General features: G+C 39.9%; 3 protein-coding genes across 3 annotated transcripts; 1 reads left to right on the forward strand and 2 right to left on the reverse strand.

Moving 5' to 3' along the window:
* Positions 1-26496: 26496 nt before the first annotated feature.
* On the forward strand, positions 26497-27525 carry LOC149210805 (F-box protein At5g49610-like). Its single transcript, XM_089399103.1, has one exon. It carries the CDS (start codon positions 26497-26499, stop codon positions 27523-27525), a length of 1029 nt encoding a protein of 342 aa, XP_089255229.1.
* A 15991-nt stretch (positions 27526-43516) lies between these two features.
* Positions 43517-44606, reverse strand: LOC149210806 (protein kinase STUNTED-like). The gene is made up of 4 exons (XM_089399104.1): positions 44581-44606; positions 44248-44395; positions 43996-44145; positions 43517-43789 (listed from the first exon to the last, which is right to left on the reverse strand). Exons 1-4 carry the CDS (start codon positions 44604-44606, stop codon positions 43517-43519), a joined length of 597 nt encoding a protein of 198 aa, XP_089255230.1.
* A 17-nt stretch (positions 44607-44623) lies between these two features.
* Positions 44624-45866, reverse strand: LOC149210807 (protein kinase STUNTED-like). The gene is made up of 3 exons (XM_089394488.1): positions 45424-45866; positions 45047-45295; positions 44624-44876 (listed from the first exon to the last, which is right to left on the reverse strand). Exons 1-3 carry the CDS (start codon positions 45644-45646, stop codon positions 44710-44712), a joined length of 639 nt encoding a protein of 212 aa, XP_089250614.1. The 5' UTR covers positions 45647-45866; the 3' UTR covers positions 44624-44709.
* Between the last annotated feature and the right edge of the window lie 26223 nt (positions 45867-72089).

Raw genomic sequence — 72089 nt, forward strand, 5'->3', positions numbered from 1 at the left:
TAAGGGATGCTCAGTTTATTTTCTACAGGAAGATCAATCTGGTGCCTCAATTCAGTGAGCAACCTAAAGTGATACCCGTACACAATGCTAAAACGACCTTCACAGGTTATATACTTCATGATCTGCAGGCTAACTTCATTCCATGGTGGCAGCAAACTGGTTCTACGCACCCCATTTTTGTCCCCCGAGAATTCCTCCTCAGGTGGAAAGAATTATTTCTTGGCCTGCTGGCTCAACTTCCTTTCTTCCTTATCCCATGGCAAACCCATTGGAAGTTCAGTAATTCGACTGATATATTGTGGGGTGAGCTTGAGGCTTAGGCCCTTGAAATTCACAGTCGCCAATGTTTTGGATTTCGGCCTCAAAGCTTGTAAAAATTCTTCTGCCACTTCGTCATCATAACCCTGCAACTTGTCACAAAAGGATATCCACTGTGCTCGTGTGAAGAGCTCCACCACTTCCTGGTTTTCCCTTAACTTTGATGAATCAGTGGGTTCCCGTCTAATAAACCCACCCGGCATGATAAAAACTGTGGTTTTAACTAGAGGTGGTGAATGCGAAGGAAATTTAGCTTACTGAGACAGAGCGTAGAATTACGCTTCTGTCATCCACATAATCCACGAAATTTATCCCTGAGTACCTTAACACATTTTAATTATACTGACATCCTGTAGAACAACAATCTATCCACAGCAGACAATATTTGCAACCACTTCCTATGACCAGACTGTAGACGACGATTCTTCCACCTTGAAAACCAATTGCATGGAGAGTTCAGGGTTACCTTTTTAATCTGCCACCTTTTTACGTGAGGAACCCGCCTTCCTGTAGAAACAGTGTTCCTATAGGAGCAGCTTTCCTGTAGGAGCAGCGCGTGATTTCTGGGAAAGACTGCAGTTGGTCTGCGCTCTCGGTGATGCTTCACAGGCGTTCTGATAGCCAAAGGCTCAGAGTTCCGAACTGCAGAGGGATCCGAATGTTCACTTGAGGTTCAAACGGTGGATGATAAGTGCATGCAGGCAATCTAGCCGATTAGATTTGAATCGGCGGAATCCGTGGCGCAGGGGTGAACTGTCCCCGCTAGACCGTTGGATGACATCATTCCATCATTTGTCTACAAGTTCACTTACTGTCGATCATCCCCCAGCAGATCCGCCGCCGCCATTCTCGTTAGACTCGTTTTTCCCGACGAGATTTTTCTCACGTGCGTGCTGCCCATTCCTTTTGTCACGGCCGCCACCCAAACATCCGACTGGACCATTAACCGGTCGACGTGGCCATTCAAATGACCATACCACCGTTCAACCCATTCACCTCACACTTTGCAAACAATTCAAAGTAAAATTCATGCAATCTGATGGAAGGAAGGGTCGAGACACTTACCTGCGCGGCTGCAACACGATTTTTCGGCTTTTGGACGATGATGAGTGGATATACCTGCCGTTGATGAATTTGCACAGGCCCGGAGGTTCATGTTTACAGGATGCCAACGATGGATTGGATGCTTTGGCTGCATGCGCCCGCGTTTCATTGCATATGGCCAGCGCTGTGAATGGTATCCACTCTAGCGGGCTTAACTGTTACAGGACTCCCGCGAGATGTCTTGTAACAGTTCTTCCTCCTTGGGTGCATGCTGCACGACGAAGGATCTGGCCTTACGATCATGCTCCCGGAGCTTCTGGATGACTGAGATGGATATGGTATGAGATATCAGCCTTTTTTTATCTTAAACATTGCTTTCTCCTTGAAAACTAATCAATCTGCTTTGCTGGTGCAGGTAACTTTGTTGCATGTCGACAAGGATGGTGGAACAAGGTGACAACAGTAGCTTGCATGCGTCCAAACCAATCCTTAGCCGTTAGATCTCCTCATAACATGAATTCTGGCCCGTCCTGAACTTCTACAGGAAGTTTCCTATAGAAATACAGAGCTTCCTGTAGAAAGTTTGTGTTTCCTGTAGAAAGTCTGCACCTTCCTGTAGAAAGTCTGCATCTTCCTGTAGAAGGTCTGCATCTTCCTGTAGAAGACTCAAGCCATGATGAAATTGTGCACATACCTTGGAGGAACTGAATATTCTTGGAGGAGGTGCTGGTGAGGTCTCCTGGCAGTATGATAAGGATCCTTGGCTCTGAGTTGAGAGGCTTCCTCTCCTCCATAGAACACCTGCAATCTGCATGCAATTTCACATTATAAACTTGTTGTTTTTGTCTTTCTTGCTTATTGTTTTTTTTTTCTCTTTTTTTCTTTTTTTTTCCTTTTTTTTTTTGAAAGACAACAGGGGCGCCTCAATGAGGTTTTCACCCTTGCCATCTGCCCTGAGCGCCTTAGAGAGGTTTTCACTCAAGGATCTTTTCCAAGTTTTTCTCTTTTTTTTTTTTTGAAAGACAATAGGGGCGCCTCAATGAGGTTTTCACCCCTACCACCTGCCTTGGGTGCCTCAGAAAGGTTTTCACCCAAGGATCTTTATTACTTATTATTATTATTATTATTATTATTATTATTATTATTTTTTAGATTTTTCAGGGTATGCCCAAAGTAGAGGTAGAACCCTTCTCTATGACCAACACTGACTTCTCCATAGTTTTGATGAACTCTTGTCTTGAGAGAGGCTTCCTGTAGATCTTCAATCGATGCCCATTGAAAAGCATGGGGATGGCTTCCTCATTAATGGTCCGAATAAGAACAGATCCATTGTCATGACATTTTTCCACTGCATATGGCCCTAGCCATCTGGTTCTCATCTTCCCTTTGAAATCTTTGTATCTGGAGTCATACAACAAGGCCCAATCTCCTGGCTGGAATTGCTTGTCATGGAGGTGTTGGTCATGCCACACCTTTCTCTGAAGCTGAACCACTTCCGAGTGAAGGAGGGCCTGCATTCGGTGCTCATCCAGTCCATTCAGCTGCAATAACCTTTCTTGTTGTGCATGGCTGAGATCTAGGTCCAGCTAAGCTGCCATCCTCAAAGTGTTGTATTCAAATTCAATGGACAGCAAAGCTTTCTTCCCATAGACCAGCTCAAAAGGTGTGAAGCCGGTGGTGGTCTTCCAAGTGGTGTTGTAAGCCCATGTGGCCTCAACCAGGCGATTTGCCCAGTCCTTTCTGCTGCTGCTCACCACCTTAGTCAAGATCCCTTCTAATGCTCTATTGGTGACTTCCACCTGCCCATTTGCCTGAGGGTGATAGGGGGTGGAAGTCCTATGCTTGATCTTGTGATGAGCTAGTAGGTCTTCAACCAGGTTGGATGTGAACTGGCTCCCTTGATCGGTGACCAGCTCTCTTGGATAGCCAAACTTGTAGAAGATGTTTTCTCTTAAGAACTCGGCCACCTTTTCTTCTGTTGCTGCTTTGATTGCTTTGGTCTCTGCCCACTTTGTCAGGTAGTCATTGCACACAATGATGTAAGACCTTTGCCTTGAAGGAGGGTTGATTGGGCCCACAAAGTCCATACCCCACTTCTCAAATGGCTCAAGAGTCACCTGAGGTTGGAGAGGCATCTCATCCCTTTGGGTCGGTTTCCCCATTCTTTGGCATTGGTCACACTGGCTGATATATCTTCTGACATCTTGATGAAGTGTGGGCCAATAGTAGCCCACCTGCAGGATTTTGAAGGCAGTTCTCTTTGATGCAAAATGTCCTCCACAAGGCCCATCATGACAGGTGAGGAGGATATCAAAGACTTCCTCCTCCCTTACACAACGCCTTAATATCTGATCGGGGCCAAGCTTGAACAGATTGCCCCCGATCCAAGTAAATGAGGCACTTTTTCTGATGATTCTGCTCTTCTCTCTTGAAGATAGGTGCGGAGGGAACTGTGTTGAAACAAGGTAGTTTGCTATATCAGCAAACCATGGAGAGAGTACTAAAATAGCAAACAGGTGTTCATCGGGCATCTGGTCATCCACTGTTCCATCCTCATCTGCAGACAAATCCAATCTAGATAAAAAGTCAGCAACAACATTTTCTCTACCTGGTTTGTCAACAATGGTCAAATCAAACTGCTGCAATAAAAGTAACCATCTAATAATACGAGCATTCACATCTGGTTTATTCATTAAATATCTAATTACAGCATGGTCTGTATGTACAAATGTTTGATAGCCAGTGATATAATGTCGGAACTTGTTCAGTGCATGGACCACAGCCAAGAATTCTTTCTCGGTTACAGTGTAATTCAGCTCAGCTTTGGACAAGTTTTTGCTAACAAAGTAAATGGCATATGGAAGTTTTTGCTCAACTTTTCCTAAAGCTGCACCTATGGCTTTGTTCGAGGCATCAGTGTGGATGTGGAAAGGTAGGGCCCAGTTTGGACCTCTCAGGATTGGGGCTGACACCAACTTGTCCTTCAATTCATTCAAAGCCCTCTGACAATCGTTAGTCCATTTAAACTCCACATCTTTTGCCAACAAGCCAAACAATGGCGAGGCTAGCTTGCTGAAGTCTTTAATGAATCTCCAGTAATATCCTGCTAATCCCAAGAAACTCCGAACATCCCTTACCTTTTGAGGAGGTGGAACCTTCTTGATGAGAGCAATTTTGTTAGGATCCACTTGTAACCCTTGGCAAGAAATGGTATGGCATAGCACGGTCCCTTCAGTCATTAGGAATTCACATTTTTCAGGACTAAGGGACAAGTTCATCTCAATGCATTTGGTTAGGACTTTTCCAAGATTGTACAATGCTTCCTGGAAGTTGGCCCCATAAGGCGTGAAGTCATCCATATAGATTTCCACTGCATCATGGACCAGCTCCGAGAAGATGCTCAAAACAGCTCTCTGGAAGGTAGCAGGAGCATTGCATAGCCCAAAGGGAAGGACACGGTAGGCAAAGGTACCCCAAGGACAAGTGAAGGTGGTCTTATCTTAGTCTTCTGGGCTGATTTGGATCTGGTTGTACCCGCTAAACCCATCCAGGAAAGAGAAGAACTTCTTTCCTACCAGTCCATCCAACACTTGATCTATGAAAGGTAGAGGGAAATGGTCTTTCTTGGTAGCTTTGTTCAGTTCTCAGTAGTCCACACAGATTCTCCACTTCCCATTTTTCTTGGGAACCAAGACCAGAGGGGACACCCATTCACTATCTGAGATGGGGTAAATGAATCCGGCATCCAACAATTTTTGCAATTCTTCCTTGACAATGTCCTTAAGGGCTGGATTCATTCTCCTCTGAGGTTGCCTAACCGGCTTACAATCCTCTTTGATGTATATGTGATAGGTACAGACCGAATGATGGACTCCTTTCATCTCCTTATAGCTCCAAGCAAAAGCATCTAGGTGACTGGCCAACAGGCTACACAGCTCCTTTTCCTGGGAAGGAGATAGGGAGGAGCTGATCTTTAACGTTCTCTCAGGGCCGAACCCCACATTTTTTACTCTGGGAGTGACAGGGTTGGTTGTACAAAGATCCACTAAGGTGCTGGCTTGGGCATCCTCCACCAATTTTTCTAAGGATAGTGCACTGGAAGGTGGATTCTGGATCAAGGCCTCAATCAAGTCATCCTCGGTTGGGGGGTCTCTTCTAGTGGTATCTAGGGTGCACAAAGGTGCTGAGTACACCTCATCCTCTTCTCCTTCCTCCAACCACAATGGTAAGTCATGCTCTAAGGAGGGTTGGGCAGGAGGGTAGAGGACTAGCTGCTTGGACATAGGACCATTTTTGACGGTCATGTTTCCTGCACGACAACTTATGTAAGCATCTGTAGTGGCTAACCAAGGCCTTCCCAAAATGAGAGGATATCCAGTCAGCTTTGCCTTGGGTTGCAGAACCAAGAAATCTGCAGGGTATTCCCAAGAGTCAATAGAGACCAAGACATCCTCCACAATCCCTTCGGGAGTCACAGTGGAGCGATCTGCTAGTTGCAGTATTGTCGAGGTCTTCCTCAAGGAACCCTGAAGATTGAGTTTGAGCATGGTATCCCTAGTCATCACATTAATGGCAGCCCCAGATCAATCAAGGTGTGTGGTATGATGGTGCCATTGATGTGGACATCTACTACAGGACTCCCAGGATCTAGATACTTTGAGCAGATGACTTGTCCTAACATAAGGTCAGACAGTTGTCCCAAAACATTGATGGTTGAAGCATCTTTCTTTCACCTGCCTGGGTGTTTGAAACACTTTTCCTTAACCAGTTTGTTGTATATTGGCACATCCTTGATGGCTTGGAGAAGTGGTATTTTCACACACAACTGCTTGAGCTCACCCAGAAGCTCATCCTCCTCTAGGTTGGGTTGTGTGGTGGTTGTTAGTCTCTCAGGAAAGGGTGGAATAGCCTTTGGTTCACTTTCATGTTTATCTTCCTCATCCTCTGGGGGAGGAGGTTGGTGATCTGGAAGAGTCTTTCCAGATCGAAGATTGATCTCCTGGATCTCCACCGCATAGGTAGGGCATGAGGTTTCCCCAGTGTATACCTGCTGGGCATGTCTATTGTTGGGGTTCGGGTTCGGTTGAGCAGGCATTTGAGGTTGCCTTGGAGGAGCAGGAGGTAATGGCTGAGGTTGAACTGGTCGTGGAGGCAAAATGGCAGAAGGAGTGTTGTACTGGGGCCTCCACCCCGACTGAGGTACATTCCACTGAGGCTGTGGTTGGGCATGTGAATGATATGAATGAGAAGCAGGTTGAGTAGGGTACTGAGGTGGATAAGACCATGGAGGAGGCATGGACTAGGAAGGATGAGCAGGGGGACCCCAGGAAGGCATAGGAGTCGATTGGTTGGGGCTGTAATAAGCTTGAGGTGCCCCTTGCATCCCCTACTGGTAAGGTCTAGGTCCTTGTGGCCTCCTTTGGTTGAGGTAGTAGAGAGGTTCAGTGGAAGCTTATGTCCCTTGGTACATGGCTTTGAATCCAGGTAAGGTTGGACATTGGTTTGTGGGATGGTCCTCCTCACAAACGAAACACAATTCAACCGAATGCAATGGACATTCGTTCTTAGGGTGTCTCCTTTTACATCTAGGGCAGAAGATAGCCAAGGCTCTCTCAGCTTCTTCCTTCTTTTGCTGGATCCTGAATGTGTCCAATTGCATGGCGATGGTCTGTCTCACCTCACTCTTAAGATCTTCTAATTGATTTTCAAACTCATGCTTGGAGAAAGGAACACCAGCTTAGAGGAGGTTTCCTCTACCACGTTTCCGAGCTGCCCTGGAGTGGTTTCTAAACACAGTCTTGATGTCCTCATAAGGCAGTTGGTAAATGTCCCCCCCAGCTAACAAGTGAAGGGTATCTAAGAGGTCTTCAGGGACTCCTCGGAGCAGGACCAACTTGAGGGATTCAGGGTCAAGTGTGCACCTAGCCCGCTTATAGCTAAGTTGGAACCTCTCCTCATAATCCTCTAAGGACTCATCATTTCCCATGGTCATCCGAAAGATTTCTCCCTTGGTTTCCTTGGACCTACAGTAATCCCGATACTTGGTATTGAAAGCTTGCTGCATCTGAGCCCAACTAGTGATACTATTTCCAGGTAAGCCCATGAACCAGCGTAATGCTGCATCCTTAAGAGTTGAAGGGAAGAGTTTCAGCTTCTGCTCATCTTCAGTATAGTCATAGGTTCTACAAAGGATAGAAAACTCAAACAGGAAGGTATCAGGATCTTCAGTGGTCAGTCCATGGAAGTGAGGTAAAGTGGAGGGGCTAATGTTCTTCATTTTCATCTCTCCATTGGTCTCTCGGATGGGGAAGGCACCTTCTATTCTCTCATCTTCTCTTCCATTCTCAGCCATAGCTTCAGATGGGATGGTCTCTAATTCTTCTTCTGCTATAGGATCTTTGTATATCTCAGGAGGTTCACCTATAGGTTCTTCTGGATCACTGCCACTTAAGAAGAGAGAAGGGTGACTCAGTGATGTGGTGGGGGTATTGGGTAGGAATTTGCCTGTTTTATCTCGGTTCCTACGAGGCATGAAATGGAAAAGACTTTTTTTTTTTATTGCTTTTGCTTTTTTCTTTGGTACTTGCAAAACTGAAACAGATTGATCTACAACTAACTATCTTACTGAAATAAAGATGCAAAATTGAATTGAAAGCAGGAAAGAACTAGTCTACTTTGCTCAAATGAAATTGCAGGAATTGAAATGCTAATCTACGCTTGCAGAATTGAAATGCTAATCTACGCTTGCAGAATTGAAATTGCAGATTTGAAAGGCTAATCTAGGAAAGCAGGAAATGTCTATGCTACTTTTGCAGAATGGAAATGAAATAAACTAATTGGCAAAAGGCAAGAGTAAGAAAATAGAAGAAAAGCAACAATTACTAATACTCTGACGCTTCCCCGGCAACGGCGCCAAAAATATGGTGGGCTCCAGTATTGTAGCAATAATGCTACAACTCCTGGAGCTTCCTATCTCTAATTTTATCAACCTGGTAATTCGTAACAAACTTGGAAGCGACGGTGCTGTATGCACAAGTACTAGCTCTTGACGCAGCTGCCACTTGGTCAGCTGGCACAAGTCCGCTAGGGCTCAAGCCAACTTCTATATATTCTCAGAAGAAGCTTTCTAAATGATGGACGAAGGCTATCTCAAAGGAAATTAATCTACTTTGCAAGAATGAACTAAAAGCCAACCAAAACATGGAAACCCTAGTAAACCCTAATCTGACTAGCTTAATCTCTATGATGCAATGGTGGGAGTGAAAATCTCTAAAAATGATGCCATTACCTCTAGTGAGATGAGATGCATGAATTTAAACTACTTTCATTGAAAAGAACTCATTTTTGTATTTTTGCTCAAGTGGGTGGAGTTATTGTGATTATGCTTCTTACTAGGTCTTGACTGTGCAGGGGTAGTTCAAAGGGAGGAAGGCTTGGAAAAGGTCAGGAGGGCTGAGAGAGGTCCCAGGGGATCCCTAACATCATTCCACAGAAGTCCACAACGTTCAGGTGCTTGGCAACCGAGCTTGCAGGCTTCTACAGGATGTCTGCAGGGGATCCTACAGGAAACTCGGGATTTCTACAGGAAGTCTGCTAACTTCTACAGGATGTCCTACAGTTGGAGTTTTAGGTAATGGAGGAGTGAAGGAACTGTATGGATGGATGGGTAAGGTGAAGGAGGAGTTTGAGATGGCTCAGGGACAAAGAGATAAGATGGGGAAAGAGTGGGTACAGTTGGTTGGTGGATAGAAGGGTGGAAGCAATGGAAAGTTGAAAAGGTGGAGCTACGAGAGAAGTAGAAGGGTTGGAAGGCTAACGAGCTGGACAGAGGATGAGTAGGTGGCTTTAGGCACGGTTGAGAAGAAGAAGAACACAATCAAGTGATGCTTTGCAGTGTAAAAGAAACAAATCCTCTATGTCTTGCACAAAACCAAGAATTCCATCAACCTATTCTAACTGTGTTATTAAACCAACGAACAACAATGTAAATTGTGGAGAGAAATCGTGCATGGTGTTGGAACGAAGAAGTATTTCTCAAGATCAGAATGCATGGATGGTTTTATAACTGAAATGATTGTGTTGCAGCTTGCATGAACGTATAAGACTGCGTTTTTTGGTGGTTGGTACAGCCCACATCCCCAATCTCCAAAAAGAGATGGCAGCGAGTGCACTATCAACCTTTTTTGGAGCTCTGATGAATTACAATCCTCCTACTCTAATCCAAGCAACTAAAAGCACTTTAACCATAAACTAATCCTATCAATCACATTAAATAAATTAAATCAGCAGACTGTGTTTTTTTTTCAAATGCATGTCAAACAAGGAAATAAAGTGCTGAAAGGAAGCAAGTAACAATACAAGGAAAAGGAGGATTATTGCTCTCAGGTTGGGCCCTAACCTGAGAGCTATAGCGCCCTTAAAAACTCAGAATTGAATCCAAAGCTGCCTGCCTTTATTAAATAATCATGAGTCTAACATCATGCCAAAACTGGCTTACAAAGAGCAAAAACCGAGCTGTAGCTCGTGCTTAGAAAGTGCAACAGTAGTTCAAAAGTTAAAAAAGCTCCTATCAAAGGCTACGGCCTTCATATTTATACATAATGAAGATCAAGCTGGCTTCCTCAATTCGTGGAGCTTGGCTATCCAGCTGAAAGTTAAACTGTTGTTCCTGTAGAATCCGTTGGCTGCCTTTAAGCTCGGTGGGGAGAGCTGTTGGAGCTCGGAGTTAAGGTGGAAATCACGAGGAAGGTCATCAAGACTATGGACACCGAGAGACCCGGGTTCAAGTCCCGGCAATGGAACCAAAAAAGATGGTGGGCTCCAGTATTGTAGCAATAATGCTACAACTCCTGGAGCTTCCTATCTCTAATTTTATCAACCCGGTAGTTCGTAACAAACTTGGAAGCGATGGTGCTGTATGCACAAGTACTAGCTCTTGTCACAGTTGTCACTTGGTCAGCTGGCACAAGTCCGCTAGGGCTCAAGCCAAATTCTATATATTCTCAGAAGAAGCTTTCTAAATTATGGACGAAGGCTATCTCAAAGGAAATTAATCTACTTGGTAAGAATGAACTGAAAGCCAACCAAAACATGGAAACCCTAGTAAACCCTAATCTGACTAGCTTAATCTCTATGATGCAATGGTGGGAGTGCAAATGTCTAAAAATGATGCCATTACTTCTAGTGAGATGAGATGCATGAATTTAAACTACTTTCATTGAAAAGAACTCATTTTTGTATTTTTGCTCAAGTGGGTGGAGTTATTGTGATTGTGCTTCTTACTAGGTCTTGACTGTGCAGGGGTAGTTCAAAGGGAGGAAGGCTTGGAAAAGGTCAGGAGGGCTGAGAGAGGTCCCAGGGGATCCCTAACATCATTCCACAGAAGTCCACAACGTTCAGGTGCTTGGCAACCGAGCTTGCAGGCTTCTACAGGATGTCTGCAGGGGATCCTACAGGAAACTCGGGATTTCTACAGGAAGTCTGCTAACTTCTACAGGATGTCCTACAGTCGGAGTTTTAGGTAATGGAGGAGTGAAGGAACTGTATGGATGGATGGGTAAGGTGAAGGAGGAGTTTGAGATGGCTCAGGGATAGAGAGATAAGATGGGGAAAGAGTGGGTACAGTTGGTTGGTGGATAGAAGGGTGGAAGCAATGGAAAGTTGAAAAGGTGGAGCTACGAGAGAAGTAGAAGGGTTGGAAGGCTAACGAGCTGGACAGAGGATGAGTAGGTGGCTTTAGGCGCGGTTGAGAAGAAGAATAACACAATCAAGTGATGCTTTGCAGTGTAAAAGAAACAAATCCTCTATGTCTTGCACAAAACCAAGAATTCCATCAACCTATTCTAACTGTGTTATTAAACCAACGAACAGCACTGTAAATTGTGGAGAGAAATCGTGCATGGTGTTGGAACGAAGAAGTATTGCTCAAGATTAGAATGCATGGACGGTTTTATAACTGAAATGATTGTGTTGCAGCTTGCATGAACGTATAAGACTGCGTTTTTTGGTGGTTGGTACAGCCCACACCCCCAATCTCTAAACAGAGATGGCAGTGAGTGCACTATCAACCTTTTTTGGAGCTCTGATGAATTACAATCCTCCTACTCTAATCCAAGCAACTAAAAGCACTTTAACCATAAACTAATCCTATCAATCACATTAAAGAAATTAAATCAGCAGACTGTGTTTCTTTTTCAAATGCATGTCAAACAAGGAAATAAAGTGCTGAAAGGAAACAAGTAACAATACAAGGAAAAGGAGGTCTATTGCTCTCAGGTTGGGCCCTAACCTGAGATCTATAGCTCCCTTAAAAACTCAGAATTGAATCCAAAGCTACCTGCCTTTATTAAATAATCATGAGTCTAACATCATGCCAAAACTGGCTTACAAAGAGCAAAAACCGAGCTGTAGCTCGTGCTTAGAAAGTGCAACAGTAGTTCAAAAGTTCAAAAAGCTCCTATCAAAGGCTACGGCCTTCATATTTATACATAATGAAGATCAAGCTGGCTTCCTCAATTCGTGGAGCTTGGCTGTCCAACTGAAAGTTAAACTGTTGTTCCTGTAGAATCCGTTGGCTGCCTTTAAGCTCGGTGGGGAGAGTTGTTGGAGCTCGGAGTTAAGGTGGAAATCACGAGGAAGGTCATCAAGACTGTGGACAACCTCCCTATGAACCCGCAATGCCACCTTTGTTGTCTCCTTGTCTCCATTTGCGTGGTCTTTGCTCTCTTTAATGCCAAAAAACCTGAAATCATCATGTATTAGCCACATAGATATAATGCTTGCCCTTCTTCCTACAAATAACATGAATATACTAAGAAATGAATGCATAAGTGTTAAAAGATGAATGGTGGAGCAAGGTAAGTAGGCCAAATGAGCCCAAATTGTTACCAAAAATTGGGGCTCATCATTCGCTAGGGCTAGTGCAAACTTGACCATCTTCGCGGGTGGAACAACTACTAACCCGCGATGACCCAGAAACTTAGGTAAAAAGAGTCTGCTTTAGGGATAATGAATTGAGACATTCTTCCTGAGATTAGAAGGAAGGTATTGACACATAATTGGCAACATGACATAGAACAGATGTTAGTAATATGGACCGGCAGTGTCTGGGATCAGGGAATATGGGGTCGGTGATAAATTATTGTGCAACAGTAGCCTTATCTATTCCATTCTTACTAAGTTAGGACTAGCCTACTGTGTGTTTGTTTCCAACTTCCATTCTACTAGAGAAGCCTTCATTTCTCAAGGGCAAGACTACAAGTCCCCCTCTTTTGATGCCTCTTGTGATTCTTTAATAAGAGAACAAGAAAAACTATTACATCTTGGTCTTCTTAATCTTGGAAAATCTTCTAAGAAAGCCTTAACTTTTCAAAAAAACAACCAAATTTAAAGAATCCTAAAAAGAATGGTCCTAAACCAAACAAGGGTCCTAAGCAATTTCAGTCTCAAAATGAAAAATCATTTCAACAAAATGATAAGGCAAATAAAAACAAAGGGAAGAAGACTAATAGACATTGCCACTTTTGTAATCAAGATGACCACTTAGAATCCAAATGATTTAAGAAGATGGAAGCCTTGGAAGTAGCAATGAAGAAGCATAACATCCATTTGGAGCGCTCTTCAACTTCAACTTCATCTTCAGGAATAACACTTTCTGCATGTGGTTGTCAAGCATCTCGGTCTGGTTATGCACTAATTGTATCTTCTTCTTATTCTCATGAGTGGTTCATTGATTCTAGAGCTTCTTACAACATGGCAAAAAACAAAGCCATGTTTTCTTCTTTAAATGATTGTAACACCAAAAATATATATGCTAGTGATGATAGATATCTTAGTGTTGTAGGGACTGGAACTGTTCACCTAGACAATGGTAAATTTAATGATGTATTATGCGTTCCAACCTTATACTGCAACCTTCTATCTATATATCAGATAACTCATTCAGGTGAAGGTAAAATCGTTGAATTTTCACCTCACGATGTTGTAATTAAAGACCTAAGAGATCTTAGACAGATTTTAGTTAATGGCATTGCTGATGATTCTACAAGGTTGTATAAGTTTAACAACTTTGGGTCATCAAATCTTCCCTCGTTATTTATTGTTCATAATGATAAAGTGAGCAAACTTTGGCATGAGCGATTTGGTCACTTAAACTATCGCTACCTTCAGAATCTATGTAAAGAAAATATGTTGATAGGTCTTCCTATGGTATCTTGCAGAGATGATGTTTGTTCCGGATGTGTACTTGAAAAACATCATCATGATAGTTTTGAAAAACGTGCCTCTTAGCATGCCTCAGCCCCTTTACAACTTGTGCATAGTGATTTATGTGGTCCACTTCCAGTTGTTTCATTCTCTGGCTACAAGTATTTCTTAACTTTCATTGATGATTTCTCCAGACGCACTTGGTATACTTCTTAAAACTCAAGAGTGAAGTATTTAACATGTTCTTGGCCTTTAAGGCCTTTGTTGAGAAACAATATCGACATCAAATTCTTAAGTTAAGATCTAATAATAGCGGTGAATATGTTAACAACAAATTCGTCAACTTTTGCACTGAGCATGGAATTCAAATGCAACATATTGTTCCATATATTCCACAACAAAATGGTGTACCTAAAAGGAAGAATCGCACCTTAAAGGAAATGGCTAATTGTATGCTTCAATATAAAGCAATTAACTGTGCAAATTACATAGTAAATTGCACTCCTACTAAGGTTTAAAGAATATCACTCCAAAAGAAGCATGAAGCTCAATTAAACCATATGTAAGTCACTTTCATGTTTTTGGAAGTGAAGCATGGGCCCATATTCAAGATGAGAAACATAAAGCTTTAGAACCTAAGAGTGAAAAATGTATTTTTGTTGGATATTCTCAAGATGTCAAAGGATATAGAATTATTCCACTTAAGTCTAAAAATGTTATCATTAGAATAGATGTAAAGTTTGCTGAAAATATATCGGCCTATGAGCCTAGTTCAACGGGTGTGCCACCTCTATCTATCCCTTCTACTTCTAAAAATATTTCTTCTTCAGATGATGACAGTGAGGATGACAATCCTCCCCCACCTTCTCAGGATCCTCCTTCAGCTCCTCAGCTTCCAAAATGGGTCCATGCTACTCGGGATGCAACAGGTGCTCTTGAAGGTGATCCTATAGATCAACGACGTACACATTCTCAGTTTGATAGAGCCTCTTCTTTACTGGCTCAAGCTTCAATGAATTATGATCTTGACACCTTTGCAGAAGCTTCAGGCCATCCAGATTGGGACGCAGCTACGAATGAAGAATAGCATTCATTATTGGCAAATGATACATGTGTTGGGGGGAAAAGTATCTAATGCAGAATGCCTCTATCCCTACTCTGAAGGTGATAGTACTCCAGCAACAACTGAATGCAAAGCTATTCAAAGTTTCTTCTTTATGAGATGAGGGAGGGAAGAAAAGGATGATCTACTAACCGTTATCTTGCGCTTATAGTCGATCCAGTCTTCACTCCTTGCTGCTCGCTCCTAGCTTCTTGCCCTTTCACCGGCCCAGCTACACACAGATCCTGTAAAAGCACAAGAAAAGGAAACTACAAGAAGCATACATCCATAATCGATTATAGGATTAGCATAAATCAAATGTACAAACATCTATTCATCATAAAGATACATGCACATAGAAGAATCTTGAATACTTTATTGATAATAGAAGTAAAGTTCTGAGAGAGTTACAACCACAATGGGCCCAATCCAGCAACACCTCCCAGATGAATGAAATCTCCTCTTCACCTCCTTCAAGCAAACACCCAATAGCTCTAATCACAAACCAACAGCACTTCCTTACTTGCACAAAATTCCAGCCTCCCTAGACCTCATGAGAGAGCTCTATATATAGGAGATTTGGAGAAAGGATGAGTCAGCTTGAGGCTGGCATAAAGCTGACTAGTGTCCTCTCCCACTTTAGTTAATCTTCAGTTCTTGAGTCCACTTGGAGAATCTTGCTTCCACTTGGAGATCAAGACCCTCTTACTCATCATAGGGCGAATTCCTTGAACCAAGTGTCAGTTTGGAAGCTTCCTGGGCAGTTGACACCTTGCAGAATGACTGTGCCACTTGGCCAATCTCGCCCAGCGCAGGTAGCCTTCATTGATTTTGACCTTCAGCGCAGGTACAAGGAGGAGCAGTTGACATTCAGCGCAGATGCTCAGTGGAGCAACTGACATGATCCAGAAATAGCCTGTTTTTGAGTGTTTTTTAGTGGAGAAGTGATTTTCAGTGTTGTGGCTTGCAGACCTTGTTCCTCTAAGGGTAAGAACAACATGTTTAGGGACTTTGGATCCCTCAGATTATTGACATTTCATGCTCCATGCTGTTAGGCACAAAAATGTCTATAACAGTTGCCCCCTAAAGTATGAGGTCATTTATCGGGTGAAATGCTTTATTAGGAGGATCCGAAGTTCATTCAATCGGCTGAGAGGTGCCCTGCAATAAAATACAATACAATACATTATTTTTCATTCTGCTTTCATGATCTAGCTGAGGCGGGCATTCCCATGCTCAGCTTTATAAATTCATTTTGGTACATATAACAGACGACCGTCTGATGATAGACTGATAATTCTCTGCTGAAATTATCATCCTTTGAGTAGGATGATCATCTGCTGCAACAATGTACATATCAAATGTCTTTATATCCTGAATATATATCGCAGCCCGGATGGATGAAACTAGATCCGGGGTCTTCAATCTCGTTCGATCTTCACTCTAAGTACAAGTCGATCCATGTGAGAATTACGCTGAAGTCGAACATGGAAAGACATCGCTTGATTACCGGTCAATAATGTAAACCGTTAACAAGCGCGAGAGGAATCACCAATAACGACAATGACCCTCAAGGTACTACAGTACAATTCACGTGGTGTGAATAAAGGACTTGGCGTCGAACACCATGCAAAATCTTCTGGTCGAAGGTCATTGATGTATACCTGTCGTCGGAAGTGAGAAACTTGCCATTGAGGCATGCAAGCTTCAAAGTACTGGGGGGGGTGTTCCTAGATCAACTTCTTGGATAATGAGCTGAAGTCGACAAGAAGCGATCCGTCAAAGGAGGGCCTTAATGAATCCCACATCAGTGACACGGAACGGAGCTAATGACTTTAGTGGAGGTGAAAACAAACTGTGAGATATGATTCAGGGTGGCGATCAATGGTGGATGAAGGATAATGTATGGCAGTGGATGGGACACGGTTGACTCTTTCTGAACACATCTCTTGAACATATAACGACACTAATGTGATGGATCGGTAGCATTACCCCAAATATGGATGGTTTGGTGAGGACCATGGTGATGAGACCAGTGAATGAAACAACCCAACCCGATGTGGTACGGAGGACAAAGTGTCATGTTCAAGAGCGACTTGCTACCATCAAAGCTTTTCGAGATTCTCCCAATTTTTCCCCAGTCATTTCTGACCAGTACCTCTTTATTTTTGTCAAGCTTGAGGAGGATAACATATGCTTGTTCTATAACCTGCCCTTCGGGCAAGCCCATCGCTATGTTTTAACGAGCCTAGCGATAGGGAAACTCGTTCTCGTCTAAAGACAAGTTTGTCGCTATTTAATCATTTTAACGAGTCTAGCGACAAAGACAACTCGGTCCTTTTCATTTTTAGAGAGTCTGAAAAGGTACAGAAAGTTAACTCCAAAATTCCTTTTTCGTCATCTAATCCCTTAAGTCCGAAAAAGTAGAAAACAATACAGAAGGGATGAATTTTCGATAACTTTAACGAGCCGAATAAAACAAGCGCTCGACCTTTTTGTGCAATAATCCCTCAGGTCCAAAAAGATTAAAATCTAGAGGAGGGATAGCTCTTTCGGTCCTTTTAACGAGCTGGAAGACCAAAACTCGGCAAACTTTTCATATTTTACGAGTCAGATGAAAAGAGCTCAAAGAAGACTCGTCTTTTGAGGAACGAGTGATAAACAGGGATAGCAGCAGATTCCAGGTACAAGTTGGAATTTTTCCAATCACGGCAGTGTCACAAGGATGGCTAAGTGAAATCACTCTTCGCAGCTGTTCCTCAAAATGGGTAAACAATCATATGGAGGTGAACGATAGGCCAAATGAAATGGAGGTGGCGGGTGCAAACACGACCAAGGCTTTTATGGCTAATAAATTTACGATCACAATGGTTATTTACCGGAATAGGTTCATTTTTATTTAAAAATGAGCTTAAACTCTGGGGGAAACATTGCTCACTGCTTATATTTATTTTTTAACGAGCATGAAGACCGCGATAAAACTGCTCGGATCTTGCGTTTATTTTTTAACGAGCATGAACTTTATGCTAAAACTGCTCGATATACCAGTCATAAGATAAGAATGTCTCCTCAAAGATCCCATTTTTTATAGAGCTTGCGCCTTACCAAAGCTATGCCCTTTGGCAAATTTTGACCTTTGCCCTTCATCCTTTCTTTATGCAAGTTCGGAAACGACCAATCCAAAAAGCAGATAAATAACCGCTCTTTGCTTGCACTCCAAAAGGTTTGCATGCCCCCAGGTATAAAGTAAAATTTCAAGGCTGCCCCTACTTATCCGATAAAATTAGTTTTAAAGGGTGAGGCTTGCCTCTTTCTGGTTACCCAAAGAACGGTTTCATTTGCTGCCGCAAACGAAACTCTTTCTTCGGTGATGTCTATCATTAGGTTACTCAAAGATGGTTACTACTTGTTGCAGCAAAGAGTCCCCTTCTTTGGGGGCTGCCCCTACTTATCCTCTAAAACATAGTTTTAATGGGTGAGGCTTGCCTTTTACCCAAAGACGGTTACCATTTGCTGCCGCAATAGAATCTCTTTCCTTGGTAGCCTACCTGTTTAGACAAAGATGAGTGACACTTTGTCAGACAAGTAACCTTATCAAAAGAATCCTATTCTAGAACAACCCCTCTTCCATCCACGGACGGGGTACGGACTAGTCATATTCTTTCGCGGAAATTCTACTTTATACCCAAGGTTTCCTCTGCCCGAAGCAGACCAGGATGCATGCCCCCTGGGTTCCAGTTCTATCTTTCCGAATCACTCGCATTCATCGGGAAGGAGGACTGGGGGTGGAGACATTTCTTGGGTGAATAGACCATTGAGGATTGGTATTTGACTATTTGCGATGCGTGATCCCGGAAATGAAAGTTGGTCTACGAGCTTGACCACCCTTCCTTCATGTGGAAAACACATTACTCTAAAGAGTGAGGAGACTATAGCTCCCATGCAATATATATAGTCACGTCCAAGGAGTAGGTTATAATCCAAAGGTCCTTGAACGACCATCACGTTCAAATTAACGGTCTTCCCTTTCAATGTAACAGGCACATTGGGGAGGATTCCTAATGGTCGATTGGTTCCTTTATCAAAGCCCGAGAGATTTCTTATCTCAGGCAAAAGCGCCGGGGAACCCAGTGCTTTCCAAGCAACAGAGGAAAGGATACTCATAGATGCCCCTTCATCAATGATAGTTCCAGCCATCACCATTCTATAAATTTGGACTATGATTCTGAATGGTATACTGGCTGGTAACCGGGGTCTACCCAGTTGGTTCCAATCAAAGGACACAACCAGGTTGCTTGGTGGTGGGACCGAATACACGGCCGAATACGATCCTGACGATGTTCCTTCCTGCGATAAAGGAATGGGCGCATTGCCCTGATGCTCATCAGAATCTGTGTTGACGAAAAGAATCTGGATGGTGTCATCCTTATTCTCTTCCGTGAGGGTGTCATTTGAAGATGAATCTTCAATGATGGTGTCATTTGAGGATGAAACCTCTGAAGGAAGAACCGGGTCAACTGCCGTATCGACCTTTAGACTTTCGTCTGGTCTGGATTCAGTAGGTTCATTTTCAATGACTGACGCTTCAGCTGACCACTTGAGCGGGCCAGCTGTATTTTCAACCAACGAAGGACTTGGCACGAGTTTTTTGTATCCAGGAGGAAGTATTACCAGAGAAACCGGACGATCTTCCAAAACTCTCTTCGCTTCGTCTAAGAAGGGACAACGGTGGATGGCGTGACCGCCTTCACACAGTCTGCAGGGGGATCTTGCTCCCCCTCTTTGTCTTGAACCTTCACTTTCGCTGGTTGACGGTAAGCAATCAACATGGCCATCAGAGGTTGATGCTCCCGAATTGTGCAAACGAGGTGACCAGTCCCTTAGTATCTGGGGAATACAGGGACAATCTCTATGGAAGTGGTCTCCTCTACATATGACACATGGCGATTTAGGCCCGGTCTGTGCTGTGTGTGGGTTTTTGTCAGATGTCTTTTGCTTGCCCCCAGTCGCCTTAGGCTCCTTCTTCTTCTTCTCTTTCTTCTTCTTTTCCTTCTTCTCCGTGGGAGCTTGGCTTTTGCCAGCTTTACCTTTTGAAGATGAAGGATCGGAGGAAGGGTTAGAGGAAGTAGAAGGCTGGTGGGATGCTCTAGACTCATCTAACCGTTGACTCGACTGCTCAGGAACCATGGTGTTCTGAACTACACTAGTTGAGAATAGCCAAACCGGTAGGCCAATCGTCAATCCTGGAAGCGACAATGTGGCCATGTGGGGCGCACCAACTTCTCCCCAAGAGGAGAATGGACTAGGACTTCCATCATGTGGAGTTCCTTGGTTGGGGCGTTCCATGTTCTCAACTTAAGATCAACGCGGGAATAGGAGGTGATTATGTTCCGTTTAAAATAAATTTTATAACGACGCTTAGACACAACTTGCTTTTTCACTTTTTAAGAGTCGAGAAAAAGCTAAAGATGACTCTAGTCTCCTTCGATGTTTTAACGAGCCCAAAGTGACAAATGCTCGGATGGACTTTTTCAGTTATAGAGTTTGAAAAAGGCCAAAAGAAACTGCTCTGGAGTTCTAGGCAGAGGGTGTGCCAAACTTTTCGCAAAACCACAGAATACGTTTTACGGTACGAGTGGTCGATCTTCGTGAATGTTGTGTTCACTGCATTGCGATCAGTAGAGCGGCCGACACGGTTTCCTATGGATAAAGGCTTTGATCCTATAGGGGTCTCCCAATATATACGCGACGGTACGTGGGAGCACAAGTCCGTATTGATACTTATCGCTTCACCGTGGAGGAATCACCCAACCACTCAACGCTAAGATATCACGTTTAACGACGCCGGAACACGTCTCTAGCTTAGACCTCTAGATGTTTGCGTTATGTTTCAATGCGTTGTTATGTAAATTCAATTTATTTTAAGGTTGATCTTGTTTAGCAGTTTGCCTTTATGGATCACCACGAGATGTATATAAACACTCCTGAATGCAATCTAAGATGATAAGCAAGCTTTTCAATCTTTTAACTTTGAAAACCTTAACTACTGAGGGAGAAGGAAAATAACACCTTTTCACATAGATCATAGAGCACACACTAATGCACTTTCCTAAACCAACATGCAAACTGTCATAATGTACATGCACAATGCAAGTATTTCTTTTCTCTTTCTTAATGTTTGATGAAATACAAAAAGAAAGCTGTTGTATAACTTTGAATTCAATTTCAAGCGAAAACAAACAAGTTTGTCCAAAATTGAATGACACCTTACGATTTACTTGTTTCGACACTTAGAAATATTTAAATTCAAACCATATAACGAGAGTGACAAACTCAATCAGCTATGAACAGCAAATAAGCTAACTCTTAAGATCAGAAACGACACTTAATCACAGGTCTAGATCTAAGAGGTCAATGCAAGACTGGTTCACTTTTGTTATGGGAAACTGTAAATGACATAAGAAATAAAAAAGAACAAAAACAGTTTCTTTATAGAACTGAGGCGGAATAATGACAAAGGAAGATGGTTTCAGATAGGCCTACTAACTGGCAGCAAACAGCAAAAACAACAGTGAAAACAGATCAAGACACAGCAAGAAACCACAGGAACTCAAGCCAAGACTGGTCCAGCGCAGGTGTAACACTGCCTGTTTGACCTTCAGCGCAGGTAGCCCCTTCGGGAACTGCGCTGAAATGCAGACTGCTAGTGTACAGCCTGCAATGAAGAACGAGACTTTCGTCCGTCTTGGTTTCCGGGTCACAGATTGCTCAAAAATTCACAGTTTTTGCTCAAATCAGAAGCTATCAGTCAAGGACACACTAAGGGATGTAAAGGAGGATGAAAAGCTATCACTAAGAGCTTATTAGAGTTCTTGTGGATCAACTCTTCAACTCATAAACTTGCTCAGAAACTGAGCCAGAGTAGCTGCCCTCTACTTTGTGTTTGATAGATTCAAACACAGTTCGATTTGGTACTCTTTTTGTTTATGAAATGAATAGCAAGAAACACAACAAACTACCAAGATCCTTTCCCCAGCGGAGTCGCCATTTTGTTGGGGGGAAAAGTATCTAATGTAGAATGCCTCTATCCCTACTCTGAAGGTGATAGTACTCCAGCAACAACTGAATGCAAAGCTATTCAAAGTTTCTTCTTTATGAGATGAGGGAGGGAAGAAAATGATGATCTACTAACGTTATCTTGCGCTTATAGTCGATCCAGTCTTCACTCCTTGCTGCTAGCTCCTAGCTTCTTGCCCTTTCACCGGCCCAGCTACACACAGATCCTGTAAAAGCACAAGAAAAGGAAACTACAAGAAGCATACATCCATAATCGATTATAGGATTAGCATAAATCAAATGTACAAACATCTATTCATCATAAAGATACATGCACATAGAAGAATCTTGAATACTTTATTGATAATAGAAGTAAAGTTCTGAGAGAGTTACAACCACAATGGGCCCAATCCAGCAACACCTCCCAGCTGAATGAAATCTCCTCTTCACCTCCTTCAAGCAAACACCCAATAGCTCTAATCACAAACTAACAGCACTTCCTTACTTGCACAAAATTCCAGCCTCCCTAGACCTCATGAGAGAGCTCTATATATAGGAGATTTGGAGAAAGGATGAGTCAGTTTGAGGCTGGCATAAAGCTGACTAGTGTCCTCTCACACTTTAGTTAATCTTCAGTTCTTGAGTCCACTTGGAGAATCTTGCTTCCACTTGGAGATCAATACCCTCTTACTCATCATAGGGCGAATTCCTTGAACCAAGTGTCAGTTTGGAAGCTTCCTGGGCAGTTGACACCTTGCAGAATGACTGTGCCACTTGGCCAATCTCGCCCAGCGCAGGTAGCCTTCATTGATTTTGACCTTCAGCGTAGGTACAAGGAGGAGTAGTTGACATTCAGCGCAGATGCTCAGTGGAGCAGTTGACATGATCCAGAAATAGCCTATTTTTGAGTGTTTTTGAGTGGAGAACTGATTTTCAGTGCTGTGGCTTGCAGACCTTGTTCCTCTAAGGGTAAGAACAACATGTTTAGGGACTTTGGATCCCTCAGATTATTGACATTTCATGCTCCATGCTGTTAGGCACAAAAATGTCTATAACAACATGGGATCTTGTTCCTCTTCCAAAGGGACAAAAACTTGTTAGATGCAAATGGGTTTACAGAACCAAGTATGGACTAGATGGAAAAGTTGATAAACATAAAGCTCGTCTTGTTGCTAAGGGTTTTTCACAAGTTGAAGGCATTATTTATACTGAAACTTTCTCCCCTGTTGCCAAAATGAACTCTATCTGCCTTGTTCTTTCCCTTGTTGCCTCTTTCAAATGGGAATTCCATTAGATGGATGTTAAATTTGCCTTCTTGCATGGGGACTTGCATGAAGAAATCTATATGGAACAACCTACTGGATTTATACAAACAAACTCCAGCCTTGTATGTTGGCTTAAGAAATCCCTTTATGGTCCCAAGCAAGCCCCTCGAGCTTGGTATGCCAAAATGGATAGCTTTCTTTTAGATATTGGCTTTTCTAGGTGTCATTCTCACAATAATGTCTACACCAAAAAAGTGGGTAAGTCTCTTATCATTCTTGTTCTTTATGTTGATGATCTTATCCTTACTGGTAGTGATTCCAACCTTATAAACCATGTGAATTTCAGCCTTAAAAAGAACTTTGAAATGAGAGACTTAGGACACTTGCATTATTTTGTTGGTCTTCAAGTCTTGCAATCCAAGGAAGGTATTTCCCTATCCCAGTCCAAGTATGCCTGTGATCTTCTACACCACTTTCACATGGAAGATTTTAAGCCAACCCCTTCTCCCTTTCAGTCTGGAGCCAAACTTTCAGTCACTTGTACTTCCCCTGAAGTTGATGCTACCTTATATCGTTAGCTTGTAGGAAAAATTTTGTATCTAACCCATACCCGTCCTGACCTTTCCTTTGTCGTCGGCTTTATTTCTTGGTTGATGCAAAACCCGCATGAAATTCATTGGAAAGTAGCTAAAAGAATACTTCGTTATGTTTGAGGTACAGTTCAATTTGGGATTCATAACAGTGTAGAAGCGTCTCTTCTATTGGTTGGTTTCACTGATTCTGATCGGGCTGGTGACCCTGATGATCGGAAGTCTACTACAAGTTATGTATTCACTCTTGGTTATGGACCTATTACATGGGCTTGCAAGAAACAAAGTGCCATTTCCATTTCTTTAGCAGAAGCATAGTATCATGGTGCCGTAGAAGTTAGTAAGGAAGCCTTGTGGCTTCGTCAGATCCTGTCAAAATTTGGCTTTTAGCAGCAACATCCAACTACACTTTGGTGTGATAATCAAAGTGCCATTCAACTATGCAAAGATCCAGTCCAACATCAATGTAGAAAACACATTGAACTACACATACACTTCATTAGAAATCTCATTCATGACCATGTTCTTGAAGTGCAATATTGTTCAACCGATGATCTAGTTGCAGACATCTTTACAAAGGCTCTCACAGAGGCGAAGTTTACAAAAGTTTTATTTATGGCTGGAGTTCAGAAAGTTATCACTAAGGGGGGATAGGCTCTAATGCCTCATTCCTTCTCCTATTGTGTCATATTTTTACATCCTTCCATCCTATCCCAAGTTGTTCTTAACGAGGAATGTTAGGATATTCCGACACATGGGAAATAGTTAAATATAACTTGGTCTAGTGTAGAGTTAGGTAAAGTGTGTTTCTTTACTATGTACATTTTTAACTTACAATGCGATGGTCACGATATGTTCTAAACATGAAGTGATCCAACGGTTCATTCTCTCCTCGATATTAGTGACACTTATCCATGGCTTAACACCCTATTGGTCCATCGTTCATGAGAGAAGCTTATGTAAATTTTCATTCTTTTACTAATAAATTGCCTGAAGTGGCCATGTTGGCTCAGGTTGTGGACTCTTTCCCTCTTTGAGGGTTTTAACCACGTCAAGAATATTGGTGTATTGATATATGATGTATTTGTGAATGGTGTCAATTTTTTTCACTCTATGCTAGTTTGCATATCAAGATATTTGGTCCCTCTGCGGGCTTAGCACTTAGTAGATCCAGAGTAAAGATGGATCTATGTTGGTTTAATTTTCCCCTTTAAATAGGCTACACTCCACATGAATACCATGGGTCAATACCATGGGTCAATATCATGTGTCATCTTTATCTTTATTAATATTAATATTAAGGTTAATAGTGTTTTTGCATGGTAGTAATAATAATTTTGCCCATAGGCTTCACCTAAATAAAACCACTTTTTTGAGTGTTCGTAAATATAAAGTGGATTATGGAGTAAATATAATTTTTTTTTTATATTTATTTACCATACCTCTTTTATAAATATGGTGTTGAAATGGTATTTGGCCCATAGACTAAATATAAAAAGAGGTTTTATTTATTTACAATACCTCTAGTTTATTTATATTTTTATTTATTTACCATACCTCCAGTTATTTATATTTCTATTTATTTACTATACCTATTTTTTAAGTGTTCATAAAACTCTTTATATTTTAAATTTATATTGTGTTTATACATAAAACTAATTAGATTGATTTTTAGATTCGGGGGTCATTAGATTAAAAATGTTAGAGGTTAAATGTTTACATTTACGTTTAGTTTACATGTTTATGTTTACTTTTTATTTTCTCCGCCAAAAAATACCATTATTCTAAATTTACTCTCTATTATTTTTTCACTATTATTTTTTAATATAAAATTAAATAAAACAACCATTTTGAAAATTATCTTCGAAAACACCTTAGTACTTTTAATTCAGTGATCTTCAAATATAAATTGAAAACAAAATTTATTAATAATAATAAACAAAAACATTAAAAATGATAAAATAATATATTATAATCGAGAGAAAGATTGCATTAATAAGCGTAAAACCCTCTTACTTTTAAATAGGAAGTCGGGTTGGCTTTTTCTTTGCCCCAAGGGTATTGAAAAAGTCCAACACCAACTAGTAACAATATCGAAGGAGTCTAAACCAACTAGTAAAAATATCAAAAAAAAAAGAGTCCAACACCAACTAGTAACAATATAAAAGAATTTTATGTCCAGCTCTAAACCACTTAAACTAACCTTTGAGATTTACTTTTATCTTATCTTAAACTACTCAAACGAACTTTTAAAATTTAGTTTTATGTTTTATCTTATAGTAAATGTAATTGTATTAAATTAATTATTTTTATAATTTAGGTATACCTTGAAGAAAGAAACAACTTTGGTCAAAATCAGTGTGTTGCCATCGGGAGATGACAAGGTCCATTGTCCATAAAGCCCTTGGGGTTAGGCCTAGCTAATGGGCACCAGGGCTAAATTCCTTTAGGGTCGATCAACCCAAATTTTTCCACACCACCCCTTGACCAAAATCTCCGTGAACCAAAACTAAAAAAGGAAAAGAAAAAAACAACTTGACAAATGTATTAATTAATTAATGAAGATATTTTTTCTTAAGTAGCCAACCAACCCATCTGGGGAGAAATCCTTATATAAGTGGACCTTGATGGTAAAAAAGGTGGTGGGTAAGTCCTCTCTTGTTTGAATCAATTATAAAATAATATAATTGAATTATTTTATACATTATAGTCCACTTGTCATGATATAAATAGCGAACCAAAATATAAATAGTGAATCAAAGGACATCTCCCGGCGTAACGGCAAGGCTACTGGATCGTGAGACAGAGCGGACTAAGCAAGAGGGTTGCAGAAGTTCTTAGAAAGAGTGGTTGCGTGGTGAAGAGTAAGAAAAGTACTTCTTAAATTTTCTGTGAGAGAGAAATAGATATTGTAGCGATGGAAGCAGAAATCTGGCAAAGGCTCCCAGAAGAGTTGTTGTATATGGTTTTAGCAAGGCTGCCCACGAGGGTTCTTGGCAAAATGAGGACTGTCTGTAAACAGTGGAAGTATCTTCTGTCTTCCCGTAATGCCCTCCAAGTAAATGTTCCAAATTGGTCGTTGCATTCCACCCCCGGGTTTCTGATTCAGATCGATTGGGATGTGAAAGATGATGTGGAATATTGGGTTATAGAAGGACGCGGTTCGGAGATCTACAAACTTCCTTTGCCCCATCACATCGTTGTGGGTACTTGTAAGGGCATCATGTGTATTCGTAGTAAAGGGGACAAGTTGGATCTCTCCCTAGGGATTCCTGGCACCAATAATTGGATACAGCTGCCACGTCCTCCTATATCAATTTACTCGTTCACTGGATTAACTTACGATTCCTCCACAGGACGTTGCACTCTTGTGCTAGGTTATTCCCCTAGTACAAGAATTGTGATTTGTATTTATGATTCAGAGTCGAGTGCGTGGACTCAAGTTTCCACGATGGTCCCCTCCCATATTTACCCTTGTGGAAAGGGTATTTACTGTAAAGGCAAGTTTTATTGGGTATGTTTCACTCCCAATCTCCTGGTAGCCTTCAATATTGCCGAACGAGTTTGGACAGAAATCCCGGTGCCGCAGGGATGTAGAAACATTATTGGTGAAAATTTATGTGAATACTATGGGCAACTGGTGGTAGTGAAGCACAAGTGGTGTTCTGTTCGCATGTGGAAGTTGAACGAAGCAGAAGAATGGTGTGATTTCCACAGCTGCCAGCTGGCAAAACGCAGCATGAGTACGTCATTTGAGTCAGTAATAGTTAATAGCAGCGGGTTGATAATGGCAGTGGATCGGGATGAAATGAAGAATATATGGATATATAACTGGAAGGGGAAATTGATAAGCGGGGGAATCAAATTGCCAGCGGTTCGCAGGACTCAACTACCATTTTTTACATATAAATCGTCCTTCGAAACTAACAACTTATGGTGGCCTTAATCATAATTTGGATAACGATAATCCGTTACTTAGGACAGCTCATTTTTATTTGTGATAAGTATATGGTAGATTTCTTACGAGCACTACATTATAAGTAGCGCTTCTTTTATGAATATATCTTATTTCCTCTACTATCTATTACGCAGGGAAAATGAGCTTCATATTTAGCAGTCTTTTACACTATAAATTTACTTATTTTCTTTGATATGTACTATTCAGCTATTCGGCTATGAAGAGATTTTCTGAGAGTGTGACTCTGGTATATTATCTTGTGTATTACTTCTGCATAAAATTTGTTCTAAATTCCCTTGAGGCCTTGGATCAGTAGTAGCACTGAGTCCCTGCATACAGGCAAGAGGCCGAGAAAAAAGGAGTTGCAGAGTGTTGGGCGAGTTTATAAAGTGCAGAGGATAGTTAAAAAACAATCTATGTTTCCAGAGTTCATAAAGTGCAGAGGATTGTTAAAAATCAATCTATGTTTACAGAGTTTATAAAGTGCAGAGGATTGTTAAAAATCAACCCATGTTCTTAAAATGCATATCATAAATGAATAGTTTGTTTTTTTTTTAATTGAAAATTATGGATGGTTAAAATTTTAGATTTTAAAGTTTCAATTATGGATGGTTAAAATTTTAGATTTTAAATATATTTTTACAGTATATTAAATTTTTCCAGTGAACGGTGTTAAAAATTGGATTTTGTTTTGGTTCATATGAATTTAAGTAGCCTAAATTGGATTTATCTTAAAAAAAAACATTATTTTTTATTAAAAATATATATATCTTTTGTTACTCAACTGATTTTCAAAAACGATTTAATTAATTGTATTATAAAAATATAAATTAAATTTAAATAAATTCAAATTCAATAAAATTTAATATATTATTTTTTTAAAACATTAATGAAAATTAAAAAGATTTATATTTTTAAACATTAATGAAAATTAAAAAGATTTATATTTATATGAATATCTAAATAATAAAAGAAATTAAATAAAAATATTTATATGAATATATAAAATAATAAAAGAAATATATATTAGAGGCAGATTAAAATATTAATAAAGATTATTGGAGAGTTATTAGAAAAATATTTAAAAGTAAATAAGCAATAAAATAATAATTTTAGGATGAAATTTCAAGTATTGTAGGTTACATGTTCCTGATATGTTTGATGAAATGCCTCTCATGGCTAGTAGGTGCCCAAATAATTTTCAATGGTAGTTATTTTCTATTACCGTGTTTGAATGCAAAGTAATTAACAATGTTGAATGAGGGAAAATGGGAATAATAAGAATGTACCCAATTATAAATTCAAGTAAGAAAACATTTTATTTAGGATGAAAATTCAAGTATTGTAGGTTACATGTTTGTGATATGTTTAATGAAATGCCTCTCCTGGCTAGTAAGGGCCCAAATAATTTTCAATAGTAGTTATTTTCTATTACCGCATTTGAATGCAAAGTAATTAACAATGTCGAATGATGGAAAATGGGAATAACAAGAATGTACCCAATTATAAATTCAAGTACGAAAACATTTTATTTAGGATGAAAATTCAAGTTAAATGTTTGTGATATGTTTGATGGAATGCCTCTCATGGCTAGTAGGGGCCTGGTTAAGATTTTGATCAACTTATTTCTTTTGCTTTGTCATTTCCCTATACTTTTATTGATTTCAAGTTATCATTTCATTCTTGGCAGTGACATGGGCTATGGGCTTGAAAAAGTGGCTAAAATCCTCGACTCACTAGCACAAATTTGGCAAGTTTGGTCCATAGTCAATGGCATGCAGGCCTATGAGAGCGACTTTGGGTTTCTGTTCGCTCCCTTGCCTATATCATGAGAGCGACTACGGCCTAAGAGGTCCAAAACAGCAGTGGGACCAAGGGAGAGGCTTTCACAGTGGTTGACTTGTCTCTTGAGGGTTCTATTGATGAGGTTGGATGATTGTATGTGTTGTTTTGTTGATTCCACTTCCTTAAGGTCACATAGGAAGTCGAATTTTATTATAGTAGCCTCTTGTCTCATGTTTACCCTGGTTGGCATAGTTACCTAGGTGGATATGGGAGGAGGGTATTACAGAGTGGTATCAAAGCATGGTTCAACTCTCAAACTTGAAGGGTTGCATGTGTGTATCTTACACTTATATTCTTGTTGCATTTGTTTGATGATTGATTAGGGTTGTAGTATTGTTATCATGGAGAATTTGATATTGATTTCATGAAAAGTAATCGTCATGAGCAAGTGATTGGTTGCATATGGATTATATGTTTCTTACATGTTGATTTGATGGCGCCTACTTACATCCTTGTATGTTACGTTATATTCTTGAATATTTGGATTACATGTATTAGTCTTGTAAGTTGATTACAAGATTTGATCGCTTATGTTCGACTACATGCGTTTATGCGTAGGTGTAGTTGATTTGGCATTTCTCATGCATACTATTGGTTTCATGTGGAAATGTGTACAATGGAGTGATGGTTGTTTTCATGCATGGGGTCATAGCGTGGATTGTTGATAAGGCCTTGCATTGATGGCTAGACCCTAGCTAGAATGATGTTTATGCGTTGACACACTTACTTGTTGTATGTTTGTATGCTATTATGTCTATGTTATACATGTATCATGCTGATTTGGTGATCTTGCAGACAAGGTATCCTCCCCGAGCTATACTAAGGTACGTTGATTTATTGTGATTTGGTTTCCCTGACATATTATGCATTGCAGGAAGAAATATCAAATGGCTCGCAAGATGGTTGACTACAGAGACTCTCCCTATGAATCCGAAGAGCAGTATGGTGTTGGGAACTCTTCCGACTTGGCAGTGACACTGAGAAGCTTAAAGGAAGAGATAAGGAGTTGTAAGGAAAATAATGACAGAATCATATAGAAACACGAAAATCTGGCAGAGGTAAATGCAGTGATACTCCAGATCTTGTCAGATTTGCAGCGACAAGGACTACTTTGGATCAGTCATGAGCAGGAGGACAAAACTAATGGGTCATATGGCAGTAGATCCCATGGCAGTCACTAATCAAATAGAAATGATACAATCCAAGATGGCCAATTGTTGGACTCTCTGGAGAGGAGAAGGGACAGACACGGGTATGACTCTATTTTTTATTCAGATAAGCACTATAATCATCACAGTTATCATCCTTACAAGAGGAGTGATAGGGGATACTTGTCAGATGAGTTTAAGAAAGAAAATCCACCCACTTTTGATGGAGAGGTAAATATGTCACAGGATGCAGAGGCTTGGTTACTCGATATGAATAATTTATTTAGGTTGTATGACTACTCAGAGAACATGAAAGTTAGAGTGGCTACTTTCAGTATTAAATGTAAAGCAGACATCTGGTTGGAAGATTTGAAGAATTTTAGAGACATAAATGAGGAAGATCCAATGCAACTTGATCGTTGAAGAGTGGATCTTGGATATTCTGGAATATTTTTTTCAAATTTCTCAAAATGGATCAACAAGTAATTCTAGCACTTCACAAAGGTAAATTTTCAACTTGGAGAGTGAATTTGGATTCATTTTTTTTTATTCATTGATGAATATATTTTGCTATCAATTGAATATGGAGTTAAAGATGAATCTAATGATTTAGCTAAAATGATTATTTTTAATAGTATCTCAAAATATGATAGCATGCATGTGAAGCAATGTGAGATTGCAAAAGAAATGTTGGACAAGTTGCATAATTTGTATCTTGGAGGAAAATTACGTTTTTCAGAAATGGAGAAAAATGCAAAGGATTCTTATTTTATTACAGTAACAAATCAATCCTCCTCAAAAGAATAATATGGAGGCACTAATGATAATAGTGAAAGAACGAGCTTCAATCTTGAAGAGCAACCAAAGATAATGGCGCTAGAAGCAGAAATTAAAAAACTCATGGCTGAAAATAAAAATAAATGAATGCTACTACAAATGTTTGAAGAAAAGGAGTGTGAATTCGAAAAGGAGTTTTAGATCTGAAAGCTCAACTAGAAGAAGGAAGAAAAATAAAAAAATGGAATGAGGAAGCTGTTAGAGTCAGTAGTTTCATACTGCCATCAGTGATCAAAATTCCTCTTTTATATCATATTAGGGTCCCATTCTGAAATTGTTTGTCATTCCACCTAGGTCCTCATGCAAAAATTTACTCCCTGATGGTAGCCCAAGTCAAAAGCCTCACTCTCCCTTAAAAAATTAATACTTTTTGGCCCACCTTAATGTCTTACTGAGCATATTCCAATCATAAAATCTCATTCCATCATATCTTTATGTCAGTCAAGTCAACATTGGTCTAGTCATTCAAGGCCCCATTCGGTCACTAGGTTTCATTTTCCAAGGTTCAATAATACACTATTTCACTGCATAAGGCCAGCAAATAAGTATGAGAGTAAACAATAAAGTCTCTTTTTCATTTAAAGAGGATTTGCAAACATCTAACTATGGTTGCCTAAGCTCTAATTTTCATTCCAAAGTATGAGTTTTATTTCAGATTGTAATTTTATTCCAAAAAACAAAGATATAATATTTTTTGTTAATTTATGTAATTTTATGTTCATTATATGTAATAAGTACTATTCCTAAGCTGCAAACTCAAACTCTATGTTCCAACTTTATCCAAGAAAATTCAAATGTAAAAAGTGCCAAACTCCAGCATCATCAATCTCCAAAGAAGAAAATCAAAGTGTAAAGGGTAATTAGCAAAGATTCAAAAAAGGTGAATTGAAACATTAGAAAATGGGTTTTAAAGTTGAAAATTAAAATTCACTCAAGTATAAAGGCCTTCTTAGCATCTAACTCCACCTCATTTTCCTCCTACCATCAATTGAGCAAACCCCAAGAGAGCATTTCTCACGATTTTGGGTGAAACTGAAAAAACAGAGCAGGTGTTGCATGTTTCCTCTAGGCGTTGCCTGTTTCCTTCAGGTGATACGCACTTTCCAAGTGCTACGCACACCCTTCAGGCATTGAACACTTGCTACTAGCACTACGCACACCCTTCAAGCAATGCACGGTTACCACTAGCGCTACGCACTTGCCAGAGAAGGGCACATTTCTTTGTGGCATTGTGCGTTTGCCCAGGGAATCTAGAATCGCCTCCAAAGCTCCATCAAACTTGTTTTCAAACTCCAACAAGTAAGAAACAACTAAAGATAGCATGCTCCTTCCTCCTAAAGTCACACTTATGGTGTTTTGAAATTTTATTGAAGATTTGGTGTTTTTCTCACATAAAAACCCTAGTTTATCCCTTAAAACTATCATTTCATTCTTAATTCCCAAATTTCAACTCCCCTACATTTTCATACACTCCCTTACACTTTCATTCCCTTTCCCTAAACCCTTTATCCCATTACCCTTTAACCTTTATCCCAAAACCATAAGCCCCAGGTACTACAACAGCCTAGGCTCCCAAACCCCAACCCCCAAATCAATCATATTAATGCTCCCTATCCCCTCCTCCATTACATACATCCATTTACCCATCTCCTTTAATTTCCCTTCCCCATTCCCTACTCTTAAGAAACCACATTCCTACAACCTAATACCTCCCTATGGTTTGACTAGGGTTTGATATTAAAACATCATGGCAAGAGGAAAATAAACCATACAGTGAGGGAGAAGAAACGAAGGTGAAGAAACCACACAAAGGGGGCAGAATACTTAGATTTGATCCAACAAATCTCATGGAACTCTTGGCATCTCCTATGGCTATGACATCATTCAAATATCTTGGTTGTTATGATATATGTGAGAAAATTCAAGCAGTCCAACACCATGCTATGTTGACACGACTCTTCATATCCAAACTCCATGACAACCAAGTTACTCTAGCTGGTGGCACTTTTACTTTATCTACTGTCATTATATTAGCTACCACCGGGATCCCAGATGTGGAAAGAAATGGTTTAAACAAGATGAGTTGGAGAAACATTACTATGAGCCTTTCATAAAACCAATGTACCGAAATGAAAGAATGCACTATTTTCCTTTTTCTCACCTCTTGGATAGATATGCCCCAATGATGAATATTATCATGAAATATTTTTCAAGTGAAGGCAAATTTTCTAGGCTTTATTCCTATCACATCCGACTCTTAATGCATTTCACTGGGGTAAAACTACTCAACATACCCTACTACCTTTTCCGAAGCATTGATAAGATGGCCTATATTGTCCAAAAAAGGGAATATGAACATCAAACGAAGAGTCTCTTTCATCATTCCCTCATCAAAATCATAGTCCACTATCATCTCAAAGAGCTCAACATTGCATGGAGTACCTTCATAGCCAATCCCATATTCACTAATCCATCTATTCAGAATGTTCAAAGTGTCCCTTCATCATCTCATCCTTCCACCTCCATTCCTCCATATTAGCCTATATATCATTCATCATCATCAAATCAGTCACCCTCACCATCACCTCCATCATCACCATTTCATGAGCATATTGAGTCACCAAGCAGAGATGTGATCAGTGAGCCGGAGCAGATTGAGCAGGTTAAGGTCATCAAGCCTAAAGGGGTAGATTTGGGCACATTGACACACACTTATCAAAGAGGCCATAGGCAGGTGTTTTCCCCACAGATTGTGGGAGGGGCCTTGCTTTCTTCATCAGCAAAGAAGGTACAGAAGGGCAAGGAGAAGATGACAAAGACATAGATTCAACATGAGTAGGAGGACCACCATGAGACAGATCAGGATTTTGACTTGGTTGACCTAGGTGAGCATGATGACAATAAGAACACCAACATTGTCATCAAGGAAAAATATGCACTCATCAGGGATCTCCAGATCAACTTAGAGAGGTCAAAATATATCATTTCATATTATGAACAGGAGAATGAGCAGCTTCAAGCCAAACATGATGTCATGGAAATTCAACTCATCAAGGCATTGTTGGATGAGGCCTATGACAGGTATGGTGAACCTGAAGAAGATCAAGAAACAAGAACCAGACTTAGGACTAGAGGGTTGAAAATAGCTCTAGAACTAGAGAAAGAAAAGGAGGTTGAGCTTGTTAATGAGCTCACATGGAATGAGTAGTTTTCCATCTTGATCAATGAGAACTAGGAGCACTGGCTTGATAAGGTCAATCAAAATTTAGAGAATATCCTAGACAAGGCTAATCAAAAAGATGACATTCAGAGGAAGATGGCAAAACACTATGCCAACAAAGAAAGAAATGCAAGGGAAAAGCTCAAGGCTGCAAAGGAAAAATTGAAGCCCTATCTCACCAAGAAGAGAAGAAGAATCTTGATATACTTGTAGAGGCTTCACTCCAAGCCTAGCCACTTCAAACATCAGCTCCTTGACCAATTTTGAATCCTCTTGGCACATTTTTGCAAATATTTTATTTTCTATGTTTTCTTGGGAATTTTATATTAGCTGCATGGTCAAACGCGCATCGCCCTAGGCACTGCGCACTTTTTTGGTACACTTTTTGAAGAAATGGAGACCACCACTGGATGTAGAATGATAAATACATCTAAGAAAACCATGTTCCAGCCTTAGTTTGCAAAACTAGCAGGCGAAAAGGGAAAAAAAAACTAGCGAAAAATCATGTTTCTGCCTCATTTTTTGCCGAGTCGCTGCGCGTTTGACCAGTCTTGGGAGAATGATGTTTTGGAGAGTCAAATTAGGTCCATTTTGGAAACTAAAGGAAGATTTTGAAACTAGATAGGACAATATTCCTAATGAGCTATCCTAGGCTCAATTTGGAACTAGGAAGGCAGTCAAAAGCATCCTGAAACAAGGATGGCACACATGACACTGTGAGGGCGCACTTGACATTCTGCCTAATTTTTCACTGTTTTTCTCCAGATTTGATTTTCATCTTTGGAAATCAATTTTTACTGATGTAATTTTTATTGCAAATGTAATTTTTGTCTTTTACTATTACCTAGGGGTAAATACATTAGGTTAATAGCCTTCATCAAGTCAAATGAATCAGTTTCAATGTAATTAGGGATGAGTCACTTTGACCACCCTACACTCTAGATATTAGTTCAGTTTTTGGTGGAACTACTCCTCTTCTCATGGATTTGACCCCTCAAGTTGGGAGGAGTTTGTTTTGATGTATATATATTTCCTTTCTTCACTCTTTTTAGAGATTGGACTCAATTGGATGTTGTACTAGAGATCAGAGACACTATTGTATCAGATTTTGGCTAGTATAAATAGATGAGTTGCAGCTATTTCTTTTGGATACATGTGGTATGGATGTTTAGAATTGTTTCTTCTTTGTGATCATTTGTATGAATTTTTTATAAGTTCATTAACCATTTCATGTCTGTTATATGGTAATTTTCAAGCTGATAAGTAGAATACATGTTTGCTCATGCTCTGTTTTGGGAAAGTTATCATAATTTATCCATTTTTTTTCCGTTTAGGAAGAATACATCTCATATGCTCTTCCTAACTCCTCGCCAGTCTTAAACCATCTCATCAAATCACCTTTTTATTGATAAACCTTCTTCATACCTTGCCCCTTTGAATGTCTGCAATCATATCTCATTTTCCCTGACCTAGCCTCTTTGACCTAATACCCTCATCCAGCAATAACCCCACCAAATAAAATCAAACAACCCTCTGCACTTTATAACTAGCCTAAAACCCTGATTCATCCAGCCCTCTTGGCTGTGATTCTTTGGAGAGAGCCCTCTCTGGCTTGGTAGGGCTAGCTACCAAGCTAAAAGGTTGGTCTGTGGTTACCTTAGTTGGACTCTTCCTCAGCCTTGGAGATCCGGAGGAGTGATAACATACTGGCGCTGTTGCCAGGGAATGAAAGATTCATTTTCCCTGGGTGTACGACAAGTTTTCATTGGAATTTGGTCCTTTGGATGATAGGACTAAGTTTCAAAAAGGTTGATTCCATAATTGCAGTGTCAAGATTGTAGAGTTGGCTTCAAGGAGACAAACAAAATCAAAATCCAGATCCTGATCCAGCTGATTCAGTCAAAGATTTTCAAAGCTTGTTCGAAAAGTGAAGAAGTTTACAAATCACAAGTTCAATCAAACCTCATTCCATTGGTAAGCTCTTGATCGTTACCTGTTTAAAATTTTCTCTTGAAGACATTCCTTTGTTGTGAAGTTTGAAACTCTCTTTGTTTCGCTCAAGTCTGAAGTCTTTTACCTCACATAGTTTTTGACCCTGTTAAGATTTTGGCTCCGAAAAGATATACCAAGTCAAACCCTGACCCAAACCCTCCTTCTCTTGTTGATGATCCTAAAATATTGTTAAGAAACCTAAAATCCCTTTCCCCGAGACTGAAAGCGAAAAATTGGAAAGGACCACTGCCCTGCTAGATCAGATACTGAGTTTTGAGGATATTCCTTTTGATATTAATTTGAGCTATCCCTATTTCATTCGAAGTCTGATTATTGTCTCACAGAGATATTTTGTTTGATCCCATAAAGTTTGATTCATACTTGTCCACCTAAAAATCTTTGTTTAATCGACCTTCTGCAACATCTCAGTTTTCAAAACTTGAGCACAAGGTTTGGTCTAATTTTGATAAACTTCAAAGCCTAGATGATCAATTGCAAATTAATGTAGAAAAATCCTATATCCAGTATCAGCTTGAAAGCTTATCTTCTTCCATACCATCTACTACACCTCCAAAAACATCTATATCCATACCTCCATCTTCATTCTATCCAACACAAACCATTGTAGTTCCCGTACATCCTCCCCTAGTACTCATGGCGAGATTTTCTCCCTTACAATTACCTAGTCAGTTGGCAGCTTTACCTCAAACCTATGGCCAGAGACTTCCTCTTTTTGATGGCAGCCCAGGAATCACAGCACAACAACATATTGACAAAATGGTTGATTTCATTGATTTAAAGGAGGTTGATGAAGATGATGCCAAAATGGGACTAATGGCTCAAAGTTTTTTTATGGAGATGTGAAAAAATGGTTTTGTGGTTTGTCATCTCATTCCATTGATACTCCTTAGAGCCTAAATGAGTTGTTCTTAGCCAAGTGGCGAGAAAAGAAGAATCCATTGCAAATCTTGGTGGAATATAATACATTGAAAAGGAATCCTAACGAGATGGTTCAGGAGTTTACTATAAGGTTCAATCAGATCTACAATTCCATTCCATATAACATGAAACATCCTCCTGATTTGGCACTTCAACATTATCCGGATTCCTTTGATACTGAGATGGCTTATCAACTAAGAGAAAGAGATCCTGCAACTCTGGAAGAAATGCAAAATAATGCAGTGAGTGTGGAAGAAAATTTGATGATTAAAAAGTCTCAGCTAAAATATGAGAAACCAAAGAAAAAAATAACAATTAAAGAAGAAACCTCTTATTCCACCAATATTAAACTAGAAGCACTGATCAGAACCATGGAGAGGATGGCCAATTGAATAATAAATTCAAATAGATAGCAGGAGCTATGAGTCAAAAATCTGAATTTCAGAAACCAGTAGTATTCTCAGTACATGATAAAACAAAGAGAGCAGAAAGCTTCTGAGGCATCAACATCTCAGCAGCCAATTCAGACACCCTTGTAGCAGAATTATGCTCAAGGAGAATCAGAGGATGAAACAGACTTGATTGTCAAAGAAAACCACTTCTTCAGGGAAGATTACCATCTCATTTTCTTGACTGAAAATAAGAAGTATGTCGAGAAGACAGAAGAACCCAAAGATGAAGACTACATACTAGAGAATGACTATGCATTTGAAACTCAATCAGATGATTATCAAAGAGGATACTTGAATGCACTCAAATCTCAACAGAAGAAATATTCCTTGAGAAATAGGGATGTCCCGATCACTCCTATTCAGAAAAGGACATCGCAGCAGAAGGATACCCAACAGAAGACAAATCCTCAAGGTAATCAAAGTAAAGGTAAAGATTTGGCAGCAGCTAACCAAAACAAAGTAAATCAGCCATCTACAAGCAATCCAAACAAGGACCATGACAGTGAGAAGAAGGATCAGACATCAAAATATCTGCCCGAGAAGAGAGACATCATCCAAAGAGAGGTAGATAAATCTGGCTCATTCAATCTAGAAATTGAAATTTCAAAGTTGAAAGTGTCAATCCCTCCCACTGAACTAGTTAAAAATAGCCACTACAAGTCTAATATAGTTAAAATGCTGAAAGTTGATCCTTTGTCCAACATGGTTAATGTTGAAGATGACCAGCCTGAATTAATTTTTGGTCTAGCCATAGATGGTCAGTTAGGAGATAGTGATGTTCCTCCATTTTACTTGAGTTTAGAAATCCACCAGTACATTCTTCACAACTCCATTCTTGACACTGGAGCCTCCCATAACTTAATTCCCAAGGCCATCATGGAAAATTTGGGTCTAGATATAACTCGTGAATACCATGACTTGTACTCTTTTGATTCCAGTAAGATCCATTGTCTTGGTCAAGTCAAAGATTTGGTAGTATTCCTAGACCAAATCCCAGCAAAGAATGTCTTAATGGATGTGGTCGTAGCTGATATACCACCACGGTTTGGTATGTTATTGTCAAGGTCCTGGGGAGAGAAACTAAGATGCATATTGTAGTTAGACCTCTCGTATGCCACCATCCTGATTTTCGGGCAATTGATGAAATTGTACTGAGAAACCAAAATGAAATTCATGATAACTAACAAGGAGAGGCTGAATAATCATCCTAAAAATGTTGTACATACAGATTTAGAATAATTCATTTTATATAATGGTAGTGGATTGAATGATGTAGATAGTCAACTTGGGGAAATAAAAGATGTACCAAAAATTTTTGATTAGATAAGGACATTTTTAGATCAGGGAAAATACAATTTGCCGAGTTCATCAGAACAGCCATCAGACAAAGCAGAGAAAGACTTAGAATAGCCATCAGAAAAGGTAATGGAAAATTCAGAAAAGAATGAAGAGAAAATTTAGAAAATCAAACCAAAGTAGAAACCAGATTTACAGCCCTTGGAAGAGGAGCATGGTCTTTGGACCATGGACTTTGATGGTGCTCTTGGAAAATATGGGGTAGGCATTGGAATTTGGATCCGAAGTCCACATTATCATCAAGCTGAGGTCCCTGAGAATGTTAGATTATGCTCGTACAAGTTAGCTTTTGATTGCACTAACAATGAGGTGGAGTATGAAGCACTAATCACGGGTTTAAAGATCTTGAAAAGATTGGGTGCACGAAGAATTTCTATGTATGGTGATTCAGAACTTGTGATCAAGCAAGTTAAAGGTGAATATCAAGATCACCATCCGTGAATGAGACAATATAGAAATGTTGTTTTATATATTTTGAGAATGTTCCCTGAATATATACTTTCAGTTGTACCAAGGAGTCAGAATATTATGGAATATTCATTGGCTACTGCTACAAGAAATTTCAAAATACCCATCTTTTCAAACATGAAATTTGAGATTCATGTAAAGCATCGACCCTCTATTCATGACAACTTGCGATAGTGGCAAGTGTTCTTGGGTGACAAGCAGGTAAATAACTTTCTTCTGAGTGAAGAAGAGTTTGAGAATTTTTCCATAGATGAAGTTTACAACAAGGATGATCAAGTCATCAAGGCAACCCAAGTTGATATACTACAGCTGAAGGACAACAATATTCCAAAAGCTCTTGTACCTTTGGAAGACTTGTTTGATCAAGATGATGTAGTAAGGAAGCCCACATTGGTTCCTATGGAGAAAGGTGTCGAAGACGTGAACATCGGAACAATAGACAAACCAAAAATGATCAAGTTGTCCAAATCATTATCTCTAGAGGTAAAAGAGAAATATATTCATTTATTGTCTGAATTTTCTGATGTTTTCGCATGGGATTATGCAAATTTAAAGGAGTATGACAAGAAAATAATTCAGCATACCAGGGAAAATTTTAAGAACCCCCCCCCCCCAAATTTATAAATATAATAATTGGGCGAATCTCCATGGTATATAGGAAAAATGGAAGGCGATTTTATCAATAATATAATATGTATATATAATTTTCTGGCGAATCTCTCACCAGGCATGGCGAATATTTTACTCAATTATAAAATCTTGTAAGAACTTGGCAAGTCTTTCACTAAATAATAAAACTTTGTAAAGTCCTAGTGAATTTTAGCATTGTGAACTCTTAGAGAATTTTTTGAAGAAGTATAAAACCATATATGATAAGAGCCACATGGTGGCAATATCACTATCTTTTTTCACATTTCCACGACATGGAACTTGTCTATAAAATTATAAAAAAACCAACCAGGAACAGGAACAATTCAAATGCTTTGTGAGAGCTAGTCTAGAAAAAAGCAACAAATAACATGTCGGCAGAATTGTTCATCGGTGAGCCGCTATTTCGTGGGCAATCTGTAAAGGAGCAGTTGGATATCATATTTCCAAATCCGGGAAAGCCTTTCCCATCCCTCACAAGATTTGTCAAAAATGTTGGGTGTCTAGAAGGTGTGGATTTGCTGAAACAAATGTTACAAGTGGATGGAAACAAAAGAATAACAGCTAATGAAGCTTTGCAACATCCATACTTTCAGTCCTATAGGACTATAAACAGCTTCCATAAAGATTAAAAATGGAAATCAGCTACAAATCTCTTGATGACAACACTATCAAGATAGAGGTCGATGCTCTCTTAAAGACAGAGCTGCTGGAAATGGAAGCAGGTGCTATGAAGCTGACACTAGTAAAAGATGGGACAGCACAGCTTCCCATAGTGCATCCCACTCTGGGACAATCAGTTTTTTGATGTTTTGCAGATTGGGTTACAGTCTTGCAACTTGTTTTGGATTTGTCACCAACCTGATGTTTTGCTTCTAATTTATTTTCATCTGGTGATAAACAAAGTGTCAATCTTTTCTCAGGATAAAATAGTATTCTTTACAGACATATTAACTTGGCTGAAAAGTCCAGGACAATATGAACAGGACAGCTTCCAGGTTTTTTTGAAGATTTCTCCTATCAATTTACTGCCGGAGGGTTTTCTGTGATTTCTTGCACTTCTGAAATTTAATCAAATTTCTACTTGAAATAAAAGTTCAGAAGAGACTATATCACTAATGTTAAACACACATAATTGAGAAGCCGATATGAAGCATTGTTTTTTTGGGTGTGTTACAACTTTGGTGACCATGCAGCTCAGTCATTGCATGTTCAGTTTGTAACTCCACCTTGAAAGAGTGAAATGTGTGGTGTAGGATAAGAAGCTCTCTGTTAAGGCGCAATTGTTTTTCCCCAAAATTCTAATATCTAGATTCTATCTTGTTCATGTCTGTGTCAGGTGATGTTTCTTTTCATGTGCATGTGTTTAGTCAGATATAAAATACTCAAGTTCTCACTAGCCTGGGCTACAGTGGCCATTCTGATGATCTATTTCATACTCATTGCATTTTTCTAATAAAATGACATTATATTCATTTAAATTATGTGATTGAAATAGGGATACAAGAGCTTATTTGTATTTGAAGGTCTATAAGGCAGAGTATAAGCTCACACCAATCCTTGTTATTCTCTGCAAGAGAAAATCAGTTTCTATTTCACTCCTCAATAACACTGACTAAATCTCAGTTTGAAAATCAGTTAAATTAAGAAGACTAAATCCCAGTTTGAAAATCAGTTAAATTTAGATGAAATTACTCATTCAAAATCATTTGGATGAGGAAATTGTCAAATAATTGTAAGTTGTCGTCTTAGAGAACATGAAGGGAGCACATTCGTCATATTCTACCAACTGCAACATACCTACCTTCAATGCACTCTCTGTAAGGACCATAACGGGAGCAAATGTGGACCCATGTACAAATTTTTACTGCCTCAGGGTTTGTTTCGTCCTGTGACTACTAGGTTCGTTAGTCCTTCACATAACTCTCCAACAAAATGAATCCAAGAGTGGAATATAGACTCTTTACACGCAATTTATTTTCTAGAAAGTCTATACAGAGAAATGAAAGTTGCAAGTATAAGAATTATGCTTCAAAAATGAATTTTCTTGTGTAGTGAGCTATACCAAGGGTATGCTTTTGCAAAGTTTTATAACAGAAAAATTTGTCAAGAGGAATTTATTAAGGAAATCTCTTGTTAGAAATGAAATCCAGTTGAGTTGAGATAAAGTCCATAGTTACAAAGAAGTATTGTTGTGGAAAGCAATTCCACTATGACATTCCTATACATTTTAATACAATATAAAAGGAAATTGATGTGATTTCCAAGCTACTTGAATCCATTGAACACAGAGAGAATCAGTTGAGAACTGATGAATGAACATGGAAATCGATGTAATTCCTAAGCTACTTGAATCCATTTTGAACACAGAGAGAATCAATTGAGAACTGATGAATGAACATGAGCTGAAGCAAAAGGACACTATCATTAAGCTAGTCGACCCTGAAATTGAAGAAAATGATCATGTCAAACAAATCTACTAGCAGTGTACTAATAACGGTAAAATCGACTTGCAAGAAGAAAGTAACTTAAATACCACATTTGTTGGAAAATGAAATCAATCAAAAAATGTTCTAACCAGAGATGAAGTTGATTCAAATGAAAGAAGTTCAAATCAGGGTGAGGTGAACCCAATAAATGAGATGTCGATGATCCCAGGAAAAATCAACTAGCAACAATGAAGGAAATCAATTGAAAATAATTAGTTAATTCCATTGTTAAGATTTCAACTTGGATATCATTTGTTGCCCAGGTACATTCTCTTGGAGAAATCGACCTGCATGTTAGGATGTAAATAAGTTCCAATTAAACAAAACATTTTTATTTGAGGGGAATTGAGGTCCAAAAGAGCAGAGTTCTTGGCAGAGGAACAATATAACTGCAAACACCCATTCAATGTTATTGTTCAATCCCCTAGTTTTCATACAATCCTTAGCTATTCTTTGAGGTCTAGCATAATACGTCACATTCCTGGCCATATAAGAATATGAAACCACTGTGGCCATGGGAAACTTATAAAGCAACCATAAACAAATGTATTGCTGGCAACAAAACTCACTTCTTTTAATCTTGAATTAAAAGCTTGATGAATTGCTACATCGGCGCAGTCCGTAATCTTCCAAAGAATTGTTTGTTGGCAAAATGCCCACACTATGATCTGTGCTACTAAGTGATACCGTATCATCATCCACCCCAAGCATGGCAAGGGTGAGATGGGTTTGTATATCATGGCCCCCCTGATTTTCTACAATGTCATCCTCATCTAAAGTATCCATATCCTTGATCATTGTATTCTGGCACCACGCCCAGTCAGTCCTCTCATCTTCTCCTTGTAGTAGTTTTAAAATCTGCCATTAATCATATCTTGGTATTAAAGAGTAAGCAGAGATGAACAGATGTGGTTAACATAGAGTGTTTTATAGCTAAAAGAAAATGTAAGAGAAATTGCACCCTAAAGTAATTTTTGCAGGTAAAGAATACCCTCAAAAAACACACGAGGTAGTAAAAACAAGCCCCTGAAGCATATAGAAATGAATAGAGGAAGATAAATTACTCGGCTCATGCAAGGACGGTAATGAGATGTTTCCCTTAGACAAAGCGTAGCAGCAAGCATCATTCTGTGCATTTCATTTGTATCATAAACATTTTGCAAACATTTGTCAGCAAGACTTTCGATATTCCCATCCTGTAAGAGTGGTCTTGCCTGGTTTCAACATTTACAGAAGGTTAAACATGAGCCCCTAATAAGGATAATCAATATAAATAAACATGAAGAAGAGAGTCAACTGTAAAAACCAGGACTTACCCACATAATCAGGCTTTCTTGACCCTTGGGACTTGCTGTATCAATTGGCTTCCTTCCAGTTATTAGCTCAAGAAGGACCACACCAAATGCATACACATTCGTCTTCTCATTAACCTTTCCATAAACAAAGTATTCTGGAGCAAGATACCTGTCAAACTACAATCACAATTAGTGAATTTACAAATTGGATAGCTTTAATCTGAAAATGGCCAATCGAAACTGGGAAGATGCTTACATACCCAAATGTTCCTAAAACATCGCTGCAAGTGATATATGAAGATGTTGGTGCCCACCTTGCTAGCCCAAAATCAAACAACTATTATAATAACACACACATTAATTCTGTTGAAATTTTTCATTAGTGCAGAATTCCAAGTTTCAGTTTACAAGTCTAGATCACTAAGATCTCTTCAAATACTGAATTGTGCAATTTAGTCTTGATTCTTCTTGCAGTAAAAAGATTTATACCTGTGGTTCAAACTCTTCAGAAAGCAAGATATTGGAAGACTTTACCTCTCCATGAATGACAGATTGAGAAAAGCCATTATGCAAGTAATCTAATGCTTCAGCAACTCCTACAGCCACTTTTAATCGCACTTTCCAAGGAAGTATTGGCTTTTCCTCTCCTCCTGAAAAATATATACATAGTCAATAGCTAGGACTATAATCAAATCTCAGAAAAGAGAAAATGAAAGACCCTGCCATACAATACATAACACTATGATGCTTAAAACGTACTACTGCTTAATATTTCTACACGATTTCATGATTCTTAAAATGCAATACTTTGAGTATATACCATGGAGATTCTCTTCAAGGTTTCCTCTGGATACAAAATTATACACCAGAAGGCGGTTAAGGCCTTCTGCACAGTAACCGATAAGTGTAATGACATGGTTGTGCTTCAATAGAGTAAGAATCTCAACTTCAGAAAGAAGCTCTTGCTCTGTTTTGGATGATGAATTCAAGATTTTCACTGCCACCGATTGTCCATCAGGAAGAAATCCTCTGTACACCTTACTGCAGCCTCCTCTTCCTATAAAATTCCCTGCAAGAATAAGGATGTTACATAATTGAATTGAGTTCACAAGGTTAATATACATTTCAAGGGAAATTTCCCATTCAAAACAGAAGCACAGAAATGAAAAACTCCATGAGGAAAACTACAAATGCAACCTGTTGAAAAACCAGAAGTAGCAGATTGCAACTCCTGATATGTAAAATGCCTGCAGGTTTTACTTAGACAAAGGAACTCTAATCTCCTTGCCAAACAATTTTCTTCTCGATCAGAATCATTCTGCTGACTGCAAGGAAACCCTTCTTCTTTAGAGCATGCTTCAATTGGTGCTACCTCATTTGAAGACCGAGCTTCATGTTCATAGTTGCAAACCTTCTGCATAATCTGTCCTTTCAAATGAAGCTCTCCAGTTGCTTGTGTAAGCCTATTTGGCAACTGTAGTGCCCATTCAACTACAGATGTTTGTTTTGATGTAGACTGTGGAGTAGGAAGCTTGGTCAGTGAATCGGCTCCACGTAAGAGGGGCCATCCAGGTACTGATTCTCCTTTCTCTGTAATCAGTCCCGAAGTCGCCCTTTTGGGAACCTTTTGGTTAAGAACTACCCACTACTAACCAGTTCTCATGGATGCCATAACAAAAGGGAGAAGCATGCCAAGGACAATGGCATGAGTAAAGAAGAAATTGAAAAGGAGATTTATGAGTTGAAGGAGAGATTCAACATAGTCAAAATGAGGCTTGAAAGAGAATACCAAAGGTAGAGATGGGACCTAAGGAAGAAGGCCAAATTACTTGTCAGAAAAAAGATTTTAAGAGGAAGACCCCTAAAGCTAGAAAGCTAGGGAGGAAGATGAAGCACCTGTTGAGCCTAAAGTTGAATTAGTTCACTATTTTGAACCAGAGCAGGGAATAGTCCTTGATGATGAGGAAGATGTTGAAGAGAGACTATCAGAGAGTCTCATGGACTGCATAAAGAGTTCAAATCAACATGGATTTGTTGATAGAAGATATGGTGGAAAAAGCAACATAACAGTAGAGGGAGCTACACAAAGAGGATGTCGATGAGACAATAAATGAAAGTCTCATGGGAGGTTAGCTAGAAGTGCTCGTAACATATATACCATATGGGGCTAAAGAGCTTGGTGATTATGATATTGATGCTATGTGTATAGATGCGGATGATAAGGATTTTCAAGAGGGACAATCATTCATAGTTGTCATAAGAATAGAAGAAAGAGAAGGAGTACCTTCCTAAAGCATGGAAGGAAGACAAAATTTGATGTTGGAGGCATCAGAAGAGGCCAGGTAACCTTTTATTTTTAAAATTGGTGAATTTTATGTGAATGCATGCTTTGCATGTGAGGAGAATGGACAACTGGTCCAAAAGGAGAACGAGAGCACTAAATTGATCCAAGAAATCCAAATTGAGGTAGTAGATGCTAGACAATCCTCAAGGAAGGATGAGTTTCCAAAAGGAAAAAACAATGCATAATGAAGCCAAGATAACCTTGCAAGCAATTTTCAGAAGTGACCATGGATCCTAGCAGCCATGTGAAAGATGGATAACAAAACCAAGTTTATGTTAAGACAAGGAAGGAGGAAAAATTATCCCTCAAATGTCATTAAGGAGGAGGCCTTGAACAATCAAAGAATGCATCTATAAGAGAGAAATTGTAGAAGAGGGGATGAACAACATCATGATGCAATGTTCTTTAGAGATCGGTTGATCAATCCAAGGTTTAAGGATTGGCTTGAGTAACATTGTTCAAAGAATGCAATCAATAAGACAAAGGTGTCGAGCTTATTGCTGCAACTGGAGAGCTTGGTTCAACAACAAGAATTATGAATGTTGGCACCCAAGGTATAGTACAATTAACCACAAAGAGAGACTCATTGTACTTAGTTGTAATATATAGACTGTTGTATAGACACTCTATATAACAGTGCAATTTGTCTTATAGCTTTACTAATTCTTTAGCAACAGTGCAATTTGTCTTCTTACCCTCCACAAGTCTTAACAATCAATTCTTCAATTATATGTTTAGCACCCTTCACTTGAAGATAGGATAATTCTTCCCATCAAGCTTAATGTTGGGTAGAGGGATGCTTTAAGATGAAGCTATCCTCCCCCTTGCTCAACAATTCTCTACAGATCTCAGAACAGAACCAAAGGTAATCTCAGGAACAGCGTACTATACTACTATGACAAAGAACCACAATTCTGAAAGAACCACAATAGTAGTATAGTACGCTGTAGAATTTCTTCCATCAGAGATTATTAGGGACAGAAATATCATTGCATATTAACTTGAGCTCACAATATGATACACCAAAATTATGTGACAAGGCCACTCGATGCATATGTTTGCGATTTCCTATGTTGAAGGTTCCAATAACCTTTGATCGTGGAAAATATCCTGGTCCCAATCATGTTTATGATCAAGGAAGCGAGTTATTTACTAGGCAAGATAATTTGCTTCCTTTTCCCCAGTTAGAACTATGCAATAATTGCGTTGCCTAGTGAATGAAGTTTTTATACTTTTTGAGGGACCCGTAGCATCATCATCATTTGGACTGGAGTATTTGTGCTTGGCTGGGCTATTAATGGAAGCAGGGGGTTTACAGAAGGCCCTTGTTTATTATAAGGGGGCAATCAGGTTGAAGCCTATATTTGGATGTTCAATTGAGCCAAGGAAATGTATTAAAGGCTGTGAGAGAGCTTCAAGATGCAATTTTGCGCTACCAACCAACAATCCAATTGTGTCTTGACTATGTGTTTGCCTTTGGGTATTTCTCCAATGCTTTTTATGAACAAGATTTGGCATTAGCACACTACAAACAATCTATCATCCTGGACTCCATCTTTTTGGAGGTATACAATAACCTGGGCGATGCATTGAAAATTATGGGGAAAGTGGACGAAGCAATTGCTTGTTACCAGACCTGCCTTCAAATTTAGGAAAATCATCCTCAGGCTCTGACAAATTCTGGGGGTATTTATATGGAATGGAATATGGTAAATTTGGTTGCTGCTCCTTTTTGTGTGATCCAACTGATATATAATGCAGGGGATGTCAAAGGTTCTCAAACAGGTTCCTTCAATTTTCCAAATGATAAGAAAACAATAAACGAGGTGGGAATTTCCATGGTCATGCTCAAAAATGTTGCAGAGGCTAAATTGAGGTCTATTGCAAGTACATGCATTTCTGAAGAACAAAACCAATATGTGGATTCTGAATCCATGTTCACACATATGGTTTTCAAAGAACATTGTCATGGGATTAAGCTTTCCAATAACAAGCAGTCACTTGAGAATAGGACAAAAGGATAACTTCTTATAGCTCCAGATGAAGATGCACTGAATGTTTTGGCAAACTTCATGGCTAATGAACAACGATATGTTGTATAAATTCTACATATTGACAACGTAGAACCAAATTATATTAACACAACATTGGTAACTGTCTTCCATAATTTTATAAGGGAGGATTTTGGTGACATTGTTGTATTCTTAATGAGGCAAGAGAGAATTGAAAGACTCCTGCAAAAGTAGGCTACACATTTGTTTGAGAAAATACCACAATTATCTGTTGTTGTCGGAGTAGAAAATTGCCTTGGGATAATGGAGGTCCTTCCAAGTCCATGGTTGAACTCATTTCCACCAGCTATTTTGTGCTTATAGATACTACTCCAAGGGAACATAGCCTGGTCATTTCACATCCAAAGTTAACAATCGTGCAAAAAGAATCTTCAGACATAGAGCTGGATTTTGCAAATCTGAGTTTTGAGGTAGTCTCACAACTGGTAGGTTGGTTTGATGAACTAGCCAATGAGATTAATTCAAGTAGAAGGCCAATTAGTATACTTGATAATGAAGATCTTCAGACAACTAATCCTTATATAAAAAGTCTAGTGCGCCAGGTGGATGAGAATTGTCTTTCACTGACATTAGATTGGCCTAGTCCTAATGCCATTAATAGAATGAGGTAGCCGAGAATGGAAGAAGAACGAATAAGGCAATGGAACATCAGTTTCATTGTTTTCATGACCAAAGCAGATGGTAAGGCAGCCGAGGATGAAATGCAAGAGTTTAGCTAGGGTGAATTGGTTACACTTCCTTTCCAAGACGATGAGCATCAAATGAACATGATCGACACCATGGCAATGTGTGTGGTTGATTGTAGTTGTGCTTATAAGCAAGAAATAATGGGAAGGGGACGTGACCTTCAATTGATGAATTTCTTAGTTGACCTTAGATTAAAGGAGCATACATACTACATTTTTCCGACCTATTCATTTTCTCAAGAAAAACTACTTCAAACACCGTAGACAAGGCTTTTCACCATGGTAACTGAAAGTGGACAATGGATACCACCACTTTTATCCCAACAGGAAGGCATGAGAAGTCTAGAAAAGGAGAAAGGCTGTAGTGCAACTTATACTGCTGGAAAGAGTGGGTGGGTTGATCTAGAGCGCTCCTCAATTGACAAACAAAAAGGCGGATTTGAAGACACATTGAAAGCCTTCACCCTGGAAAGAAATCAGATAAAAGAAGCTATGGATTTTTCCTTGGATAACATTGATGCCTTAGGGTTTGATGAGACTTGTGCATTATTGTGGGATATAGATACTTCTGTAAAGATGGGAAAATTTCCATATTCAAATACTTCTAGTGAATCTGACCCGAACAACAAAGATTGACATTGTCTTAATTGATTCTGTAAGGGTAATTTTGTGGATAATAAGGAGAAATCTAATATTGGGAATGGAAACGCTTCTAGAGTCTATGGATGCCAAGCAAGGCTACGAGGAAATTTTGTTGCATGCTCAATCTGCTCACATGCTTCACTCTGGAATAAAACCAAGTTCAAATTTTGATCATACTATGTATGAAGATGTTATAGTCAAAGATATTATTTTGTGTTTGAAAGCAGCAAGCGAAGAGCAGTGGGAACAAATTGAGTGTGCAATCGATGATGGTACTGGGATTAACTTTCGATATGCACATGGATGGACTTTCTTTCATTGGACTGCAGATTCTTAAGGAAATTCTACTATTCATAGGGCATTGTGTGACCATCGTTACCAAGAATTAGCTGAAGTAGTTATTTCAATGGGCAAAGGAGATTTATCAACACAAGAACCACAATAGTAGTATAGTACGCTGTAGAATTTCTTCCATCAGAGATTATTAGGGACAGAAATATCATTGCATATTAACTTGAGCTCACAATATGATACACCAAAATTATGTGACAAGGCCACTCGATGCATATGTTTGTGATTTCCTATGTTGAAGGTTCCAACAACCTTTGATCGTGGAAAATATCCTGGTCCCAATCATGTTTATGATCAAGGAAGCGAGTTATTTACTAGGCAAGATAATTTGCTTCCTTCCAGCATTCAGGCCCATTTGCTTCAAAGTGCTTACAAGTATTGTCAAATGGCAGTACATTCTAAATTTACTCATATTACACTTGAGAACTAGAACACATACCGCTTGAGAAGAGAGCTGCTGCCGCTTCAAGTACCTCAAGCTCAAACTAGTCTGTTGTTCTTTCTTGCATCAAAAGAATTGAGTACAATAAGAAACAAGTTCCATGAGTATAAAATCAACAAATACAAATGAATATTACATTTTTTATCATCACCCAACGAACAAGAACCAAACAAAACTCAAGTCACCGGCACCAACTGCTCTGGCCCTTATCACCGCAATAAACAATATGACATACTGTGCCAAAGAAGCACAACATATTCAGCGAATTGAAATTTGAAATTAACCTATCATCTGATAAAATAACCCTGAAAATAAAAATGACCGCGTATTTTGACCAAAAACACCCAATAACACATCTGGATTGCACAAAAATGAGCACAATCTACAGCTATAAGAAAGCTAACAGACTGAAAGGGAAAACCAAAGGAAAAAGAAACGGACATTTAACGAAATAGGCGTGATATAAGCAATAGATAAAACAGCAATGACCAGAAAGTTACTGCAAAAATGGTGCAGTAATATTATTTAAACCAACACGAACAATACATGGGAATCAGAAGCAGGAAGTTGCCTTCTCCATCACAATATTCATCTTGGGATACTGGCAGACTGCAAATATCCAAATGCTGTAATATTTAGGGTAAGTACTGATAACTTTCCGTACCGACTGTTGTTGTTGCTGCTGCAGTGGCATGAGCCATTCAAATCCAAGAAACAATGGATACCGAAACCAGAGAAGAATAAGCGGATTGAAATCTGAAAATGCAAGAATATCCCACCGAAACTGCTGCTGCTAGATTTGTCAACTAGGATAAAAAAACCTATTTCAAAACCATTTTTATACAAAAACCCAAGGAGCCATATACACCAAAACAGCGGGCTGAATCCCTCAAAATAGGGAGCCGCCCTGGCTCCCCCCTCCATTTCAAAATAAATCTAACATCCCATGACCAAATCGACCCTCACAAACCACTCCCAAACCAGAAAATCCAAACTGTAAATCAAAATGGGGGCGATTTTGATCAAATACCATTCCGCAAATATCAAAATGGGGCTATTTTGATCAAATACAATTCGGTTAGTTTATCCACCCTGGGCTAAAATAAAAAAATAAATTAATTTTTAAATAAAATATGGGCTAATTATATAAAAAAAAAAATATTATTTTAATTAAAAATTCGCCCCATTAAAATATAAAAAGCCTTAAATTTCGCCTTTGGGCGATTATTCGCCCCTAAAATTAACCTTGCAGCATACCATCCCAATTAAACCTGATAAAAAGACCTTTAGACAAAATCTAAGAAGGATTAACCCAAGGTTACTACCATCCACAGAGAAATAAATTAACAAACTTTTCAAGGCAAGGATCATTGTTCCTATCAAATTTTCTGATTGGATATCAAATCTAGTTCTGACGAGAAAGAAGATTGGGGAAATAAGGCTCTGTGTAGACTTCATAAACTTAAATAAAGTATCTTTGAAATATAATTATCCACTCCCAAAAATGGACCATATCCTTCAAAGAGTTGTTGGCGCTTCCCGGATGTCACTACTATATGGCTACTCCGGTTACAATCAAATTTTAGTGCACGAGGATCATTAGGACAAGAAAACATTTACCACACCTTAGGGCGCGTTCAAATATGCAAAAATGACATTCGGTCTCAAAAATGCAGGGGCAACTTTTCAGCGTTCCATGGACATAGCCTTTGCCAATGAAAAGGATTTTTTCTTGGTTGTATATTTAGATGATGTAACAATATTTTCACATTCAGATGATAAGCATTTGCATCATTTAAGAGTTATTTTCCAGAGATGCCAAAAGTTCAGAATCTCTCTCAACCCCAAGAAAATTTTATTTGCTATGGAGGAAGGAAAACTTCTAGGCCACATCATCTCAAAGGATGGCATCTAGATTGACCCTTCACGGGTAGAAGCCATTCAGCAAATTGATTTCCCTTGCAGCAAGAAACAAATCCAAGCATTCAATGGTAAGTTGAACTTCTTATGCGTATTTATTCCTAATTTGGCTAAACATCTTAGAGAGATGACAAATATGTTGAAAAAAGATAATGATGTAAAGTGGTCTGAAGAAGCCCGCAAGTCCTTTCATGTGGTAAAACTTGCCTTGACCGCTGCCCCTATTTTAATCAATCTCGATTACTCCATTGATTTCATAATATTCTCTTTTGCTTCTGAGCATACCATGGCAGCAATATTGATGCAGAAAAGGGATAAAACCAAGCTGCTAATAGAATTTTTCAGTCGTAATATCAGGGATGCAACCCTTAAGTACAACATCATAGAGAAATAGGATTTGGCTTTGGTAAAGAAGGTGAAAGATTTTAGAGTTTACATTTTACATTCGAATACTCTTGCTTATGTGTCTAATGCAGCGGTAAAAGAAGTTCTTGTGCAGAATGACCCAGAAGGTAAAAGAGGTAGATAGATAACAACATTATTTGAATATGATCTTGAGATCAAGCCTACCAAGCTGATCAAGGGTCAAGGCTTAGTCAAGCTCATGGCTGATTCAAATATCCATGCTCTAGATATCAACCTTTTAGCAGCATTGTCTGATAATCAAGAAGAAGTAGATCTCATTCATATATCTAATATCTTTTTATCAACTCCACGATATTCTGATATTATTTATGTTTTACAACATCTAAATCCCCCTTTAGGCATTTCTAAATCTAAGAGCAGGTCATTGAAGCTGAAGGCTTCTAAATATTGCATTATGGACAACGCACTTTATTGGAAGGATCATGGAGGTATGTTGTTGAACTATCTGACCGAAGATGAGTCTAAAAAGGTGATAAATGACTTCCACAAAGGAGATTGTGGGGGCCACTTGTACTGGAAGACCACCAAAAAAAAAAGTACAGAAAATAGGTTACTATTGGCCTGCACCTTTTGTAGATATCTACAAGGCAATGATGAGTTGTCATGAGTGCCAAGTTTTCCAAGGTAAAATAAAACTTCTTCCTTTGCCTCTATAACCTATATCAGTTCATGCACCTTTTCAGCAGTGGGGCCTAGATTTTGTAGGCAAGATTAACCCATCATCATCCGCACAACACAAGTGGATATTGACAGCTACAGACTACTTTACTAAGTGGATCGAAGCGATTCCAACCAGGCAAGCAAGAAATTAAGTTATCATTCAGTTTTTAGAAACTAATGTCTTGTCTCGTTTTGGTTTTCCTAATAAGATCATCACAGACAACGCGACAGCATTCAAGTCTAAAAAGATGACTGCGTTTTGTGACAAATATAACATCAATTTGGGACATTCTACAACATACTATCCACAGGGAAATGGTTTGGTGGAATCCTCCAATAAATCTTTAATCAACATCATCAAGAAAATGTTGTAGGCCAACAAAAAGAATTGGCACAAAAAGTTAATCAATGCATTGTGGTCAGATCGGGTGAGTAGCAAGAAATGTCTTGGATTTTCTCCTTTTAAAATAGTATATGGAGTAGATATTGTTTTCCCTTCATCATTAGCAGTATCGATGATGAAATTGTTACAAGAAGCAGGAAGTGAAGAGAATGATATACAATGTTGGATCAATCAAGTGATTCACCTACAGCAGACACGAGCTAAGGTATTTCATAACACATCTAAGCTCCATGATAGGATAAAGAAAATCTATGACTGGAAAACAGAGGAGGATGATTTCAAAATTGGAGATGTAGTGCCTCGTTGGGATGCTAGAAATGAGGACAATGGAGACATTGGATTGCTCTCTAGGTGTTTCATATGTCTCGGAGAGATTGGATTGCTGCTACATGCACTGAGATGTTGTTGCATGTGTTGGAGATTCTGCTATAAATGTTGGAGGTTATTTGAATTGGTTTATGTTGGCTTGGTTTATGTCATATGTTTTGGAGCTGAGTTGTTTTCCATTTTGTTTGAGCATTTTCTATAGTTTCCTTGCACACCTTGCATATTTCATTAGTAGAGTATTACCATGGTACATGTATTCTTGGTATTAACATTACCATTGTATTGGTATATTTGCCAAGTCATATTACCTTGGTGCATATAGTTTTGGTATTGACATAACCATGGTATTTTCCCATAGTATTCCTTTGGAGATTACCATGGTATAAAAGTCTATGGTACTAGCATAACCATGGTATTTACCTATGGTATTGACTTGGATATTACCATAGTACAAGCCACTCTGTGGTATTGGCATAGCCATGGTATTTACCTATGGTATTGACTTGGACATTACCATGGCATAGGGGTCCATGGTATTGACATAACCATGGTATTTACCTGTGGTATTCACTTATATATTACCATGGCATAGGGGTCTATGGTATTGGCATAACCATGATATTTACCCATGGTATTGACTTGGAGATTACCATGGTACAGGTGTCCATGGTATTGGCATAACCATGGTATTTACCTGTGGTATTGATTTGGAGATTACCATGGTACAAGTGTCCTAGGTATTGACATAACCATGGTATTTGGTCATGGTATTAGTTTGGAGATAATTGAAGATAATTTGGCCTATACTAAAAAAAAAAAAAAAAGTATTGAGTTTATTTTCTTGGTGTGTTGAGTCAGTGTGAGCTTGGAGAAGAGTGTGCAAGTTGTGTTAGTTGTCTAGTACAAAATTTTCTAAAGCAGTTTGCAGGTGTTGTAGCAGTGAGTTGAAGTATTTTTCAACCATCATATTTATCCAGTGAGTGAGGTGTTGAAGTGTGGATCAAAGAAGTGTTTGGTGAGATTGTATGGTATCTAGTGGAGTATTTTGGAGATTATCTTCACCAATTTTATTCTTCTTTTTTATTGGAGCTTTTGATTCAAAATGATGGTGTTGTTGTGATGTTCATGTTAAATGAATTGTGAGTCCAGTGTGAATATTCTAAAACAAGGATCACATGGAGGAAGTGAAGGCATGAAGGCATCAAATTACATAATGAAATGGTGAATTCAGTACAAGGAAGATATTTCTCCATCCAATAGGAGTTAGATAGTCCAATGGAAGTTGGACAAGGATTAGGTGTTTTGCATTACATCAAATGGGGATTACTGTAACAACCCTAGTGAAAATTCATGTAATAAAATTTAAAAACAATAACCATGGTCGATAGGACACTTATTCCAACTTGAATGTTGGAAAAGACATCCTAGGGGGTGTTCATTCAGTTGTTTATGGCTAAGGAAATTGGAAAAGGAAATGGCTAGGACTTTGGAAAGGAAAAATGGCATTTTTGGCACAATTATTTATGAAAATAATGGAAATTAGTAGAAAATGAAGGTGAAAGGTCACAGGTTGCATGTGAGGAGGAAAATGAAGGAAAATAATGGAAAAATGAAGAAAATAGAGGCCTCATCCATAAAAAATCTTTTGAGGATCATTTGATAACCTTTTGTCAGTTCATTGTTGGAGCTCTTTCATTATTCTCTCTCTTGTACGAATTTAGAGGGTATGTTCCTTAGATTCTTGACGTGGTTAAGACCCTCAAAGAGGGAAATAGCCCACATTTTGACCCAATTTGGCCACTTCAGGAAAGCTATTAATGTAAAAGAAAGAAAATTTGGCCCTGGATCTAATTATAGATATGTTAGTCCTGAATTGGTGGATAAGTGTGGTTTGAATAAGGAGTTGCATGCAGAGTCTTGGTTAGTGCAGTTGGCTACAGGTACAAAGAAGCGAGTGCATCATTGGGTAAGAGCTTGCACATTTGACTTAAATCGTATGCCTACAGTAACACATTTAAATGTATTACTGTTGGGTTCATATAGTATGGTATTGGGCATGGATTGGTTGTATCTACATAGAACCAAGGTAGACTGCTATGATAAAGCTATCGAGTGTTTTGATGACGATGGAGAACCAAGAGTCTTACAAGGTAAGAAGAAATCTACATCAATTAGGATGGTGATAACTATGCAAGAAAAGCATAGCCATGGGAAGGGGTGCAAGCTATTTATAATACACATTTCTAGTGATAAGGGTAAGGGGACTGAGGATGTGGATGTGTTGAACAAGTACCCAGTTTTGCAGCAATTTCAGGATGTATTTCCTGAAAACAATACAGAGTTTCCACCTCATAGGGAGGTATAATTTTCTATTTATTTAGTGCCATGGGAAGCTTCAGCATCTAAAGCACCTTACACAATGAGCACACCTAAATTGGTTGAGTTAAAATTGTGGTAGAAGAAAATGTTGGAGAAGGGATACATTAGGTTGAGTATCATCATGCGGTGCACCGTATTGTTTGTGAAGAAGAAAGATGGTACTCTCAGAATATGCATTGATTATAGGCAGATGAACAAAGTGACTATCAATAATAGGTACCCTTTACGGAGGACTTATGACTTGTTCGATCAACTGAAGGGAGAAACAGTGTTCTCGAAGATTGACTTGAGATCTGAATATCATCAGGTACGCATCAAAGAGGAGGACATTTACAAGACTGCGTTTTGGACCAGGTATGGGCATTATGAGTTTATTGTTGTTCCATTTGGCTTAACTAATGCTCCAGCTACATTCATGTGTTTGATGAATAGTGTGTTGCATCCATATTTGGATAAGTTTGTTATTGTGTGTTGGAAATAATACTGAGAGGGGGGGGGGGGGGGGGGGGGGGGGGGGGGGGGGTGAATCAGTATTATCAGATCAGTAAAACCTTTTCAATTTCATGCTCAGAAACATATACGCGACTTCAGTTAAGTGAGCCCGCGTGTACACACGACTGTGTCTAAAGCAACTAGCGTATATGCAGAGATCTTATGATTCAGTTAATCTTATCTTCAGTAAATGCATCAGAATATTATTAAGCATATTAACAGTAAAATGGTGCAGTATAACAGAACAGATCATCACACAAAAGCCACACACATGAACACCATGATATAAGGTGGAAACCCAATGTGGGTGAAAACCACCTGCTGCAATTTGTCTCTTTCTTCTTTAATGAGAAACTTCTTTTACAATGTACTGGTGCAGTCCTTTACCAGCACACAGGCTACAACCTGCAGAGGGCTACAACCCTCTTAGCTTTTGTACTAGCCGATCCTTTTACTAGTACGTAGGTGCCTACCTACAGAATGCTTCTTTACTCGCTTTCCAGCTGCTAGTGGAAGGGAGCTACAACCCCCTGGCTCTTGTACTGGCTGATATGTTTACCAGTACGTAGGTGCCGGCCTACGATCTACCCGGGACCACGTTTCATACATTTTCATACTGGATCCATAAGACAATCATCATTGTAGTACAACCTGCATCATCAATCACTGAAACACCCAATTCTGAATCACTGTAACCCTGTCAACAACAACCAGACAACATAGCAATAACCAGATCCAGCTCCATATTCAAATATCATACTTCACATTGTATACGCTACTTGGATGAACCCAACCTGCGTGTATACGCTCTTTTACCAAAACCAACCCGCGTACAGATCTGTAAATTCAACCTTAAAACTCTGTAGCTATATCAGACATCAAAACATACCCAGATCATAATAATAAACATGCGTCAGTAGATCTAGTCTATCCAGAGTCAAACCATATGAAGATAATCATTCCAACCCTTGAGATCTCGTTCCATCATTCATCATCCTCCACATGAGTGAAACCTTGGTTCAGATCACCAACCCATAACCAGCACTTGGATCTCACACTTCCTCAGATCTTCATCACTCATACTCGCCTCTTTTGGCCTAATGATCTTCTCCTTATATAGCCTTAGGCCCTTCACAATACCACGGGCCAAAACCATAGTAACACAATACCATCAACCTCGAAACTAGGGATCAACACGTCCGTCGAGACACCATGGTCCAAAACCATAGGCACAACTTCCAAGGACTAACTGCCACGGACCAAAGGTACTTTTCACATGTACGCGCTTTTACTGAAGCCAACCTGCGTGTACACGCTGATTCTCCTTGATGAACCTGCGTATATCTCTTTCTTGTCCTGCTGTACTGAGATCTGTCCTCTGATTAAGTTGCCATCACCTGTACCAACCTCTGAGCACCTGAACCAACCTCTGAGTGAGTTGCCATCAAGGACAACACTTGAAACATAATGCCAACATAAACATAAACATTAAACAAATTTGAAAGCTGAGCATGACATGCATGAATTCAAACTTTATCACTTCATTTGTTTAATTAGCAGCAGTAAAGAAAGGGATGGAACACATAAACACACTTAAAATTACAATAAGAGAACACACCATCAACACAAGAGTCCACAAGAATCCCAATGATGTCTGCAAAAACCCTGGTCTTCCTTTTCCTCAAATTGCAGAGATACAAGTAAAATATACCATAGGAGCTTCTCCCTCAAGAGTCCAACCATGAAAATGAGCAAGAGAAGGCATAATATAGATGATCTAACTCCTTTCCCCACCTCTAGGGGTCGAGCTCAGCTTCCTAGAAGCTGTTTCAACTAATTCTAAACTGAGCACTAGATAATAGGCAGTCAAAACAACTTGCCTCTAAAACTTAGGAAACCTATCCATGCATTAAATATTTACCATTTACATCAAAGAATCTTCTAGAAGTGTTCAAGGAGAGTAAAAGTATCTAAGTGCCATGAAAATTACACAAAAATCCATCATTTACATGCCTCAAAAGTCAACCAAGATGAAAACAGTGTTTTGCTGGCCGAACTGGTCAAAACAGGCAAATTTCCCTGACTGGTCGCGCACATCACTCTGACTGGTCACGCACATTCACAGCTCTGTTTGAGGGCCTTCCTGGTGTCCAAATCAGGTGCAAGATAGCTCATTGGAAAGGTCTGAGAATCTACTTTCCAACCCCATTGGAATTTCTAAATTTGGAGCTGATTTGACCTCTCAAAAGTCATTTCTCCCAAGACAGCTTTCTGCAACTCAAAATAGGGGCAGAAAGTCAAAATTTGCATGTATTTTGAGCTTTTGGAAGCCCAAATCTCCATAAAATCTGAAACGCATCCATAGGCAAGTGTATTTTTGTATGAAAATTCCAAAAATGCAAAGTTTTCCCCGTTCTGAGTTGCCCCCATGTATGGTCGCGCGCGGGGTGAGACCAGTCAAATGGCCAAAACCTGTAAAATTCCCAAAAATGCCAAAAATGCCTCAAAACTCTCAAAATTTCTTGGGCTCCTCTCTTTTATGATGACCACCTTTGCCTCCCCTATGAGGCCTCCGCTGTACCTCAACCTCTGTGGAAGAAAACCGGTCATCACCTTGCTCATAGGTTTCAGTGGTTGACATGGTGCTTTTAAGCAAAGTGGAGAAAATAGATAAAGTAAACTGTTGCCCTTGCCTGCAAAAATACTGAGTTGTATGTTGTTTTCAAGGGGAAAAAATCATGAGGGAAATGTTAGGGGAGGGGATTTTTCATAAGGAAAGAGAAACATATAAAAATAGGGAATTTCTAAGGGACAATTCACAAACTGTCAAACATACAATCTCATCTTAATCACCGGGAAATCATTTGCAAAGAAATGTTTTTATTAGGGAAACATGGATGATAATAACCAAGAGAAAGGATATACATGCTCAACAGGGGGTAAGGGACAGCATGTATAACAGGGGTATGGGGCAGCATAGATCACTAGCATCAACAACTTTCTCTTTGATTTTGTCCTTTGACTGTACATTATAAGGCATACTCGGTTTTTCAAGGGCTTCATGTACATTTGATGCTAAGGGAAACAAGGGATTCTTTTACATTTGTCATAGGGGAAGGAGGGATTTATTTACATTTTTGTCAAAAGGGGAAAAGGGATTTCATTGAAAACTTCAACAGGAAAAAGAAAAGTTGTATCGAAACAAGGATATTAGGGGATAGAAGGGAAAAGGAAAAACAGGGTTTGGTTTTGGGAGACACAGCAACATTATTTTTGTAATGAATACTCAAAGCAATATGTCTTTTTGATAAATATACACAGCTGCATTGTCTTTGTTTTTGCTTTGAATATACACAGCAAATATGTTCTCTGTTTTGTAATGACTATGCACAGTCATATTGCCTTTCTTTTAGTTTTTGTCATTTTGCCATTATATTGCCTTTTTCTTTTTACACATCATTTTATTCTTGCTGTGTTTATTTGTTATCCTTGCTATGTGAAGGACGTTAGGGTTTTGGGTAGATTAGATGGAGGGCATTAGGGTTTAGGGAATGTATGTGAGGGAGGGATAGGGTTTAGGTATTGGGGATGGGAAATTTAGCATTCTTTGCAAATGACATAAGATAGAGACATATCATAACAATTATGAATTTAATGGGAAACAATGGAGGGAATAAATGGGAGTTTAAAACCTTGAAAAAGAACAGCAACCCTAGCATAATGCCTACATGAACAAGCAATAACTAAAATCCATTCCTCTTTACATTCTTGGTAGCAAATATATATAAGCACAAACCCAACATCCTTGATTTCAAGCATCCAGCATGTTAGAAGACCCTACCTCGATCAATTTAGCAAGCAAGAGGGCGATTGAGCAAATTTGAAGTGGTTTTGTGGAAGACAGTTTGACTAGTCGCGCACGGGCTTTGACTGGTCGCGCACAGCCTGACTGGTCACGCCCGTTAGGAATTAACACTGCGGAGAAGTTGCTGACTGGTCGCGCACTGCCCAACTGGTCGCGCACAGCTCCTGAGTGGTCGCGCACCTGAAAATGACCCAAATTCTCTGCAATTCGCCTCCTTTCGCCTTCTTTTCCCTCTTACTCTTCTTTGCAAGCTCTTAGATGCACAATGAGGGTGTTTTAGAGGGAATTTAACTCTTTATAAGCCCAATTTGAAAAAATTTACTTACCAAACCCACTTTCTAATGTTTTGTTTTGGCACTTTCTTTTAACATTGTTTTGAGTTTACTTTTGTCCTGAATTTTACTTTTTGAGTGCTTTAACTCCGTTCTTTTTGCAGGTTGACCATCTAATGGACTCTAGTGAGGAGACCAGGGTTATTGCCGGCATTTTGAAGAATTTTGAAAATTTCCTTATTTTTTGCAAAATTGACATGACCTTGGCTTTAAAAACATGGTTTTTAAATCCAAGGTATAAATGAGCTGTACCTGATGAAACTATCAATGAAACATATTTACATACCTCCTTCCGACTTGCTGGGGACCCATGGACCTCTGACTCATGATCTTGCAATGACATTTGACTGAAACCCCAGACCTAAGACTTTGGACTTCAAGACAAAACAAAACAAGCGTGACACAAGTTCATTAGCTGATATGACCTGATCCAGCAAAGCCAAGAAGGGAACAAGGACCAGCTCCTCCATCAGTTTTATGGCATGCCTAATGGAATGCAAAACTGACATCGATGAGACACCTACTTATGCATAGGCAAAGAGTTTTTTGATCACTGATGGAGGGCATCATGACCGACACTAACAGATATTGCGGAGAATCCGACCATCAGAACCGAACGCCGTCTCATCAGGTATTCTACAACATCCTTCTCTTGCTTTCCATCCGTTTAAAATTCATTTTTAAGTTTTTATTTGATTTTTTGGGGGTCTTGGGGTTTCAAGATGCGCCCTTCGGGGTACGCAGGTCATGCACTGCTGACCTGCGTACCCCGATATTTTCTCAATGGGGAAATACCAGGTGTACGCACCCGGCCTTAAGGGAAGCTGCGTCCAGACGCTCTGTTCCTAAAAGCCGGGGTGCGTACCCCGCAAAAAGTATTTTGAAACCCTCATTTCTCCAAAATGAACCAAAATTTTAAAATTTTATGGATTCTAACAGATGTTTTATGATGTGCAGGGTGCACACCATGCTTGATTGGCATGAAAGAGAACACGAGGATGTTGATTTGGCCGCAATAAGTCATCAACCTTCCATTGATGCGTTAAAAGCATGCGGACTGTACAAATACTGGGCCATACCTGGCATGAGGGGCCAGGTGCCATTCCTTGAGTGGCCAGTTGAAAGGTGGAACATTCAGGAGCAATGTTTCTACATCGGAGAGCACCAGCTCGAGATAGAGCCCTCCGACATATATTTTCTCACTGGCTTGCCTAACAGGGGCGAGCAACTCTCTCTATTCGGGACTAGGCCGGGTGGCCAATCCCTTGCTAGTCTCCAGCTAGAGTGGTGCAACAATCAAAACGAGGAGAAGGGGATAGAAATCAAGTACATATCCCGACCTGAACTTATGGTGATAGCCTTTACTGTTACCAGACTTTGCGGCGCGGCCGCTTTGCACCATGCCACCGGGTCCCAAATGCGGATGGCTATAGATTGCTTCCAAGGCACCATTTTCAACTGGTGCGATGCTGTGTTGGCCAATATGAAGGGCCAACTAACTAGGGCAAAGAGAGTACAACTGAAGACCTTTGGATATGGGCCTTTAGTCGTGAGTTTTTCCCTAGAGAGAGTTCCAATGCTGATCCCCCAACATCTTACAGTTCCAGTTGGGGCTCCTCGGGAGCCTAAGTTGACGAGATGGGTTGCGGTAATGGCCCAGCATCCTGACGAGGGAGCAGCAGTTATTCGATTTCCTGATGGTTACTTTCGCTGGCTAGAGAGCCAGGTCTTTGCTATTCAGGACTTTCCTTATGCCGAAATGGATTTTCGAAATGATCCGGACATGGTTCTTCCACAGGGAGAACAGTGGGACGACAGAGGTATTTCATTTTTCACAAGTTTTTAAATTATGTATATTTTTTTGTTTTTATATATCGCCTCAAAACTGACAGCACAAATTTTCAAAATGCAGATGTAGGTCCACGGCGTCCAGCCAACCTCCGGGCTTTTGAGAGGAGAGTACCAGTTGTACCAGCACCAGCCCCACAGGATGCGGCCGCAGAGACCTTAGCCGAGCTGGAACAGGATCTAGAGCGTCTGATGGCGGATATACCAGAGACCACCATAGATGACATTCCCATTCGACTTCAGCGCTATGTGGTCGCAGTCCCAGGACCTTTTAGGAGGTTCTTGTGTAGGGTAGCGCGGGCAGTGGTCTCGTATAGAGAGCACCACCAGTGATTGGCTAGTCACTTTTGTAGACACATATGACATTTTTGGTTTTTTGTACTTATCATTTTTGCCGATCATAAGGTGTTTTTCAACCTATGATCGAAGACGATGTATATTTTTGACACACTCCTATCTATATATATATATCATTATTACCGGCTCATCTTGTTTAACATATGTGATGAAATGTTTTTTAAATTTACTTGCATGATTATCGTAAATGTCTGTCCAACATTCGAGAAGCAATTGCATCTGCTAATGTATTTAAAGACCTTGGAATATGCTGATATTCAATGTAATCAAATTCACGTTCCAAGAGGCGCACTCTCAAAAACAACCTTAATAACGCAGGATTTCTAATGGCATATACTCTATTAAGCTGTAATACAACGAGTTCAGAATCTAACCTCACTATCAAACATCGAATTCCAAATGAAATAGATTTAGACAATAATTCAACCACTGCACTGTATTCTGCAATGTTGTTCGTCGTTTGACCGAGGCTCACCCCATGCATAGAAACTAACTCGTCAGAGGGCGAATAGATAACCCAAGCTGCGGAAGAGATATTCTGTGTACTACGACAAGCACCATCGGCAAATCCAATGTACGTTTGGAGAGGCGTCGACATCTGCAATATCAAGAGTAAAACCAAGATAAGCCAGAATAACGACGAAAAACACACTTTCTAATCTAAGCACACTATCTAAACTAACAAACATACTAGCTAGAAAGAAAACCTAACCTAACTAAAATCCTCCATACCCACCATTTAAGCATAATACCTCTTTAGGTAAAGTCCATTTCTGGGTTTACCCAAAGAGTCCCCATCAAAATCTACCAGCTCATAGGCCCCTTTTGCTAGCTTTCGCTTTACAATGTAGGGTCCATGCCACATAGGAACAAATTTTCCAGCACCTAGCTTATCATTAGCTTGATCATATAATAGCACTAGGTCTCCCTCCGAAAAACTCCGAGGGGTCACATTTCTATCATATTGAGCTTTCATTCGCTTCGCGTGAGTCTCGATTGCCAATGCAGCGTCACGTCGAGTCTCATCTAATTTAGCTAAGTATAATAAACGTTTCTCCTCTTCGGAAGTAGCTGGGAGTAATTCGACAGCCATTTGAAGTGATTGGATTTCGCATTCAATGGGTAACACAGCTTCCAAGCCATAAACTAGCTGGAAAGGAGTAAACCCTGTTGAAGTTTTCACTGAAGTTCGGTATGCCCATAGCGCTGAAAATAACATGTTGTGCCAATTTGACCGATGAATACCAATGATTCGTCGAATCATGATAACCAGAAATTTGTTGATAGACTCAACCAAACCGTTGGCTTGCGGATAATAAGGAGTAGAGCTATTGTGGCGCAAACCAAGCTGGCTTGTAAGCTCAGTCATCATGATGTTTCGAAAATGGCTCCCATGGTCAGTGATGATTGCTTGCGGGACACCAAACCTAGTTATAATGTGATTGAATACGAAAACTGCAGCTGTTTTGCCGCTTGCGTCGAATGTAGGCATCGCCTCGGCCCATTTAGTAAAATAATCAACCGCGAGGATGATATACGCATGCCCCCCGTCCGAGTGAGGGTTACAAGTAATAAAATCGATACCCCATTTGGCGAAAGGACCAACGGCAATTATAGGATGGAGAGGAGCAGGTGGTGCGCGCATCTTGCGATCAAACACTTGACAGTTGTGGCACTTTCGGACCACAATGATACAATCTTTAAACATGGACGGCCAGAAATAGCCAGCGCGCAACACCTTCTGAGCTGTGGCATACCCAGACATATGACCGCCACATGCTCCAGAGTGACAATCATTCAAAACCCTGTCAGCCTCTTCGTGAGTTAAACAACGTCGAAAAACTAAGTCTGCCCCCCGGCGATAAAGTGTATCTCCAATAATTCTGTATTGCTGGGATTGAAACCGAATTTTTCGACGTTCCGACTTTGAAGCTTCAGGCCGAAAGGTTTGGGTTTGGAGATAGATGATTATATCCCCGTACCACGGATCTAAAGTACTGATAAGAAACAAAGATTCGTCCGCAATGGACTCCTCTGCCACAGTTTCTGTGTCAGCATGTGGGAAATCACACATCAATTCCGCAAAAACTAAGGATTTCTTAGACTTGGACTTATTGAAGTCCAAGTCGAACTCTTGCAGGATAACGATCCATTTAGAGTACTTGCCCCCTAGCAGTTGTTTTGTCAAAATATAAATCATAGGGTTGCAATCCGAAATAACTGTAGTTTTACGGAGAAGAATGTAGTGACGAAAATGCTGGACAGCTTGAACGGCTGCCAGGGCCAATTTCTCCACATGCGAATATTTTAGCTCAGTGGGGTTTAATGTCCTACTAAGATAATATATCACATGTTCCGCTCTGAATTCATCTTCTTGGACTAGCACCATTCCAATAGTGGAATGCGAAGCTGCGAGGTATAAGAAGTAGTCCTGGTTGTAGTTGGGAGGATGCAACAACGGTGCATGGGTCAACGCGTGCTTAAGTGCATCAAAAGATTGTTGGGCAATCTCGTCCCAAAAGAATTGAGCGTTCTGTTTTAACAACCGTGTAAAACCTTCAGTGACCTCGGCGTAGTTTGGAATGAATCGGCGTAAAAAGTTTGCTTTCCCTTGCAAACTTTGGAGTTGGCGCAAACTCGAAGGAGGAGGCAATTTGATGATAGCTTCGACCTTCGAGGGATCGACGCGAATGCCGGCTTTTGAAACAACAAATCCCAGCAATCGACCTGTTTCTATACAGAAGACACACTTGTGGGGATTCAACCGAATACGATAATGCCTACACCTCATAAAGATTGCTCGTAAGTGGACAAGGTGATCAGCTCGATGTAAAGAATGAGCAGGCAAATCATCGAGGTACGGTTGCACAATGTGCTTGATGTCATGAAATGCGTAAGACATCGCCCGTTGAAAAGTGGCTCCGGCATTCTTAAGCCCAAAAGGTAATTTGCAGTAAGCAAATTCCCCCATGGACAAATGAATGTCGTTTTTGGTTGATCGGCAGGTAGAATATTGATTTGATTATAGCCCGAAAAACCATCCATAAAGGAAAACATTTCACTTCCGGCACAATCATCAATGATTTGATCGATATAAGGCGTTGGATAGTTGTCTTTTGGACAAGCTCGATTTATATCCCTATAGTCGATACAGATTCTTATTGTTCCTTGTTTCTTGTTAACCAGAACAATATTCGATACCCAATCTGTTAACGGGATTGGATAAATGAAACCTGCTTTCAACAGCTTCTTGACTTCTGCTTTAATCGCAGCCGCTTTTCTAGGGTGAATCTGACGCAACCGTTGTCGGACGGGTTTAGCGACCGGGTAGGTCTTTATTTCATGAACAACAATGGTAGGATCGATCCTGGCATTTCCTCGTAAGACCAGGCAAACACATCGCGGAATTCTTGGAATAGGGCCTTGTAAGTTTGAATTTCATCTTTTGTACATGAGGCACCTATATGAATGTTTTCCTCAATTCCGGGCTTCACTGAAATGTCAATGGGAATAGTGCGAGAAATATTCCCTAAATTCAACTCTGAATTAGAATGTTTCGTTGGATTCTGAGCGTCTTTGACATATTCAGCGGTAAAAATAGATGAAAAATCATTTTCAAAAGCATCATCCTCAGGTAAAAACGAAGATCTATGATGGAGATCTTCCCATGGTAGATCGTCTACACTTAGGATTTCGCGAAGTTGCTCGTCAGATGACACGACTTCGGGAAACGCTATCCGTTCTAAGGTTGATGTGAAAAGTGATTCCTCACTGACCACATTCATTTGGTCGATTTGGGTTGAACGCGAGTCGGTAAAAGACATGACGGCTTCATAAGCAATTTCATATGGACTCAAAGGCATAGCATCACCGAATGAGTCTATCTCAAATTCAGATGGGACAATCCAAGGATCGTCATCAATAATGGTGTCTGATGTAATCATATGAATTGACGCAAATGAAGAGTCTGCGTTGATTGTAGGGAAAGGAAAAGTTCCCAGTAAACCGGAATCTTTAACTAAACCTACGCCAACGTCCCTGTAAGGGATTGTCGTCTTACCGACATGCTGGATACTCTCTAAAGAGGTATGTCAGCTGATCAATTGTCATGATCTTGCCATTATGTGGAAACTTTATTACTCTGAAGACCGATGAAACGACCGCTGTCATAGCATATGACCAACTTCGACCCAAAAGAAGGTTGTAGTCTAGAGGGGCATCAACCACCTCCACATCCAGACTAACGGTTTTCCCTTCTACCCCTATAGGCAATTCCTGTAGAATACCAAACGGACGGAACCCACGGCCATCAAAGGCCTTAAGGATGGTCGGGGATTGGTTCAGCGAAGGAGAACCAAGCGATCTCCAACACTGAATCGACATAATACACGTGGAAGCTCCCTCATCAATTACAGTCCGATGAATAGGCCTGTTTTTGACTATCACTGGAATCTGGAAAGCCATTTGATGGGGAAGGCGCGGTGTACTATTTTCTAGATCGAAGATTATCAGATTCAGGTCCTGAACATCAACAGCTCTGATAGCCGACAAAAGTAATTTTTCGTTGTGTTGGGCATGATTGCAGCACTTCTAAAGCCGACATTGCTGAGGGTGAAACAGCTAAGTCCTCAACAATGTTGTAATTCTGGGCCGCTCTCGCATGTGGATTAAAAGCTGACCTTCGAAGTACACCCTTAGCGGGCGGTTTGATTACTAAGTCCGGGTTAGATTTTTCGATCTGTAGTGGATCGGAACCAGGAGCTGAGGTTGATGGATTAGAATGAGAAGATTCTGCTTCCTTACCATCAACAGGATTCTTACTACCATAATCTTGCGATCGAGTCGCAATCCTCACATGAGACATCATCAAAATGGGTTCTTCACTGGCAGTCGAGGAAGAACCTATCATCTTACTCTCCTGCTTTGGAAATGGATCTTTCAACACAGCAGGAGTGGGAGAACCTTTGACGATTTTCACAACCTCGACCCGATGAGGGCAATCTCTTGTAAAATGATCCTCTTCACAAATAAGACAAGGATATCGAGGTTTGCGCTTTTCGTCATTGGTTTCCGACTTTTCTATTTTCTCCTTCGGAGCCTTGTCTGCTTTAGCCTTCTTCTTTCCTTTCTTCTTGCCACCATTTTTTGATTTGGCCGTAGATGACTCTACAGCGTGAATATCGGCGGAAAGTTCAGGAGAAGACTCTCCTGTCGGGGAATCAGGCAAGGTGATTATAGGAGTAGTAGAATTCTTGGAAGATTTCTTCTTGCTCTTTGTGTTCACCGTACCAATCATACCATCAGCGGCATGAGATCCCGAAGGAGCAGCAGCGATTTGATTCGATTTTGGAAGATCTGGGATCTTCTCGTGTAACGTACCTGACTGAGTATAAACTAAGTCAAGGTACTGCGCCTGAGCAATGACTTGCTCCTCAGTAACTACTCCGGCCTTAGCTACATCTTCAGTAATCTTCGGTAATAATGATTTAACAAACCATTCAGCTAAGATTTGGTCCGGAATAAAAACTTTCACTAACCTTCTTCGACGTCTCCACTCATGAATGTGATCAGAAATATACGTGGACGTCGATTGTTTTAGTGAAGTTAATAACTCCGTGCCGTTATCGTATCTGACCGGAAACTGAAAGTGAGTTAAGAATGAGGTAGCTAACTGGCTAAAATTGTAAAAAGAGGCCCGTGGTAACTCAATGTACCACTTGGCCGCGAGACCAATGAGTGTACGCTGGAAAAGACGTAAGCGGATCGAATCATCCGAGATAGAATTTGAAGCACACCAGAGGTGGTAAGTCATCACATGATTGGACGGATCCTCTCCAGACTTACCTTCGAACTTGGGTATATCACTGGGCAACTTATTTGGCATTGGCGGCCAGAACGGAAGATATTGAATTGGATCATTCGTTAGGCGCGTTAAGTCTGGTAAATCCAAAGTTGCGATAAACGGTAATTGCCGGTTAGGATCTCTAAAACTCTGGGTCACAAGACCAGTCCCAGGAGGAGGATATCCAGGATAACTGGGAACAGGAATCGCATTAGGGATATTATATCCTCCTGGAAAACCAGGATTAACCGGACCGTACTGGGGTTGTTGAGGTTGTTGATAAGTGTACCCAGGATACGGTTGATACTGGTAAACCGGCTGCTGGACAGCTTGCCCATATTGGTACTGTCCCTGGTACGGTTGATGAACAAATTGAGGTTGAGTAGTGACAACCGTACTTATACCAGGCTGACCTATAGGCATCTGGACCGTGGTTTGAATCGTAGATCCAGACAACGGTAAAGATGTCTGAGGAGTGGTTGCAGAGACAGTAGAAACTGGAGTTGTCGATACTCCAGAAGTAAATGCGGCAGATGTTGCGGTAGTTGCAGCAGCCGTTTGAGATGGAGTACTAGGAGCAATTGGCGGCTGAGTAACTACCGAAGTTACAGAAGTTTGAACATTTGACTGGACAGGTTGCGGTTGCTGGGGTGGACCAGAAACTACGGGTTGTCCAGTTTGAGGTACCAACTGTATACTTGGTTGCAACACCTGTTGAACCTGTGACGGATCCCACACTATCATTCCAGGGTATTGACCCGTAACAGGTTGAGGATACTGGGATCCATAACCGGATTGAGGATAGGATTGATAACTGAAAGGCACAGTTCCCATACCTTGAACATATGACTGACCTTGAGGTGGTTGATAACCTTGACTCGAGTATTGACCTTGAGGTTGATAACCTTGGGGTAAATACAGATACTGGGGTTGACCTTGACCTTGAGGTTGATACCCTTGAGGTTGATACCCTTGGGGTTGATACCCTTGAGGTAAATATTGATACTGAGGTTGACCCTGGGGTACATATTGAGACTTGGGTTGACCTTGAGGCATGTATTGCACCATAGGTACATACTGGCTTTGAGGCTGCCCCCCAGACACAATTTGTGTACCTTGAGGTTGCCCCCCAGGCGTTAACTGAGGTTGCCCCCCAGGCGGTAATTGACCACCTTGAGGTTGAGAAACGGGAACTGAACCTGACATCATGTAAATGTCCCCTACACCCAACGGTTTATTACCATTGTTTCCAGCTAATAACCCATGATCGACGGGTTGAGGAGATGCCCCCGCAAAGATACCAGAAAGTGACTGATACCCGGTGGGAACAGAAGGACCGCCGTGTAAGAAAGATTCAGGAGATTGAGTGAACACGGACGACTGACCAGACATATTTACAGGAGTATAAATACCTCCAGGTGGAAAAGGAGTACGAGGTGTAGAAAAACCTATCCCTGAGTTGTCTAAATAATTGGTTAACGAAAGGTACCAAGTAGTACTTCTAGGAGGACTGTAAAAGATAGATTCACGCTCCCTGAGCTCAATAGTAAGTTGATCTTCAAGGTTAGAGACGCCTATTTCTTCCTCTGGAGCAAGTTCTTCAATAGCAATCAAACCAGTAGGAAGATTTTCGGTGATAACTCGTTCTACTCTTGGTGAATCTGGAACACTAGAAGTTGGAGTAACAGGTTCAGATATTTCAGGTTCTTCGCCTATATCACTAGTAGATGAAAAACTACCAGCAAGCTCGGAAACTGTAACAGCTTCGGGATTATAACCTGTCTCTAGACTTTGGTAATCTGGATGGACTACCAAGGAAGAATCTCCTTCTTCAGGTGAACCTACTCTACTGCCACTAGGAGGAGTTACAAGGACCTTCAATCCTTCGTACTGACCCGGGACGTCTTCAGGAGATCCACCCCGCGATCTACGGAGTTTCCTCAACAAATCTGTTCCGGTAACAATCTCAGGTGACTTGCCCCGAAGTCTATGGGACTGTCTCGGTAATTCCACCACAGCTAAAAACTTTTAACTACTACACACGAAAACAAAGTAAAATCTCAAATCAAACCACCTAAAGTCACTAAAGAACCAAACAAATTTGAATCACACGCCTAAAGAATCTAGGGCGTCAAACCAAGCACAAACAGTAGCCTTCCAGACCGAAAATGCTAGTTGGAGATGAAACCCAACATCGCCGGATTCAGTACAGAAGTGGCGGGTGGAACAGTTACCCCAGAAACCTGCTTAATGAATAGACCAGCACAAGTTCCTCCACTTTAACCGTCTCGAGTGAAGTGAACCCCCCGGAAAATCCAAGTGAGTCTAACCGACGTCTGCTCCAGGTACAGTGGGATCTTCCCTCCACCGTCACCTCGGTAGAATCCTAAAGATAATGGTCACTAAGGTTACCAACCGCAATAAATGCATCTGGGGGAACAGTCTACACTCCGACAGCACGCAAGGGCAGAGTAT

The sequence above is a fragment of the Pinus tabuliformis genome, chromosome 1_2 (genome assembly GCF_031772625.1).
Source record: "Pinus tabuliformis cultivar Carrire ecotype Pingquan chromosome 1_2, CPIR1, whole genome shotgun sequence".
NCBI classification, from domain to species: domain Eukaryota; kingdom Viridiplantae; phylum Streptophyta; class Pinopsida; order Pinales; family Pinaceae; genus Pinus; species Pinus tabuliformis.

Coding starts and splice junctions, on each gene's coding strand:
- LOC149210805 (XM_089399103.1), top strand. CDS start 26,497: ATGGAAGCAGAAATCTGGCAAAGGCTCCCAGAAGAGTTGTTGTATATG.
- LOC149210806 (XM_089399104.1), bottom strand. CDS start 44,606: ATGAAAAATTTCAACAGAATTAATGT. Junction 44,396..44,580: donor AATTTCAACAGAATTAATGT/GTGTGTTATTAT, acceptor GTAGTTTGACAG/GTATCTTGCTCCAGAATACT. Junction 43,790..43,995: donor ACCGTCCTTGCATGAGCCGA/GTAATTTATCTT, acceptor GATTAATGGCAG/ATTTTAAAACTACTACAAGG.
- LOC149210807 (XM_089394488.1), bottom strand. CDS start 45,646: ATGCAGAAGGTTTGCAACTATGAACATGAAGCTCGGTCTTCAAATGAG. Junction 45,296..45,423: donor TACTTCTGGTTTTTCAACAG/GTTGCATTTGTA, acceptor TTATTCTTGCAG/GGAATTTTATAGGAAGAGGA. Junction 44,877..45,046: donor CCTTGAAGAGAATCTCCATG/GTATATACTCAA, acceptor TATATTTTTCAG/GAGGAGAGGAAAAGCCAATA.